Source organism: Nicotiana sylvestris, chromosome 6, assembly GCF_000393655.2.
Source record: "Nicotiana sylvestris chromosome 6, ASM39365v2, whole genome shotgun sequence".
Classification (NCBI taxonomy): domain Eukaryota; kingdom Viridiplantae; phylum Streptophyta; class Magnoliopsida; order Solanales; family Solanaceae; genus Nicotiana; species Nicotiana sylvestris.
The window spans coordinates 126178071-126250159 of NC_091062.1; the positions used below are offsets into that span (position 1 = coordinate 126178071).

At 37.9% G+C, this 72089-nt stretch overlaps 4 protein-coding genes across 17 annotated transcripts; 2 read left to right on the forward strand and 2 right to left on the reverse strand.

Annotated features, from left to right (window-relative positions):
- Positions 1 to 9262: 9262 nt before the first annotated feature.
- On the forward strand, positions 9263 to 13674 carry LOC104221452 (beta-1,6-galactosyltransferase GALT29A). 2 transcript variants are annotated; one of them, XM_070147520.1, is made up of 2 exons: positions 9263 to 12197; positions 13017 to 13674. In XM_070147520.1, the coding sequence occupies exon 1, from the start codon at positions 9682 to 9684 to the stop codon at positions 10846 to 10848; it is 1167 nt and encodes a 388-aa protein (XP_070003621.1). In that variant the 5' UTR covers positions 9263 to 9681; the 3' UTR covers positions 10849 to 12197; positions 13017 to 13674. The 2 variants fall into 2 exon arrangements, with proteins under 2 accessions (XP_070003621.1, XP_070003622.1); XM_070147521.1 differs by having other exon boundaries at positions 9263 to 10409; positions 10515 to 13674.
- Positions 13675 to 21550: 7876 nt separating this feature from the next.
- On the forward strand, positions 21551 to 48365 carry LOC104216978 (uncharacterized). 13 transcript variants are annotated; one of them, XM_070147525.1, is made up of 10 exons: positions 21551 to 21813; positions 22624 to 22702; positions 26029 to 26118; positions 33639 to 33708; positions 40767 to 40834; positions 41877 to 45721; positions 45792 to 45917; positions 45991 to 46268; positions 46352 to 46459; positions 47797 to 48365. In XM_070147525.1, the coding sequence occupies exons 6-8, from the start codon at positions 45525 to 45527 to the stop codon at positions 46028 to 46030; spliced, it is 363 nt and encodes a 120-aa protein (XP_070003626.1). In that variant the 5' UTR covers positions 21551 to 21813; positions 22624 to 22702; positions 26029 to 26118; positions 33639 to 33708; positions 40767 to 40834; positions 41877 to 45524; the 3' UTR covers positions 46031 to 46268; positions 46352 to 46459; positions 47797 to 48365. The 13 variants fall into 13 exon arrangements, 10 of the variants coding, with proteins under 10 accessions (XP_070003626.1, XP_070003625.1, XP_070003629.1 ...); XM_070147524.1 differs by lacking the exon at positions 40767 to 40834; XM_070147528.1 differs by lacking the exons at positions 26029 to 26118; positions 33639 to 33708; positions 40767 to 40834 and adding an exon at positions 22536 to 22558.
- Positions 48366 to 57304: 8939 nt separating this feature from the next.
- LOC138871234 (uncharacterized mitochondrial protein AtMg00810-like) lies at positions 57305 to 57975 on the reverse strand. The gene is made up of 2 exons (XM_070149103.1): positions 57840 to 57975; positions 57305 to 57759 (listed from the first exon to the last, which is right to left on the reverse strand). Exons 1-2 carry the CDS (start codon positions 57973 to 57975, stop codon positions 57305 to 57307), a joined length of 591 nt encoding a protein of 196 aa, XP_070005204.1.
- Positions 57976 to 65528: 7553 nt separating this feature from the next.
- Positions 65529 to 68253, reverse strand: LOC104216977 (zinc finger BED domain-containing protein RICESLEEPER 2-like). Its single transcript, XM_070149105.1, has 4 exons — positions 68019 to 68253; positions 66174 to 66623; positions 66010 to 66081; positions 65529 to 65908 (listed from the first exon to the last, which is right to left on the reverse strand). Exons 1-3 carry the CDS (start codon positions 68251 to 68253, stop codon positions 66038 to 66040), a joined length of 729 nt encoding a protein of 242 aa, XP_070005206.1. The 3' UTR covers positions 65529 to 65908; positions 66010 to 66037.
- Positions 68254 to 72089: the final 3836 nt, after the last annotated feature.

The window sequence follows — 72089 nt, forward strand, 5'->3', positions numbered from 1 at the left end:
TCGGGTTCTAGCTTGCGTGGTTTCTCGGTCTTCCTTATTTGATCGTATCAGGGAGCATCAGTATGATGACCCTCATTTGCTTGTCCTCAAGGACAAGGTTATGCACGACGATGCTAGAGATGTGACTATTAGTGATGACGGGGTATTGAGGATGTAGGGTAGGGTCTATGTACCCAATGTTAATGGGCTTCGGGAGTTGATTCTAGAGGATTCCCATGGTTTGCAGTATTCCATTCATCCGGGTGCCACAAAGATGTACCAGGATTTGAGGTAACATTATTGGTGGAGGCGGATGAAGAAAGATATAGTTGGGTTTGTAGGTCGGTGCCTCAATTGTCAGCAGGTGAAGTATGAGCACCAGAGACCGGGTGGGTTGCTTCAGCAGATAGAGATTTCAGAGTGGAAGTGGGAGCGGATCACCATGGATTTTGTAGTTAGGCTCCCATGGACTTTGAGGAAGTTCGATGCCATTTGGGTGATTGTGGATCAGCTTACCAAGTCCGCGCATTTCATTCCTGTGTGTACTACCTATTCTTCGGAACGTTTGGTGGAGATTTATATCCGGGAGATTGTTCGTCTGCATGGTATTCTAGTTTCCATCATTTCAGATAGAGGTACTCAGTTCACATCAAGGTTCTGCAGGGCCGTACAACATGAGTTGGGTACTCAGGTGGAGTTGAGCACAACATTTCACCCTCAGACGGATGGACAGTCTGAGCGCATTATTCAGATTCTTGAGGATATGCTCCGTACGTGTGTGATTGAGTTTGGAGGGTCTTGGGATCAATTCTTGCCATTGGCGGAGTTTGCCTACAACAACAACTATCAATCCAGCATTCAGATGGCACCGTATGAGGTTTTATATGGTAGGCGGTGTAGATCCCTGGTGGGTTGGTTTGAGCCGGGTGAAGCTAGATTATTGGGCACAGACTTGGTTCAAGATGCTTTGGAGAAGGTTAAGGTGATTCAGGATAGACTCCGTACAGCCCAGTCCAGACAGAAGAGTTACGCGGACTGAAAGGTTCGTGATGTTTCCTATATGGTTGGAGAGCGGGTTTTGCTTTGGGTTTTGCCTATGAAGGGCATTATGAGATTCGGGAAGAAAGGGAAGTTGAGTCCGAGGTATATTGGTCCTTTTGAGATATTGCGGCGTGTTCGGGAGGTTACTTATGAGCTTGCCTTACCTCCCAGCTTGGCAGGAGTTCATCCGGTATTTCATGTTTCGATGCTCCGGAGGTATCATGGTGATCCATCGCACGTGTTGGATTTCAGTTCAGTTTAGTTGGACAAGGATCAATCTTATGTTGAGGAGCCAGTGGCATATTGGATAGGCAGGTTCAAAAGTTGAGGTCAAAGAACATTGCATTAGTGAATGTTCAATGGCGGGGTCAGCCGGTCGAGGAGGCGACCTGGGAGACCGAGCAGGATATGCATAGCAGTTACCCTCATCTTTTCACTACTTCAGATATGTCTCTATGCTCGTTTGAGGACGAACGAATATTTAAGTGTGAGAGGATGTAATGACCCGGCTGGTTGTTTTAAGAATTTACGCCCCGATCCCTTATTAACTACTTTCTCCGTGTTTGTTTCTGCTATTTTGATTTGCCGGGATGTTTGGTTTTGAGTTTCAGAGTGTTTTGGGACACTTAGTCCCTAAATGAGAGCTTAAGCTTTAGAATTTGGACCGGAGTCAGAGCAGTGTGAAGACGGTCTTGGAATGGAATTCCGTCGATTCCGTTAGCTCCGTTGGGTGATTTCGGGCTTAGGGGCGTGTTCGGATTGTGTTTTGGAGGTCCGTAGCTAATTTAGGCTTGAAATGTCGAAAGTTGAATTTTTGAAGTTACCGGTTCGATAGTGAGATTTTGATCTAAGGGCCGGAATAGGATTCTGGAAGTTGGAGTAGCTCCGTAGTGTTGAATGTGATGTGTGTGCAAAATTTCAGGTCATTCGGACGAGGGTTGATATACTTTTTGATCGAAAGCGTAAATTGAGAGTTTTTGAAGTTCTTAGGCTTGAATCCATGGTTAAATCGATGTTTCGATGTTTTTTTAGGTGTTTTAAGGATCGGTATAAGTTTGTATAGTGGTATATGACTTGTTCGTGCTTTTGGTTGAAGTCCCGGAGGCCTCGAGATGATTTCGGATGGTTAACGGAAAGTTTGGAGTTGGGAATTTGCAAGTGAAGTTGCTGAGTCCGCTGTCATAACCGCACCTGCGGCTTGGGGACCGCAGGTGCGAGCCCGCAGAAGCAAAAGGGAAGTCGCAGATGCGGCCAAGAGGAAGATGGGCTGGAACCGCAGATACAGGAGTTAGGCCGCACTTGCGAAGCCGCACGTGCGGGAAGCATGTCGTAGAAGCGGAAATTTTGATTTAAGGAAAAGTCGTAGGTGAGACTTGGTCTTCACAGAAGCGAGATATTAGGTGCGGTCCCAGAGCCGTAGATGCGGTTTCACTGGTCAGAAAAGGGACAAAAGCGAGGGTTTAGTTTCAAAACTTGGAAAATTGATTTGGGAGCTCGAGATTGGCGATTTTGAGAGGGATTTTCACCTAGGTGTTTTGGGTAAGTAATTCTTACATGGTTTTGATTAATTTTCACGAATCTATGCTTAAATTCATCCTTTAAATTCGAATTTGGGGTGAAAAAATTGGAGAAAAGTTGGAAAAGTTCCTAGACCTAATATTTGAGTTTGGATCACGATTTTGATGTCAGATTGGAGTAATTTCTAATATATGAACTCGTAAGAGTATGCGGATTCTGAATTTGTAAATTTCACCCGATTCTGAGACATGGACCCCAGGGGCATTTTGGTCATTTTACCTAATTTTGCGTATTAGCTTAGAATTTATTTGTGTAGTCAGTTATTTGAAGTTATATTTACATTACGTAATTGAATTGAATAGATTTGGGCCATTTGGAGTCGAGTACTCGTGGCAAGAACGTGGTCTCGGGTTGATTTTGAGCGGGTTCGAGGTAAGTGGCTTGCCTAATCTTGTGTGGGGGAACTCCCCTTAGGATTTGGTATTGTTGATATTTGAAATTCCTTGTACGTGAGGTGACGAGTGCGTACTTGTGCTAATTGTTGAAAATTCTGTTTTCACTAAGTAACTTTAATTGTGTCTTCCCTTCTTGTTTATCCTACTTGCAATCAAGCCTGCTGTTAGCTTAGAAAATCATGTCTAATTGCCTTAATTGTTTTTATTTAGTCAAACTGCCTTATATGGACTATGTGAAGCATGTTAGGTTAGAAATACCTATTTACCTTGGTGTGAAATTGAATTTAATTAAGTATTCTTCGTGTTGTTGCTGCGTGCTTACTTTGGCACTACATGACGGTATCCCGGGAGATTCCCCTGCTCATATATATCGATTTGGACTATAGTGCGGGATACCAAGAGATCCCTAGCACACAATGAGGATACTAAGAGATCCTTGGGATACCGAGCGATCCCCAGCATATATATTGAGGATACTAAGAGATCCTCGGGATATGAGAGATCCCCGACACACATATTGAGGATACTAAGAGATCCTCGAGATGCTAAGAGATCCCCGAATATTATCTCTATGTTGAGCTGTACTCCTTTTCGTGATTATTTTGTCTCTGTTATAGTTGTTGTTGTTCTTTCTATTCTATGTTATTTCTTACTATTGCACTTAATTTTTACTGCCTTATTCTATACTGTCATACCTTATATTTCATTTAATTTTAGTAGGGCCCTGATTTTCCTCGTCACTACCCGACCGAGGTTAGGCTGAGTACCGTTGTGGTGTACTCATGCCCTTTCTACGCATGTTTTTCATGTGCAGATCCAGGTACTTCCACTCAGCCTTATCACACTTGAGGTGAGGCGCTTTCGTGGAGACTTCAAGGTATATCTGCCGCGTCCGCAGACCGAAGATTCCGTTTCTATTCTCAGTACTAGCATAGCCCTTCTGTATTTTCCTTGTTGATAGATATTTCTGGAGTTAGAGCTTTTTATGTAAACTCTTAGCTTGTGATTCATGGGGTTCCAGATTTTGGGAGTGTTAAGTTGAGATTCTTGTACTGTTATATGCCAGGCGGCAACTTACACACTATTTCATTTTGTTAGCTCGGTTTTTAATTATTTTCTTTCCAAAATTGTTTCTTTTCCGCATTTGTTAGACTTACCTAGTCGTAGAGACTAGGTGCCGTCATGATAGTTCACGGAGGGCGAACTGGGGTCGTGACAATGCACTTCTTATTGGTAGCTCTGAAGATTTAAATGTGCTGTTGTTATATATGAACTCAATTAGAGAGTGTATCTCCTCTTTTAGTGATAATAAATTATTTTTTGTCTTGCGCTTTTTCACTTGACTGCTACTGCTACTGCCATCTTTTGACTTTCGCTTTCTAAGCGATGGCTCAGGAAACGTAATTGAATCCATATTCTGCAAGTCATGACTTTCATCACCTTTTTCATCATTCCACTGTTCTATGTCATTATCATAAACATCATTTGTTCCATCATCATCTTGATCTTACTCTAAGCAAACAAATGAAACTAACAATTTATAGAGTTACGAAATAATTATAGAAAAGGACAAGCAATGTATCTTAATTTTTTGCTCCCAACAATCATCATCTGCAATAATTATTTTTCTTGTGGGATCCCATTCTAAACCTGTCTCACCTCTCATCAACTGCTTAAGAAGAGTCCACTTTGCTTTCATGTGATCCCAATGATTTTTCATTTGTTTTCTAGTATATTCTAGTCTCGTCTTCTTATTGAACTTATTTACCATATTCTTCCATCCATCTTTAAATAAGTAAGTGTTTGGCCTATTTCCTTTTCTAACTTCTTGCTCACACAATTCAATGGATTTAACACGTGCAAATTCGTCCCACTTAGCATTATGTCGTTCCCCCTTAATTGAACGTTAACAATCTAAAAAGATTACAAGATTTAGCTATAAACGTATACATATAATAATATTTATGCACAAGTCAAAATAAACAAAGTTCAAAAGAACACCTTCTTATTTTTGTATGTCACATAATTTTGCAGAAGAAATAATATTAAATATTATAATAAGACCAACTGTCTTAAACTTCTAGTGACTAACAAAACAAGAGAAAGCATGTTTTGTTATATTTGAGCTTCAGAGGGTTGTAGCTTCCAATAAATTTATGTTTCTACTCGGCTCCTTCTTTCTCCTCATGAGTTGTGACCGTGAATAGATTTCACAAACAAAAAACTTTATGTACAACTAGGTATCTTTCGTATTACATCCAAAATGTGTTTGCTGGTCTTCATCAATGCATGAAGGAGGGGATACGTGTTGCCTACCTCCTTATAACATAAATCAGAATATACTAAACTCTAAACAAGAAGTCATGAGAAAAAAAAAACATACAAGTTAATACGTATTACAAAATAAATTCAACTTCCTTGGACTGTGAAGCCTCTTTGGGTCCTTTTAACTGATACTTTCCCATTAGAGGATACAAAAGGAGGCCTTACTTCATTCTATGTGATTTAGGTGGCAATAAAAATTTACAAATTACCTTTTGTATTTTTCAAGATAATTATTGATCATAACATTAATGATATCTGATTTGTTTGTATTTAATCATCATCTTTGACTATATATATAATTTTTCAAAGTTGCTTAAAAATATAACACAACTGTATGTCATATCTAACATAGCTTATTTCTGTTTTAAATGTTGATGAGTGGTAAATTTTATAAATTATTGACTTGTTGCGACGTTAAGTTTGATGAATGACGTGATGTGATTCGTGTGAATTACCTTGATTTGTATTCATTGTTATTTAATTGTTGATTAGTCCAGAAGCACGTAGGAGGATGAAAACATATCTTGATAGAGATAAACATATCTTGATAGAAGCACGTAGGAGGATTTGTAAACTATCTTGATGAGTGTTTAAAACATAAAAAATTACCTGCAATTTGTCTGATAGTTGCAGAGAAGAACGAAAGAAGGGAATTCCACGTAGCAGAGGAAGCAATGGCACGACTGGAGAGGCAACGGCTGTTTGGGTTTTGAAGAACTGGGATAGAGTAAAACTATAGAAAAGTTTTGTTTCAAAAAGAAGTATTTTAGGGATAGAATAGTAAATATTTTGGTCAAATTTAAAGTGCTTATAAGTTGAAATTTGATAAGTTGGGGAAGACCAACTTATGGCTTTTGGCTTATTTTTGGCTTATAAACACTTAACTTATAAGCACTTTCAATTTTACCAAATTCGTAGATAAGTCAAAAAGTACTTATAAACACTTTACTGTAAGGATATTTTTTCTTGAATAACATTAATTTTCTGCTCTACTTCTTCAAAGAAGCTAGAATTTATAGCTTCTTCCCCAAAGCAGAAAAACTACTTTTGCTGCTGCTCAAAAGCACTTCTCTGTTTTGGCCAAATACCTCAATTTTTTATTATAAAAAGTGCTTTTTCTGAAGCAAAAAAATACTTTTGGCTTCCTAGATGCTTGGTCAAACAGGCTCTTAGGATCACATTTTAAAATTTTGGCCAAATACTAATTATTGCTCAAAAGTGTTTTTCAAACTGCTTAGTCAAACACAAATTGCTTCTCACCAAAAGTACTTATTTTGAAAAGGACTTTTGAGAAAAATATTTTTTAAAATAAGCTGATTTTAAAAGCTTAGCTAAACAAGTTAACCAGAAAAAAAACTTAGGCGACAATAGGAAACAAAATAGTATTTAATATTTTTCTCAAATTACTCTCGATTATGGGTGTACAAATCGAACCGAAAAAATTCACTAAATCGAAAAGTCAAACCAAACCGATTAAAAAGTCCGACTGGGTTTGGTTTTGAGTAAAAAAACCAGAACCAAACCGACATATAAATATATAATTTTTATATATACTTTTAAGATTTTATATAAAATTTCCTTTAAAAAATGTCTAGAAATATCTGGGATTCTCTTACAGGATAGAATATCTAATAGAATATGAAGTGCTTCATATTTATTAACCTTAAATAATAGGTTGTATGATCACTTTCTTATTAAGCGTTACTGAAATTCGTCAATCTCTTTTTTCTTACATATATTCATATGTCAAGATCTATTAAATTCTAATATCTTTTTCGAATTTGAAGTGGTTATTATTATTTAGGTATCATATTAATTTTTATGTTTAATTACTAAATTCGGTTAACCTTGAAGGTGTACATCAACGAAAAATTATTGTTGGACGACTAAAAAAATAACTATCATGTGTTACTAATTTCTTCCATAAGATATTTTAATAGATAATATGTTTGTCAATTTTTAAATTCTTATTAAATATATATTTTCTTATAAAAATTTTAACAAAGTAAGATTAAAATAATATTTAAGTAACAAAAATCTCGAAAAACTAGACAAAACTGCACCAATCCAAACCGATATAGTTGATTTGGTTTGGTTTTGATAAAAATCGAACTAACCAGGTCCATGTACACCCCTACTCCCTATAATGAAAAAGTTTATATAGAATACCAGGGTTAATAGTACTAGAAGATAGTATTAATTGAGGATAGAAAAGGAACTCCATATTACTTAGTAAACACTGAGTACTAAGATCCTAACCTGCATTCCTTGGTCTTTGGTGTAACGTGAATTTAGTGAAGCCTACAATTTCCAAAATGAGGAAAATTAAATTTATATATTCTTCTTTTCAATTTCATGCCTTGGAAAGAAACAAGAAGTTGATTTCACCATATCATGTATTATGACGCCAAATCCAGCCACAACATGGACACCCCCAACTTGCCGTCTTCAATTTATTATTTTTATATATTCATTGTTTTAATGGTTTTTCCTCGACAAGATGGTAATAGTTTATCATATCCGGCCATGTATACCTGAAACTGAGAGGTTGTAGAATAATATCATTAGATAGATGGTAATAGTATATTAGTCATGACGTTTGCGTATGATCGTCTGTTTATAACATCAAAAAATTCTGTGTAATCTCACAGGTAAGTTTAGGAAGGATAGTATGTGCGTAACCTTACTCTTACCTTATGAAGGTAGATAGACTATTTCTGACAAACCTTCGACTCGGGAAAGCATAATCTAGATACATCTGTTTGTGTAGTTAAATTCTAAAAACTCCAAGTAACAAGTTGTGGCGCAAGATTATGTACAAGTGATATCGACCTATATGTAATTCGATATGAAATGCGGTTTGAAGTGGTAAAAGTAAAAATGTTTTTATTCTTGTTTCAAATTGATGCCCCCCTTCACAGTCACTTTAGCTCAAAAAAATATATTCGAAAATAACTATCACTTAGAAATTCAAAGATTAAATTTGTTAATCATTTTTCAACTATAGTCTTAATATTAAAGAATAGTACTAGTTCTTTTTAATACTATATAATTCGTGAAAAGCATTTAACAGGGTAAACTTAATAAATTATATTTTGTACTTTTTTTAGTGGGCGTGAAAAAAACTGAACCGACAATTAAAATGGGACAAAAAGAATGTTTATTAGTACTATTTTTCTAAGTGGTGTTGGTCTATTATATATTTGTATATTTTTTTTAATATAAAATATTACTTACACATATATTTAGTGATGAATGCATTTTGCGAAATGGTGTCAGATGAGACACCAAAGGGTGTCTCCGCCGTTGATAACAAGACTTCTCAGTCTCAATCTCTATTATTATCATAATCGTTTGATAGAAAAATATCACATCATAGTTTAAAACTATAAATTTTGATTAATCACATAAATTAGAATTGTTAAAAGGTACTCCATTAAAATGCACGGAATAACATTATGATAGAATAGTGGGAAACATTTTCAGAGGTCTCGAAATGAAAACAATATTCTACTGGACGAGTAGTTGAATTAAAAGCTTGTGAACAAATGGTGCCTCTCCACGAACTGCGTCATTCTCATAAGGTATACTTATTCTCCGATCTACTTTAATTAATTTTTGACCTTCTTTTTATAATCCATAATATTTAATATTTTAAATATTAAAAATATTTTTTTTTTTCAAAGTTGCCATAAGAATATTTATTATATTTTTAATGAATAAATTAAAATTAATATAATTGATTTTATTATTAATTAATATTAAAAAGATGTATTCTTAATATGCGTGAGAATAACAAAAAAATTAATTAAAATGGATAGGAGGAATAGGAGTAATTTACGTCTTAAATAAGTGAAACTAAAATTAATAAACAAATTTAAAACCCCTGAAACCCATAACAGTTGTAATTAAAACCCAAACTCCATGGTTACTGAAGTTCAGTTTCCAAAATATATCAGCATCTTCTTGCCTACTTTCCCCTCAGCTCACTCCTCCACTTTTTAGGGTTCTCCCCCCACCCCCACCCTCGCCCTCACCCTCACCCTCACCCTCACCCTCACCCCTCTCTCTTGAAGCTGACCACCCAACCACTCAAATCTCTTGGAAGTCCCAGATCTATCATTCTATTTAAAACCTCATAAATCCTCATTAATATACTTTCCCCTTAAGACTAGTTGACTCATGTGCAAAAACATTTTCTTGATTTTTCTACCACTTCCCAATATGAACCAAAATCGAAATCTCTTAATTTCTTCTAGACCTTTACACATTATTTGCAGCTACTACAATCTTTAACATTTTATTCCCAGCTTAAAAATCAGGTCTTTTTTGGTATTTCTTATTTGGTTATGTCATTTTGGGAATGATGAAACGGACAATGCGACCATTGCTCAGTGTATTACTGCTAATGGCAGTGGCAGCTACACTTGCTGTTCGAGTTACCATACGTTACAGCTCCATTGAGCTGAAAAATGAATACCCTTTTGCAGCAAAGGCTCAAAAACCAGTTATAAATGAGACACTTTTGAAATATGCATCTGTTGATATAGGGGAACCCAAGTTGAAAAAAGAAGTTGAGGAGTTATTGGAAGGGAATTTCAGAACCCATAGTCGTCATAGATCATTCTTGTCTTCAGGAAGATATAGAATAGATATAAGACCAAGGACAGCTAGAGGTATACCGGTACAACTCCGGTCACCGGAGTTTTATCGCATTTGGCAGAGTTTTAGGAGGCATTTACAAGATTGGTTTAGAAATAGGAAGTTTCATAAGGAGGATGTAATGGTGGATTTGGTGAATACAGTTAAGGTTCCTATTGATAGAAATAATGGGAAAGTGGGATCAGAGAAAAGATATAAATCATGTGCTGTTGTAGGGAATAGTGGGATTTTGTTGAAGAGTCAGTATGGTGAGTTAATTGATAGTCACGAAGCTGTGATTCGATTGAACAATGCAAGAACTGGGGGATTTGAAGGTATAGTAGGTTCAAAGACTACTCTTTCATTTGTGAATAGTAATATCTTGCATCTTTGTGCGCGGAGGGAAGGTTGTTTTTGCCATCCATATGGAGTGAATGTGGCCTTAGTTATGTATGTATGCCAGCCTGTGCATTTCTTGGATTACATGGTGTGTAATTCTTCACATAAAGCGCCATTAATTGTCACTGATCCGCGCTTTGACATGTTGTGTGCTAGGATTGTGAAGTATTACTCGTTGAAACGATTCGTGGAGGGAACTGGGAAGCCTCTTCAGGAATGGGCTCCTGCTCATGATGGAGCTAATTTCCATTACTCTTCTGGTTTGCAAGCTGTGATGCTTGCTCTAGGTGTTTGTGACAAGGTTAGTGTTTTTGGATTCGGCAAATCCTCTTCAGCTAAGCATCATTATCATACAAATCAGAGGGCTGAGCTGAAGTTACATGACTATGATGCAGAGTATGATTTCTACCGTGATTTGGTAGAGAGACCACAGGTAATACCATTCATCTCGGACAAGTTCAAGTATCCTCCTGTTTCTATATACCAGTGACATTTTCACTATAAAGTGAGAGATTGATAGATCATATGTTAAGTACGCATTTTTCTGTTTATCTTGTATCAGTATTCTTCCACGGGTGAGACTAGGTCAAATTGTAATTGTAGGTTATGCAGGCCATTTGGGGTACAACTCAAATGTAAAATTGAATCACATGATGAATGAAATCTTTGGCGTGTTTCTTTGTGTTAAATTGTAAAATCTTTAACTAAATTGCTCAGTGTTATTGCACCATTTGGTAAATTGAATCACATTTCCACTCAAATGTAAAATCTTTAACTAAATTGCTCAGTGTTATTGCACCATTTGGTCTTATTACTAGAAGATATTTGAGTAACATACTTGGCACACAAATAAAACATGACTTAGCTCCAATATTAATAGCCCAACGATGACATAGTTGTGAACTCGATACAAAAGATTCTTGAAACACTGTTAAGCAGAAGTACAAGCTAGGCTCGAGTGAAGGTATATGTCAGGTTTTCCTTATTCATGTTGGTTGGAACAGAGTGTAGCTATGAAGTTTTATTATTAACATTTATAGCACATTTCTTATATCCATGTGCTGCAATGCTCCCATACTGGAAAGGGAAAGATTGAGCAATGATTGATCAAAGCATTTAATGTGAGACTTACCATATAATGCTGGATTTTTCTTGAGAAGGTAAGTAATAATTTTATAACTGCAAAAGTTTTACCAGCTCTAAGATAGTGCAGATCTGTACAAAATTGGGATTCCATGTACTGAAAAGATTCAATATGATAAAGAGAAATAAATCTATCATTTCATGTAACCACATAATGCTGGATTCTTATACCATCTACATATGTTTGGTTGTTGTTTTGTTCCCGTGGAGGTTAACTATTGGTCTCTTCTGTCCCTGATGCCATTACGTTGTCGCTAGGAATTGTTCCATGCCGATTCTGCAAGATGGCACGATTCGAAGAGTCTCTGCAAACAATCTCATATTGGAGTAATCCAAGAAATGGATGTTTCATTTGGCCTCGCCCTCTTTGTCTTAGGAAGTCATTCGTGTCATTAATATCTGATTTAAGTTCACAAGCGATCTGTAGGCTTGCATTCTTTGTTGCTCAGTTTATAGTGACCCCCCCCCCCCCACAACCCAAATAAGGAAAGTAAAAGGAAAAAAGAAAGGGTGTAAGCACAAGAAAGAAGAGAATGCTCTCACACGTCACAAGAGCCTCCTCGAGTAGCAAGATAAGGCATGAAAGGGTTTTACTTGTATCTTTGTTTTTGTTTGTAGTTGCTCTTTGCATTTAATATTTTTACATTATTTCTCCTTCGAACAGGCTTTTCCAGCCTTGAAAGCATTGAGATACAGGTACGTGTTCAGATTCCTACATATTTGACTCTATTATTTGCAGGCAAGCTACATTCTGACTTACCATCTTTTCAAGCCAGTCATGTAGAGATGGTTCTCTTTAAGGGGTCGTTTAAGTTATCCCGTGTTAATTTTAACACTGGGATAACTTATACCTTATAGAAGGTGCCAGGTGGGGTAATTAGCACCGGTATAACTTATACCTTCTTCTTAGAAATTATACGATTGTCATTCTTAATACAACATACCAAACAATGAATAAACAACAATCCCAGCATAACTAATCCCAGCATAACTTATCCCAATATAACTTATACCGACATAACTTATACCGGTATAAATCATATTCTAACCAAACGACCCCTTAAAAAGTCTTTTTGTCTTAAACAAATAGAAAATTAGCAGCAATTAATATGACACGGGCAAATTTGAAACAAAGAAACATGCTACATCCTTTAACTAACCAAAGCTACTAAAATCCCTTTAGACGTCTGATAAGTGGACGCAAAGTATATGTACACACCATTGTTGTTTTCACTTTTCTTTATTCTATCCTTTTGCATTTTGTCATGAAGGCTCAGGCTTGGCTATATTTTACTGCATTTTGTCCTTGGCTGTATCGTACTCTACGTTCTGTTCCTCAACTTCATTGTCACCAGGAATCATATGCTGACCTATTGAAAAAAGAATATGGAAAAGGTCAACGAACCAATTCAGAATATTTTAATAAGACAGCTTGTCTTTAACATTGTTAAGAACCTGTTTTTGATCATAAACTGCATTTGTTGTCATATTCAAGTGGACTATCTACGTGCCCAGGTGGAATCAGCCGACTGTGTGGTACTTTGGTATCATCCTTCCAACAAAATGCTCTGAGTCGATCGTTGTTTAACTCTTCCTAGACCCTTGGTTTCTTCTCCTATTGAAGGAATAGCCAAAACCAAGAAACCTTTCCTATCTGCAGCCTTGATACCATATCTAGCAGCTTCTGCTGCATCATCAGAAAAGACCATAAAGCTTCGGAACTGCATGCATATAGTCACATCAGCATACTTCAAAAACATAACAATGCTCTGTACACCTGTTAAACATCTTTCATCCTCATGCAAGCTAACGTGGAGGCAAATGTATCCGATGGAGCTCACATACTCATGCATAAGGAAAGCGAATGATGGTAGCAGCTGAAGTTTATGCAAAAATCATTTGTTTGAAATTAGTTAGGACTTGTGCCTGCTCAAGTTAGTTAGTGTAAGCCTGCGTAGATGAGTTGAGTGCTTGCTACTTGTAAGCTTATATATTAGTTAGTGTAAGTTGGTATGGAGGAGTTTCTTTTTTATTTTTCAACAAGTTTATATGAAGAGTTGAGTGCTTGCAATGTGTAGCCAAGTTGGCTAGTAGCATTTTGCCTTGTATATACATGATGATGGTTGTACACGACGTATCGGGAGAATGAAGAAAACAGTTACTCATTTCTCTTTTTGTCCCACCATTATTTACTTTTGATTGCAATCTTGTGGCATTTTAAAATGGTATCTGGTCCTATGGAGCCTGTCGATGCATCGATCATAGTATGATTGTGATTCATATGTGCTGGTTATCGTCTTCTTCTCTCTTTGGTTTTTGCTTGTGATTCAATAATCGGAATGATTGAATTTGAGTTCTGAAGTTTTGACAATCAAATTCATGCAATTCATTTAAGTAGTTCAGATAATAAGGTTTTACCTTAGCGTCATTATCATCATTCTGTTGCTGGATAGGATCCGAGCTTTTCGTCAAAAAATTTGATTTATGGCTTTAAAAACACAAGCATTCTGATAATCCAGAAATTGTATTAACTAATTAATCCAGTGTTTGATGGAAGTGATGCTCATTGCTTTATTTGCTAGAATTGAGAATAAGCTTTAATTTGCTATGGAATCACTTGTTCATGATTGCTATTGGAGCCCAAATTTGACTCGCTTTCAATCTTTTTAAGTCAGTAACGTAGAGATGGTTCCCCCGTGTGAAATGTGAATCAATCAATAGTCTCAAATATATGAAAAAACGTTAGCAATTAAATTCTTTTTTCCACTCAGCAATTAAATTTGACACGGGCAAATAAAGGAAAGAAAACTAATACAGATCAAACATACTATACAATGTAGTAGCTTAGCTTGTAATGCTTTACACGACAACCAAACAGGTACAGTACACTATCAAGCTAACCAATGCTTTCCCGATATGTAGTAGAGGATGTATTTTTACCCGAAATATAACATATAATAATTGTAAAACCAAAAGCAGAGTAGATGAATAAATTTGGATGTTTTCTCCAAGTATTTTATATGTATGTGGAATCCATGGTGTCAAGATTTTGACCCGGTTCAAAGTTCCTCATTGGAGTCCCGTTAAATCAAAGACAAACACGGGAGGATTTGCTAAAGTCAAGAGGATTTCCATTTTTGTTCTTAAGGTTTGGGCTCGGCTGTATTGTAATTTCATATTCGTAGCCACCAAAGAATCTTATTCTGTCACGACCCAAAATTCACAGGTCGTGATGACACCTAATCCGACTTGTTAGGTCAGTCAATTAACAGTTAACACAATTCTAATAAAATAAATGTGATCAACAATTGATGTATTTGCATTCCAAACAACATCCCAAGGACTGGTAGTACAAGACATGAGCTACTAACACTAGATTATTGTAAAAATGGATATGAAATAAATTCAACTTCTGTTTGAAATGTACTAAAACAGAATTCAACTCCAGAACTACCCAGGGACAAGTGGTAGCCACATCCGGAAGGAACAAACATCTTCAGAGTCAGCTCCGACATCACCCGCAACTCCGCTCCAAAATCTGCACGCAAGGTGCATAAGTGTAGTATGAGTACAACCAACCCCATGTACTCAGTAAGTATCTTGACTAACCTCGGTGAAGTTGTGACGAGATTTTTTTAGTTAAAAGATACTCATTGATATAATCTGCACAGAAGACCGGCAATAGAACAATACTAGAATATAACAGAATAGCGTACACAGAAATAATTATGCGAAGCAGTAAATAATTTCTAGAAGAACCACGATTAATATTCCTCAATATCACGACTAATCCTTTCCTTAGAGCGAGAACTAGCAAATCACAGTAATAAATCCATAACTTTCATAGTGTGAGAAATATACTCAAGACATCAAATCCAACGGCACAACAATGCCATTCGTGCATTTATCTCATCCTCACTAAATATAGGTGTAACAGTACCAACCAGGTGAAAGGAATCCCGATAATAGTAATGACAAGTTAGGAAACATAGGAATAATGACATCAATTAGGAAAGAATAACATAATTTCACCTAACTAGCATGGTAGAAGGCATAGATGTAGATATAACAAATAAGAGGTGAACGCATGATCTTTATAAGCTAACAAGCAGAGGCATAAATGACTAACATGGTAGAAGGCTTATACTAAAGTGCAACAAACTAGATACAACATGGTTATAAATATAACAGTAGGAAAGATGCATGGTATTGCAAGTTAAACAAGTAGAAGGCATGGGCAACACAACAACAATTGAGATAGAGAACAAAGACAGAACAACAACGACAAGTCACATAAGAAACATAGGTGCGACAATAATAGCTCAAGGTAAAGGCATGAACGTATACACAAGGAAAAGATATCACAACATAATGCATGTCCCTCGTCCTTGCCTGCACGGAAACACCATTCGTTCCATGAACTCGTGATAATATAAAAGCATGATGATATAAATGAAATGGCACGGCATCACCCTTCGTGCTTTTACTCTCATCCTCACATGATAATGTAAATGAGATTAGGCTAATATAAATGAAAAGGCATGACATCACCGTTCGTGCTTTTACTCTCAAATGAAGTGGCACGACATCACTCTTTGTGCTTTTACTCTCAAATAAAATAGTACGACATCATCCTTCACGCTTTTCACTTTCATTCACATGATAAAATATATGAAATGGCATGGCATCACCCTTCTGCTTTACATTCTCCCTCACATGATAATATAAAAGAAATGGCACGGTATCATCCTTCGTGCTTTACACTCTTCCTCACCAAGCATATGTATATTAATGACAAGCAAGACAGGAAGCATAAATAATATCAAGGAGAGTGGTCAATAAAATATTCCAAATGAACCCCAATCACAGCTTTCAAGCCAATATTAGATCAATATTTCCCCAAGATCCTTATTATTCAAGTATTTCAACAAATCTCAAGTATGATCTACAACTCGAGTATAACGGCCGTAGCAATATATTAATGATTAAGCATGATGAAGACTGAATTAGACACATCAGTGTTTCTCAAAATCCTGTTAAATTTTAATCAAGTTATAATAAACTAAGTCTTGGTTTCTAACATTTAATTTCGTATTCTTAGTAATCTAGAAGTCAAGTAAGACATGAAGCAACAAGGTCACATAAATCTATAAGACACAATTAATCGTATAATTTACCCCCGAGCATGATTAACCCTGGAACATGCATATATGTTCGTCACCTCATATATGCGTCACCCTCGCATGTAGCAAACAATGGCAACTAATAGGAAATATTTTCTCGACAAAGTTAGGCAAGACACTTATCTCCTACAAGCCAAATTGATACCGAGCAAGCCAAACGATGATCTAAAAATACAATCCCGCATGTACCGACATCCAAATGGCTCGAAACTAGCCAAAAGCAACTCAAATACATTAAATAATGCCCCCAAAACAAACCAAATCGATAAAGGTCAAATCTTTAATCAAACGCCCAAAGTCAACCAAAAAGTCAAACCCGAGCCCACACCTCGAAATCTGACGAAACTTATAAAATTCGATAATCCATTCAATTATGAGTCCAACCATACTAGCATCATTCAAATCCGACTCCGAATCGATGTTCAAAACTCAAAAATTCACTTTATGAAATATTAGACAAACACCCCCCCCCCCCAATTTTACTTTGTAATCATCAATCAAATGCCAAAAAGAAAGAAGGATTCGTTAAATATAACCAAAATTGAGTATATAACACTTACCCCAATCCATATGGTAAAAATTGCCTTCAAAAATTACGCAAATTCGAGCTCCCCAACTCAAAATGTGACCAAATGAACAAACCTTCGATATTAAGTATTTTTACCAGTTGTTCTGCCTCGTTTCTTGTGTCAAATGATACCGAAATTCATTTTTGATGCCTCAAATGGATTTCTTGTGAAATTTCAGTCAAGTTAGGCCTTTAAATCAGTCCATTTGACCTTATAATAAAGGAGATATATTGGTTTCAATATTTGAAAATAGTGTAGATTTTTAAATATGAAGTCAGTGGCAATTTCATAATTAATCTGAAAAATCAAACAACCCAATTCTTAGTAAAATGACCACAAACTCCTCATACGATGTCCAAATTCGATGATTCTTTTTGAAATGGTTCCGTAATTACGATACAGATCTAATGCTTCAATCAAAATAGAAACCGAAACTCATTTGTGTAATGTGGTACCATTTATGCTTGAACGAAACATAAGAAAAACGAGCGCAACACACCCAAACCCATATGAAACTCATCCGATTCCATCGGGACTCCGTACAAACATACCAACAAGTCCCATAACATAATACAGACTTACTCGAGGCCTCAAATCACGCATAACAATATCGAAACGAAGAAACACACCTCAAATCAAACTTAATGAACTTTCGAACTTTCGACTTCCAAAAACTCGCGCCGAAACATATCAAATCAACTGGAAATGAACTCAAATTTGCATATAATTCCTAATATATCATACGGAGATATTCGTGCCCTCAAACTACTGAGCGAAGTGCAAATGCTCAAAATGACCGGTCGAGTTGTTACATTCTCCTCCACTTAAACAACGTTCATCCTCGAACTTGCCAAGAGTAGTTCCAAGGCCATCAAATCACGGTGTAACCTTACCATGCACATACCCAGGGGGATCCCACGTCACTCCGCTCCATATAAGCCTGCCAACACAACATAACTAGAGATCCTTACTTCAACCTTAGTTTGTAAACCTTAGAACCCACTTTCCAACATCCAGAATTCATTACAAGACCCAAATCTCGCATATACACACTGTATAAGTCTGAATAAGCTGTATTAAGTCATAACTATAAACCCAGTATGTAATCACATGATATGCCCCATCACTGAACAAGTTGCATTAAGTCATAAGCAAAAGCCAAGATGTGATCACATGATATGCCCCATCACTCAGATATTCACGATAGTAACTACTAAGGCCACCATAACTGCCCAAAAACAAATCCGGTACCAGTAGTAAACCTCATCAAATAAAACCTCATTCAAAACCTTCGTACACTGCCGATGATGAAGGAAACATATAGAATCGCTTAACCACCCATCTGATCAATCAGCCAAGAAGCTCACTTGTCCGATCAGGGCCATTGCCCAAATCCTTAGCGAAAATATGGTATCATTCTTCTGAACACTCCTTATCCCAATACGATAGTGCAACTATCAGGTCTAGAAACCTCGTCCCAGCTAATACAAGTATCCCAAGCGACAAGTCTCACCAAAAACCATATGGAGCCCCACACAACGCGGTCTCGTACACCAATAAGTAATAATTCAAACATGACAAAATAATAGTAAGAAAGTTAAATAGGAAGGCTACTAAGCAGTTAAGCAGGAAGGGAAATTTTTAACATTTTCCTATGAACTATTTTTAACAAGGTGAAATCAAAATACACGAATAAGCATAAGGAGTTACATTTCATCACAGTACCATTGCGGCGCAACCCGATCCCATCATATCAATCCATATAAGGTACCCATCGAGCCATAATACTCGGGCTCACTGATCACATGTGCATCAACATCAAGCATGATAGAGTGCACAATATATAATTGTGGTAAAATGATTAGGCACAAATAATGCTGAGGAAGAGAAGCACAACTATGGTGTAATAAGCAAGTCAACATCACGAAGGCCATCTCGCCCATAATGCCATAAGGCCCAAATGAAATTACAATATGTGCGAAGAATCATGTAACCCTCACAACTCGTCATAGCATAAGAGAGAAACACATAACATAGACCAAGGCGCGAATAACATCTATTCCGCCCGATGATATACTAGTGGTAACAGCTGCACATGAGCAAGCAAATCTGATCTGATACAGAATACACATCCTTATTGGGCCTACCAATAGGCCCCAAATCAACTCTGGTCATCCCCGAATGGACAAATAGCCCTCCAAAAGTCCACAACGACATAACCATAACACATACTATCATCTAGCTAGCTTTGGCCACATTTTCACAGTCCACAACCTCAAAATAATCTGCTTCTGAGAACTCCTAGTCTCCAAATCCATAGAACACACGAATCACCATACCTGATACCAACTCCACCGCCCGAATGTCTAACACATCTCTCATACACGATCATCCCACGAGGAATATTTCTATAATTCTTCCGTTCCATATAGCAAAATCTGAATATCAGCAATCGATCAACTAGGTGAGCACCGCAATACCAATGAAGCATCCATAAGTCAAAACACAATGCGCCTTTTGAAATGCATACCTTCTCAAGCAATACCAAGTAGTAATAGCATTCATCTAGACATCTGAAACTGTCTGTGTTGTCTAAGAATTCATTACCTTTCTTTCAAAACTGAAGCGTGACCTTCCACATGCAAATCTCAATCTTTCACAACACACTGCATCTATCATGCCATCATATGAAAAGCACAAGAATCTAATAATAAACTCTGAGTCGCCAGCATAATACATACCCGATCAGTTAGAAACCTTCCATTTGATCTCATCTGGGAGAAAATCCCAAAGACAACATGTTCCTTATGCCAGTAGGAAATATCTACCTCGAACCGTGATAGAAATTATCGAGAACTCTTTGGAATCCATTTGCATATAACCAAGCTATCAGAACTGAATCCCTCTAACTCAACCAAGCCACACAGTCGCCAAAACCCAATAGCATTGCCACGAAACACCTGTGGAGACTCACCACATCATAAGTGCCTAAAGAATCGATCATACCATTACTGTGCCGATCCAACCTACTATCAAACTGCCCAATTTCATCTAAACTACCCTTAAGTTGATACCCCTCCTTGCAAGAACACTACGATCCTTACCCCAAAAGCTCGCCGTAAGAGATCCTAACATAAAAACCACACCGCCCTAAGGCCCATAAGCCGTTGTATTCCCTCTTAGCACCCCAAAGTACCACAACCGAGAAACCCACTTTGAAAAGACATTCTGTGAATCTAAAGCCATTTCCTTCACCTTCCTAATACTGAAATGTATAATCCACAATGATATAGAAATACCGCGCGTCTCAACACCATCTAATGTAAATCTCATACTCTAGTCACAACTACTATGCCATCACTTAATCTTTCTAAGTCTGAACTCATCAATAAGACATGAGAATCAAATTCGTTCCACAATTAAACAACATGAAAAACTTTCAATACACTTATAACTCGAGACTATACATCACATCAAGGCAGAAATCAAGCACCCATTTATCCTTTTTACATCTCAAGAAGACTCTTCTCGTCACATTCAAATCATCTAAACAAAGCCCGCAATCACATCTTACTCATCATTTAATCATCCAACCACTCGCCGGCCACAAATTCCACGCATAGGGATACTACAAGATGTATAAGTCCAAAAGCACATGCTCACACAACCACAATCCCCATGCTCAAGTTACAGTCAAAACCCAGACTCAAGTCCTCTAGACTGACCCATCATCAGCACACATAAATCACATCTCGCACCTTATCCATGTAAACACAAGTCATCGATGCACAACCGATACCGAGCACTCACATGCGCACATGAATGCATGAAAGGAATTCAAAGAGTTACGCTTCAAGCTGAATCAATACCGTACGATAAGGAAAGAAAGATATGAAGTTTATCCTAAATGCCCTGTAGCCTCTCGAAGATAGGTATGGACGTCATCATACTGATTCGCAAGACTCATACTAGAAAAACATCAATTTGTGACTGAAAATGAAGTAGTCGCTAATGGGACTACTTTTGCGACCGCAATAGTCGAAAAGGGATTGAATTTTTATACTTATTTTTTTTTTAAAAAAATGACTATTATTCCGACCAAGGCAGTGGGAAAACAACGCACCGATTTCCCGCCTTCACTTTTGTGACCGATTCGGTCGGACATTAAAAAGTCAAATATTTCTGTTGACCCACTAAGCGACTGTATCGGTCGCAAAATTAAAATTAAAATAATAAAAGAATTTTAAGCGGGTTCGCGACTACGGTGGTTTGTAATATTAATCTAATATTCCACATCCAAACCCTATTTCCCCAATTTTCTGTCTCTCTGCTCACCGATAACCCCCCTCTCTCTGCTCGACACCGATAACCCCTCTCTCCCCAAATATATATATCCCACTATGTCTATGGGGATTTCCAGAATAGACATTGCTATATATCCTCAACTAGATCGGTTCTGCTGCTTTACCATTTTACCCTACTAATTTCCCCTTCTCTTGCTACTCATAATTCAACTTAGAACAGGGAAAGGAGCATCTGGGCTATCTTCAGTTTGGTTCGGTTAGTCCTCACTTTAATTTGATTGGATTTCATCTATTGGATTATGTGTGGCGGATTTATTAAGTTTGCAGTCAAATATTTAATTTGTTTGTCACTTAACAGCTTGAATAAAGTTGCAACTGAGCGTCATTTTAGATGTGAATTTGATGTGTATATTAACAAAACTATATATATACTGAGGGGATTTTCAAGAGTATTGAATAATTTTTTATTTCACAACGTATAATATGGAACTATGAATAGAGAGAATTAAATAATCCAGAAGGATGTTAGAGCCTTTTTTGAAGTTGGTAAATTAAATCAACCTTAGCTTTGCCTTCTATATGAAATCATGTATATCCATTTAATTTGTTTAATTCAGAAACCTGTTTCGGAACCATGAAAGCGTAAATAATAAATGAATATGAAGTAAAATTAATACATTTGATTTAAAGTATATGGACAATCTGTTGTTTGAAAGAATAGATAACGCTTATAACGATTTGGTCTGAAGTCTGATCAAGACTTTTACATCTTTTATTTATGTTCCTCTTTCTTTCTCTTTTTTTTTTTTAAAAAAAAATCATATTCTTGTAAAGCTCATTTGCTGTTGTTATTGGTCATTAGTAGTCACTGAAATTTTATGTAATTTATGGTTGATTAAATAACATGTTAATGATTTTTTCTAATTTTTCTTTTGCTTTCCGGCTCTTTCTGTTGGAATCTTGTTACTAATCACTCAGCTCTCTCTCTTTCTTCTCATACTGTAAGTTTTTTTCCCTTTTTCTGTTTAATTTGTTCATCTGAACGCTCAAATCGAATTTTTTCCAGTTCGCTCAAACCGTTGCCCTCTTCCGTCAATCCCAGCACCGTCTACTTCGATCCAGTTCTATAGTGAGATAGTTGACACGTGAGTTTTCTCATTTTTCCTATACTTTTTACCCTATGAAATTGGATCAATTATCTCTTGGTACTTACTAATTCTAGCATTTTGATAGAACTTTGAAAGGCTGATTTTGAATTTCAATTTTTTCTTTTTGATGTAGCTCTATCTACGTCGTGACATAAATGTCACAATTTCAACTCTGCAAGTGTAGTATCTTGGCATAAAGTATTACTGTATTTGATGCATAAGTTGTACTCATCAATTGTTAGTTTAGGATAAATGTAAGATCTGTTTCTTTATTCCATGATTTATTATATCTGTTGTTGCAGAAGAGCCATATAATAAGACAAGTAAATAAGCAACAGTGTCTGTTTCTTCCGTTTTAATCTTTTGTTGTTGACTTTCATTATGTGTATGCATTATGACTCAAATACCATATCCTATTCAAATTAGACTTATAATTTTCTTGTTAGTTCCCTTTCCAAACTAGTTGGTGGATGCATGATATAGTAGTTTGGTTAGTTCTAAACTTCAGGAACCAATTATGACTACTGTCTACTTTTGTCATTGTTGAATGGGTTGTCTAAGCAAACTTCCTGTTTGTTTCATTTAGTTGAGTTGAAAATGCATCTGTATCTTGCAAGTAGATGGATCATATCGTTTTAAAGCAAACTTGTATTTCATTGAAACTAATTTAGAAAATGAAAAAGGATTATTTCACAATTGAGCACATGCCACACGATATCACAAATTATTTTATCTAGAAATCATATGATACAGGCTAATCTGTGTGTAACGACCCGATCGGTTGTTTCATGAGTTACCGCTCTGTTTCACCCATTTCTATTTCTTATTGTCTTGTCCAGACGCATTATGCGTTATCGGATTGGTTGGTGTGGCTTCGGAGAGGTTCTGGTAAGGTTTGAGACACCTAGTCTCTTTTGAGTAAGCTTAAGTTGGAAAAGTTAACCGGATGTTGACTTATATGAAAAAGGGATCGGATGTAAATTCTGATGGTTCAGATAGTTTCGGGAGGTGATTTGGGACTTAGGAGCGTGATCAGAATGTGTTTTGGAGGTCCAGAGTAGATTTAGACTTGAATTGGCGAAATTGAAATTTTGGCGTTTCTCGGTTGATAGGTGAGATTTTGATATAGGGGTTGAAATGGAATTACGGAAGTTGAAGTAGGTCCGTTGTGTCATTTGTGATGTGTGTGCAAAATTTTAGGTCATTCGGACGAGGTTTGATAGACTTTTTGATCGAAGGCGAAATTTGGATGCTTTTGGAATTCTTAGTCTTGAATTCGATGTAAATTTGGTGTTTTGATGATTTTTTGAGTGTTCCGAAGGTTGGAACAAGTTTGAATGAGGTTATTGGATATGTTGGCATGTTTGGTTGAGGTCTCGAGGGCCTCGGGAGAGTTTCGGGTGGTTGAATGGATCATATCATGTTGGAAAAAGTTGTAGAAAACTGCTATTAGTGTTGTAGATAGTTGTGCTTCGCGTTCGCGAGTGGACCCTCACGTTTGCAAAGGGTTAGGATGTGAGGTAGGAGTGTTGGCCTTCGCATTCGCGATGAGGGTCCTACGTTTGCAAAGGGCTGGGTCTGTGTTCAATGCATTCGCGATGGTGATGTCGCGTTCGCGAAGGTTTGATTTGCCGAGGCATCGCGTTCGCGAGGAGTCATCGTGTTCGCGTAAGAGGATTTTTGGTCAACGGTATTCTTGTGCTTCGCGAACGTGAGGCTTTGACCGCGTTTGCGGAGAAGGATTTAAAATCACTAGGTAGAATGTTTAAAAGGTCATTTTCGCGATATTTGGCCTAAGTTCACCATTTTTGACTCGGTTTTGGAGCTTCTTGAGGGAGATTGAAGAGGGAATCAAAGAGAACTTCTTGGAGGTAAGAATTATGGACTTAATACTCGTTCCTAATGTGATTTATACCTAATTAAAAATGAAATTTGGGGGATTTGAAGCCTAAAATTGGGGAGTTAAGGCTTGAAAATTGGAGACCTAAATCTAGGGATTTGAGGGGTCATTTGTGGTCGGATTTTGGTATTCTTGATATGTATGAACTCGTGAGAGTGTAAGGATTCTAGTTTTGTGATTTTTATCAAAATCCGAGACGTGGTCCCGGGGGTCGGGTTTTGACCAATTTCGGGATTTTGATGTAATTTGATTATTTTCGAGTGGGCTTTGTCCCCTTAGCATATTTTGATGGTTATGTACTGATTTTGGTTAGATTCGGGGCATTTGGAGGCCGAATCGAGAGGAAAAGGCGTCGCGGACTAGAGTTTGGCTTGACTTGAGGTAAGTAACGCTTCCAACCTTAGTTTTGCGGGTTCAAAACGCCGAAGTATGTGTTCTATGATTGTTATAAAGGTGACGCTATGCCAAATGATGGGCGTATGGGAGTGCACCATAAGAAACGCGACCTGGATAATTCCAGAACACTGCTTAGTGATTCTTTTTTACCGATATCTATGTTGTAATTGTGTGATTTAGTTGTTGAGCTGTAAATCATGCTGATTATCATGTTAAGGCTTCACGCCGATATCATTTAGACCCTAGAGGTCGTTTCTTGCTGTTATATCATTTATTTTACTGATATTCCGTACTCAGTCCCTTCTATGCATATTATATCATGTCTCAGTCTCGATTATTACTATTTGCCACATTTTATTGTTGATCGGGCTAGTATCATGACATTGGAGCCCGTGTGTGAGACTGGTGAGTTATGATTGAGTGAGGCCGAGAGCCTGATATTGACTGACAATATGAGATTGGGATGCACACCACAACAAGATATTGAACAAGCCTTCGTTGGCTTTGTTATAGCGCTTGGGCTAATGAGAGAAGCCCCTCCGGAGTCTTTACACCCCAGTGAGCGCAGTAGATGATGATATTTAGGGATGGATCTTCCCTGGACATGGATCTTGTCCAAAGTATTATACCGGGAGATGGATCTTCTCCGTGAGGCTGGACTGGCGTGTGTCCTCGGTATTGGATGACTGCAGTCAGTGATGTATATTCCGGAATGGATCTTCCCTGGGCCGGATGGCCATATACATTACTGAGGGGTTGAATACTTGTAAGTGGAGGTTCATGGGTCATTGATCATGCTAGTTGTGCATTTGTATATGTAAAATCTCTGAGCTTTGAACTTCGTACTGTCAGTTGCATTTAAATACTGTTGAACTTTACTTAAACTGTAAGCATGCCTACTTTTCCTGTTCAGATATATGTTATTACCTGTTGAGGTTTGGTCCTTCACTACTTGTTAGTCCATAGGTTGGACTTGTTACTTACTAAGTTGGTGTACTCACATTACCCCCTGCACCCCTGTGTGCAGATCCAGGTAACTCGGGGCACGGTAGCGCCTACTGATCTTATTGTGCGGACTTTCACTTGGGGATTGCGAGTTAGCTGCTTGGCGACTGCAGTTCCGCCTTCTCTTTTTCTTATCTTCCTTTAGTTTATATGTTTTGGATATTCTCAGACTGTGTTGGTCATGTTATTTCGAACAGTTGTATTAGTGTTTGGCTTATGATCTAGTGACACCCGAGGTCGGGACTGTGTTTCTTTTCGTTGGATTTGATTTAAACTTTTATCTCATTGAATTTCTGTTAAAATTGTGATTTACCTTAAGTTCTTATTCGAAAAATGAAGTATTTGGAAATAAGTGGTTGGCCTAGTATCACGATAGGCGCCACCGGAGGGACCACCAGCCCAGCCGGTTGCACCTGCTCAGGATTTTGTGGTTCTAGTTATGCCTGATGACGAGCAGCGTCGATTAGAGAGGTTTGGTAGACTTCAACATCCGACTTTTAGTGGTGTAGAGGCGAGGATGCTAGGGTTTCTTGGATAAGTGTTAGAGGATGTTGCATACAACAGGTATTCTTGAGACTAGTGGGGTTTCATTTACTACTTTTCAGTTTTCCGGGGCTGCCTTCACTTGGTGGGAGGCTTATGAGAGGCATAGGTCTGTTGGTGCACCACTTAACTGGCATCAGTTCTCCATTCTCTTTCTAGAGAAGTATGTACCGCATTCCTGCAGGGAGGAGCTGCGTAGGGAGTTCGAGCAACTGCGTTAAGAGGGCCTGTCCGTGACGCAGTATGAGATGAGGTTCTCCGAGTTGGTCCGTCATGCTATTTGGTTAGCTCCCATAAATAAGGCGAGGATCAGGAGGTTTATTGATGGCCTCAACTATCAACTACTGATTTTTATGACCAGAGAGAGTATCTAGCTCTACTTATGAGGAGGTGGTTGAAATTGCTAGAGAGATTGAGTCAGTTCGTCATCAGGAGCGAGAAGAGAAGGAGGCCAAGAGGCCTGGGGATCTAGTAGTTTTGGGGGTTCTTCTTCGGGAGGCCAGTTTCAACACGGCAGAGGCCGTTCATTCAGGCATGCTCAGCCAACCCGTTCAGGTCACTGTGGCGGGTCATTTGGCCATGGTTCTTACATAAGGCTGTATTGTGGCCCGGGCCAAACGGGTCTGGGCTTGAGGCGGGCCGGGCCGAGGCGGTCGCGGGCCAAACAGTCCCAATGTGTAGAACCGGCCCACGGCGGTCCTAAGCCCACATGGTCCCGGGCTAAATGGGCCGGGCCCGCGGGCCTAAACGGGCCTAACGGGTTTTTTTTTGTTTCGGGCTATTTTTTTAATATAAGGCATTTTCTTGTAAACTATATATGTATATACTAGTATAAATTGCTTATATATAGCTATATAAATATATATAGTATATATAGTATGTATATATAAGGGTGTATTATGTGTATATATAATTATATATTGCCTTATGTAATATATATTGCCTTACACACACACACACACACACATATATATATATAGGCTATTTTTTTAATTTTTTTTATCTAAGGCACTTTCTTGTAAACTATATATGTATATACTAGTATAAATTGCTTATATATAGCTATATAAATATATATAGTATATATAGTATGTATATATAAGGGTGTATTATGTGTATATATAATTATATATTGCCTTATGTAATATATATTGCCTTATATATATGTATGTATGTATGTATGTATATATATATATATATATACACACACACACACACATATATATATAGGCTATTTTTTTAATTTTTTTTATCTAAGGCACTTTCTTGTAAACTATATATGTATATACTAGTATAAATTGCTTATATGTAGCTATATAAATAATATATAGTATGTATAGTATGTATATATAAGGGTGTATTATGTGTATATATAATTATATATTGCCTTATGTAATATATATTACCTTATATATACGTATATATATATATATAGTTTCTATGTATTAGAGATATATATATGGCCTTATATATATGTGTGTATGTATGTATATATATATGTATGTATAGTGCCTTATATATATATAGTTTATATGTATTAGATATATAATATATATACTATATCAAATTTAAACACAAAATAAATTGCAAAGAAATATTCAAGGGAATGTCTTATATATTTTACTATTACGACATTAACAAAGAATGACAATATCTTTCTTAGTCTTCCTCCCCCCAATGGAATGAGCACAACAAGGTACTAATACCACCATTAAAAGGAAAAAAAACTAAGGAAGATGTGCCAAAATACAAGTTACATGTTAGTCTATGTATTATCTCTAACAGATCTCATAAATCCTTTTTGAACCTGTACTAGGGTTAACCGTAGTAAATATCGCGCTTTATTAGTCTATGTATTCTATAAGCAATAATGCGCTTTTGCATTATCCACTCCTCATCTATCCAATGACTTGTAACAGTTAGATAATCACAGTCATTACCACTTCTACCAATATCAGTAGTAATAGCAATGCGACAATCTATATGAGTAAATAAATAGCGCAAATATTGTTCATATTCATGTTTATATTTATAAATATCGCTCTTTACGGTTGCGCGAGGCCATCCTTTATAAGTAGGATTAAAAACTCTTCTAATATAATGCACAAAATGAGGGTTAGAAGGAAAACTATAGGGTAAGCACATAACAGTAACCATTTTTGCCAATTCTTCACGATCTTTATTTGGATCATAATATAAAATGCCACCGGTAACAGTGTTAATTCCCGGTTGAACTAGATTTGAACCTGTACTAGGGTTAACCGTACTATCTACACTTGTCCCCTTTTGTGCAGCTTTCATTTGTAAAAATCTAGCTTTATCTCTAGGGTGTTTCAATATGTGTCTAGTTAAACTGCCCGTACCGCTACGGTCTCCAGTAAATTTATGAACTAGTTGAAACCCACAACTTCTTGAAAATTGAATATTGTTGAAAACTTGAAGACTTGAATACTTTAATTCACCAACTTCACAATTTTTCACGAAATTGCAATAATAAAGTAAGCAATTATAGAAGAAAATTAGAGAGAGATTGAGAGAGATTGATGAATTTGTGAGTAAAAATGAAAGAATATGGGGGTATTTATAGTTGAGAATTGGAAAAAAGTGTAATTATAAAAAGTTTGGGGTTAAAGCAAAGTTTGGGGGCCAAATGGCTATTTTTTAAAGTGGCCAACGGATAAATTTTGAAGGCCAACGACTAGATTTTAAAAATCTGACCGTTGGTCTTTTTTTTAAAAAGATTTTTTTTTTAAAAAAAATTAGCCGTTGGGGCCCGTTAGGCCCGGTTGAACCGGCACAGGCCCGCATGCCGGTCCCGGGCTCACGGGCTAATTGTCTTGAACCGGCCCACCACGGGCTTTTGCACCACTAGAGCCCAGGCCCGGTTGAACCGGCCCGTTAGGCCAGCGGTCCTGGGCCGGTCCCGGGCCAGGTCCGGGCCACAATACAACCTTATTCTTACATTTAACATTATGGTCACTTATATCTCAGTGCCCTTCCAGCCTAGAGTTTGACTCAGGCACCATCAATTCAGGGCTCATCCATGCCTAGTTCTTCTAGTGGATATCCTGGTGCATGGGGCTCCCTTTAGTCTCCACCGCCACTTGCTACGAGGAGTTTCCTCGAGTGTGGAGATTTGGGCCATATCAAGAGGTTCTTTTCCCATCTTATGGGAGGTTCATCCCAGTAGAGGGGTTAGCCCTCGATTTTAGCACCAGTTACTTCCCTGCCCGCTCAGTCAGCTCAGGGTGGAGGTCAGTCAGTTAGGGGTCGCCCTAGAGGCGGAGGTCGATCAGGTGTTGGTCAGGCCCGTTTCTATGCCCTCCCAGCCAGACCACATGCTATTGCCTCAGATACTGTGATTACAGGTATTATCTCAGTCTGCCACATAGATGCCTCTGTATTATTTGATCCCAATTCCACCTTTTCTTATGTGCCATCATATTTTGCCCATTATTTGGATATGCACTGCGAGACTCTTGTTTCATCTGTTCATGTATCTACTCCGGCAGGCGATACTATTGTTGTGGACCGTGTATATCAGTTGTGTGTAGTGACTATTGGGGGTTTGGATACCCGAGTGGATCTCTTGTTGCTTAGTATTGTTGATTTTGATGTGATATTGGGCATGGATTGGTTATCTCTGTGTCGTGCTATTTTGGACTGTCATGCTAAGACAGTGATGTTGGCTATGCCGGGGTTGCTACGGATTGAGTGGCGAGGTTCGACTGATTATGTTCCCAGTAGGGTGATTTCATTTCTAAAGGCCCAACAGATGGTTGAGAAGGGTTGTCTTTCATACTTAGCATTTGTGAGGGATGTCGTTGCAGAGACTCCCAGCATTGATTTTGTTCCAGTTGTGAGGGACTTTCTCGATGTGTTTCCTGCAGACCTGCCGGGCATGCCACCGGATAGGGATATTGATTTTGGTATTGACCTGGTGCCGGGCACTTAGCCCATCTCTATTCAACATATCGTATGGCACCAGCGGAGCTGAAGGAGTTGAAGGATTAGCTTCATGAACTTTTTGATAAGGGGTTCATTCGGCCTAGTGTTTTACCGTGGGGTGCTCCTGTTCTATTTGTGAAGAAAAAGGATGGCTCTATGAGGATGTGCATTGATTATAGGCAGTTGAACAAGGTTACGATTAAGAACAAGTATCTTCTGCCTCGCATTGATGATTTGTTTGACCAGCTCCAGGGAGCGAGAGTATTCTCCAAGTACATCCGATATTTCATGTTTCTATGCTCCTGAAGTATATTGACGATCCGTCTCATGTTTTATATTTCACCACGGTTCAGTTAGATGATGATTTGACTTATGATGTGGAGCCAGTAGCTATTTTGGAGCGTCAGGTTCGAAAGTTGAGGTCAAAGGATATAGCTTCAGTGAAAGTGCAGTGGAGAGGTCGGCCCGTGGAGGAGGCTACCTGGGAGACCTAGCGGGAGATGCGAAGCAGATATCCTCACCTATTCGAGGCTTCAGGTATGTTTCTTGACTCATTCGAGGATGAACGTTTGTTTAAGAGGGGGAGGATGTAACGACCCAGCCGGTCGTTTCATGAGTTACCGCTCCGTTTCCCCCATTTCTACTTCTTATTATCTTGTTCAGTCGCATTATGTGTTATCGGGTTGGTTGGTTAGGGTTCGGAGAGGTTTTGATAAGGTTTGAGACACTTAGTCTCTTTTGAGTAAGCTTAAGTTGAAAAAGTCAACCGGATGTTGACTTATGTGAAAAAGGGATCGAATGTGAATCCCGATGGTTCATATAGCTTTGGGAGGTGATTTGGGACTTAGGAGCGTGATCAGAATGTATTTTGGAGGTCCGGAGTAGATTTAGGCTTGCATTGGCGAAATTGGAATTTTGGCGTTTCCCGGTTGATAAGTGAGATTTTGATATAGGGGTCGGAATAAAATTTCGGAAGTTGGAGTAGGTCTATTGTGTCATTTGTGACGTATGTGCAAAATTTCAGTTCATTCGGACGAGGTTTGATAGACGTTTTGATCGAAAGCGGAATTTGAAAGTTTTTGGAATTCTTAGGCTTGAATCCGATATAAATTTGGTGTTTTGATATTGTTTTGAGCGTTACGAAGGTTGAAACAAGTTTGAATGAGGTTATGAGATATGTTGGAACGTCTGGTTGAGGTCCTGAGGGACTTGGGAGAGTTTTGGGTGGTTGAACGGATCATTTCATGTTGGAAAAAGTTGCAGAAAACTGCTGTCAGTGTTGCAGATAGTTGTACTTCGTGTTCGCGAGTGGACCCTCACATTTGCGAAGGGTTAGGGTGTGAGGCAGGAGTGTTTGCCTTCGCATTCACGATGAGGGTCCCACGTTCGTGAAGGGCTGGGTCTGTGTTCAACGCATTCGCGATGGTGATGTCGCGTCCGCGAAGGTTTGATTTGCTGAGGCATCGCGTTCGCGAGGGGTCGTCGCATTCGCATAAGAGGATTTTTGGTCAACGATATTTTTGTGCTTCGCAAACGCGAGGCTTTGACCGTGTTCGCGAAGAAGAATTTCAAATCGCTGGGCACAATGTTTAAAAGGCCATTTTCGCGATTTTTAGCCTAAGTTCATTTTTTACTCGATTTTGGAGCTTCTTGAGGGAGATTGATGAGGGAATCAAAGTGAACTTCTTGGAGGTAAGAATTATAGACTTACAGCTCGATCCTAATGTGATTTATACCTAATTACACATGAAATTTGGGGGATTTGAAGCCTAAAATTGGAGAATTAGGGCTTGGAAATTGGAGACCTAAATCTAGGGATTTGAGGGTCCATTTGCGGTCGGATTTTAGTATTCTTGATATGTATGAACTCGTGAGAGTGTAAGGATTCAAGTTTTGTGATTTTTATCGGAATCTGAGACGTTGTCCCGGGGGTCGGGTTTTGACCAATTTCGGGATTTTGATGTAATTTGATTATTTTCAAGTGGGCTTTGTCCCCTTAGCATTTTGATGGTTATGTACTGATTTTGGTTAGATTCAGGGCATTTAGAGGCCGAATCAAGAGGAAAAGGCATCGCGGGCTAGAGTTTGGCTTGGCTTGAGGTAAGTAACGCTTCCAACCTTGGTTCTGCGGTTCGAAACTATGAACTATGTGTTCTATGATTGTTATTAAGGTGACTCTATGCCAAGTGAGAGGCGTATGGGCATGCGCCATGGGAAATGCAGTCGGGATCATTCCAGAACACCGCTTAGTGATTCTTTCTTACCGATATCTGTGCTGTAATTGTTTGATTTAGTTGTTGAGCTGTAAATCATGCTTATTATCATGTTAAGGCTTCACGGCGATATCACTGAGACCCTAGGGTCGTTTCTTGCTGTCATATCATTTATTTTACTGATATTCTGTACTCAGTCCTTTCCATGCATATTATATCATATCTCAATCTCGATTATTACTATTTGCCACATTTTATTGTTGACCGGGCTAGTATCATGACATTGGAGCCTATGTGTGAGACTGGTGAGTTATGATTGAGTGAGGCCGAGAGCCTGATATTGAGTGACAATATGAGACTGGGTTGCACACCGTAGCAAGATATTAAACAAGCCTTCGTTGGCTTTGTTATAGCGCTTGGGCTAATGAGAGAAGTCCCTCCGGAGTCTTTACACCCCAGTGAGCGAAGTAGATGATGATATTTAGGGATGGATCTTCCCTGGACATGGATCTTGTCCGAAGTATTATACCGGGAGATGGATCTTCTCCGTGAGGCTGGACTGGCCTGTGTCCTCGGTACTAGATGACTGCGGTTAGTGATGTTTATTTCAGAATGGATCTTCCCTTGGCCGGATGGCCATATATATAGTACCGAGGGGTTGAATACTTGTGAGTGGAGGTTCGTGGGTCATTGATCATGCTAGTTGTGCATTTGTATATGTAAAATCTATGAGCTTCGAACTTCGTACTGTCAGTTGCATTTAAATACTGTTGAACTTTACTTAAATTGTAAGCATGCCTACTTTTCCTGTTCAGATATATGTTATTACCTGTTGAGGTTTGGTCCGTCAATACTTGTCAGTCCATAGGTTGGACTTGTTACTTACTGAGTTGGTGTACTCACGTTACCCCTACACCCCTGTGTGTAGATCCAGGTATCTCGGGGCACGGTAGCGGCTGCTGATCTTATTGTGCGAACTTTCACTTGGGGATTGCGAGGTAGCTGCTTGGCAACCGCAGTTCCGCCTTCTCCTTTCCTTATCTTCCTTTAGTTTGTATGTTTTGGATATTCTCAAACCGTGTTGGTCATGTTATTTCGAACAGTTGTATTAGTGTTTGGCTCATGACTTAGTGACACCCGAGGTTGGAATTGTGTTTCTTTCCGCTGGATTTGATTTAAACTTTTATCTCATTGAATTTCAGTTAAAATTGTGATTTTCCTTAAGTTTTTATTCGAGAAATGAAGTATTTGGAAATAAATGGCTGGCCTAGTATTACGATAGGCAGCCATGACAACGTGGTTAGATTTGGGGTCGTGACATGTTGGTATGAGAGCCTAGGTTATATAGGTCTCACGGGTCATGAGCAGGTTTAGTAGTGTTTCACGGATCGGGACGGAGACGTTTATATTTATCCTCGGGAGGCTGCAGAACCTTTAGGAAAAACTCCATATTCTTGAATTCTTGTCATGCGAATCTGTTGATCCAAGTACTAAACTTCTGTTATTCTACTATCTCACAGATGGTGAGGACATGGGATATTCTTAAGACAACTTTTAGGACCCGATATGGTCATTATGAGTTCTTGGTGATGTCTTTTGGGCTGACCAATGCCCCAGCAACGTTCATGTATTTGATGAACAGTGTGTTCCGACCTTATCTTGACTCGTTTGTCATAGTCTTCATTGATGATATTCTGGTGTATTCGCGTAGTCAAGAGGAAGTTGGGGCTGCTAGAGGTCGGGGATGCGGTCGAGGCCGTGGTAGGGGTAGGGGTGTGGCCTGCACAGTAGCTAGGGAAACACTTGCAGATCTACTCGCCACCCCAGTTCATGATCAGGCTCCAGCTGGGGATGCTCTAGTAGCACCAACTCAGGCACCGACTATGCCTATTATTTTTTCGGGTCTCCAGAAGACTTTGGCTCAAATTTTGACCGTGTGCACCAGTCTTGTTCAGGCAGTTGCAGTTTCTACTATACAACTACTTCTCAGGGAGGGAGAGGCACTCAGACTCCCGCCGCCCGTACACCCGAGAAGGTTGTTCAGGGACTCCAGACACCGGAGGCACCACCAACCCAGCTGGTTGCACCTGCTTAGGATTTTGTGGTTCCAGTTATACCTAATGACGAGCAGCGTCGATTGGAGAGGTTTGGTAGACTTTAGCCTCCAACTTTCAGTGATGTAGAGGGCGAGGATGCCAGGGTTTCTTGGATAAGTATAAGAGGATGTTGCGTACAATGGGTATTCTAGAGACTAGTGGGGTCTCATTTACTACTTTTTAGTTTTCTGGGGCTGCCTTCAATTGGTGGGAGGTTATGAGAGGCGTAGGCCTGTTGGTGCACCGCCCCTTAACTAACATCAGTTCTCCATTCTCTTTCTAGAGAAGTATGTACCGCATTCCCGTAGGGAGGAGCTGCGTAGGGAGTTCGAGCAACTACGTCAGGAGGGCCTATCCGTGACGCAGTATGAGATGAGGTTTTTCGAGTTGGCCCATCATGCTATTTGGTTAGCTCCCACAGATAGGGTGAGGATCAGGGGGTTCGTTGATGGCCTCAACTATCAGCTACAAATTTTTCTGACCAGAGAGAGTATCTGGCGCTACTTCTGAGGAGGTGGTTGAAATTGCTAGAGAGATTGAATCAATTTGTCGCCAGGAGCGAGAGGAGAGGGAGGCCAAGAGGCCTCAAGGATCTGGTAGTTTTGGGGGTTCTTCTTCAGGAGGCCAGTTTCAGCACGGTAGAGGTCGTTCATTCAAGCATGCTCAGCCAGCCCGTTCAGGTCACCGTGGTGGGTCATTTGGCCATGGTTATCAAATTTAACATTAGGTTCACTCATCTCTCATTGCCCTTCCAGCCCAGAGTTTGACTCATGCACCATCAGTTCAGGGCTCATCCATGCCTGGTTCTTCTAGTGGGCATCCCGGTGCACGGGGCTCCCTTTAGTCTCCACCGCCACTTGCTACGAGGGGTTGCTTCGAGTGTGGAGATTTGGGCCATATCAAGAGGTTCTGTCCCCGTCTTACGAGAGGTTCATCTCAGCAGAGGAGTCAGCCTTCGGTTTCAGCACCAGTGACTTCCCCGCCTGCTTAGTCAGCTCAGGGTGGAAGTCAGTCAACTAGGGGTTGCCCTAGAGGGGGAGATCGATCAGGCCCGTTTCTATTCCCTCCCAACTTGACCATATGCTATTGCCTCAGATGCTGTGATTATAGGTATTATCTCAGTCTGCCACATAGATGCTTCTGTATTATTTGATCCTGGTTCCACCTTTTTCTTATGTGTCATCATATTTTGCCAAATATTTGGATATGCCCCGCGGGTCTCTTATTTCATCTGTTCATGTATCTACTCCGATAGGCGATACTATTATTGTGGACTGTGTATATCGATCGTGTGTAGTGACTATTGGGGGTTTGGATACCCGAGTTTATCTCTTGTTTCTTAGTATGTATGATTTTGATATGATATTGGGCATGGATTGGTTATCTCTGTGTCGTAATATTTTGGACTGTCATGCTAAGATAGTAATGTTAGCTATGCTGGGGTTGCTACGGATTGAGTGACGAGGTTCGACTGATTATGTTCCCAATAGGGTGATTTCATTTCTAAAAGCCCAGCGGATGGTTGGGAAGGGTTGTCTTTCATACTTAGCATTTGTGAGGGATGTCAATGTAGAGACTCCCAGCATTGATTCTGTTCCAGTTGTGAGGGACTTTCCCGATGTGTTTCTTGCAGACCTGCCAGGCATGCCACCAGACAGGGATATTGATTTTGGTATTGACCTAGTGTCGGGCACTCAGCCCATCTCTATTCCACCATATCGTATGTCACTATCAGAGTTAAAGGATCAACTTCAGGAACTCCTTGATAAGGGGTTCATTCGGCCTACTGTTTCACCGTGGGGTGCTCTTGTTCTATTTGTGAAGAAAAAGTATGGCACTATGAGGATATTCATTGATTATAGGCAGTTGAACAAGGTTACGATTAAGAACAAGTATCCTCTGCCTCGCATTGATGATTTGTTTGACCAGCTCCAGGGAGCGAGAGTGTTCTCCAATATTGATCTTCGTTCAAGGTATCACCAGCTGAAGATCAGGGACTCGGATATTCTTAAGACAACTTTCAGGACCAGATATGGTCATTATGAATTCCTTGTAATGTCTTTCGGGCTGACCAATGCCCCAGCAGCGTTCATGCATTTGATGAACATCGTGTTTTGGCATAGTCTTCATTGATGATATTCTGGTATATTCGCATAGTCATGAGGAACACGCGGAGTATTTGAGAGTTGTGTTGCAGAGATTGAGGGAGGAGAAACTTGATGCAAAGTTCTCCAAGTGTGAGTTTTGGCTCAGTTCAGTGGCTTTCTTGGGACATGTGGTGTCCAGCGAGGGTATCCAGGTTGATCCAAAGAAGATAGAGGCGGTTCAGAGTTGGTCCAAACCGTCCTCAGCCATAGAGAGTCACAACTTTCTTGGGTTGGTGGGTTATTACCGTCGGTTTGTTCAGGAATTTTCATCTATAGCATCACTCTTGACCAAGTTGACTCAAAAGGGTGCTCCTTTCATGTGATCGGATGAGTTTGAGGAGAGCTTTCAAAAGCTCAAGACTGCCTTGACTACAACTCCAATGTTAGTTTTGCCATCAACTTCAGGTTTATATACCGTGTAATGTGATGCTTTGAGAGTTGGTATCGGGTGTGTGTTGATGCAGGAGGGTAGAGTTATTGCTTATGCTTCTCATCAGTTGAAGCCTCATGAGAAGAACTACCCCATTCATGATTTGGAGTTGGCTGCCATTGTTCATGCGTTGAAGATTTGGAGGCATTATCTGTATGGCGTGTCTTCTGAGGTGTTTACTAATCATCGTAGCCTCCAGCACTTTTTCAAATAGAAGGATCTCAATTTGAGGCAGCGGAGATGGTTGGAGCTGCTAAAGGATTATGATATTACTATCTTGTACCATCCGAGAAAGGCCAATGTGGTGGCCGATGCCTTGAGTAGGAAGACGGTGAGTATGGGGAGTTTGGCGTATATTCTAATTAGGGAGAGACCTCTTGAAGTTGATGTTCAGGTCTTGGTCAATCGGTTCGTGAAGTTAGATATTTCGGAGCCTAGTCAGGTATTGAGTTGTGTGATTTCTCGGTTTTCCTTATTTGATCGCATTAGAGAGCACCAGTATGATGATCCTCATTTGCTTGTCCTAAAGGACAGAGTTCAGTACGATGATGCCAGGGATGTGACTATTGTTGATGATGGGGTGTTAAGGATGCAGGGTCGGATATGTGTGCCCAATGTAGATGGACTTCGGGAGTTGATTCTAGAGGAGGCTCATAGCTCGCGGTATTCTATTCATTCGGGAGCCGCGAAGATGTATCAAGATCTGAGACATCATTATTGGTGGAGGAGAATGAAGAAGGATATTATAAAATTTGTAGCTTGGTGTCTCAATTGTCAGCAGGTGAAATATGAGCATCAGAGATCGGGTGAATTACTTCAGCAGATAGATATCCCAGAGTGGAAGTGGGAGTGGATTACCATGGACTTTGTAGTTGGGCTCTCACAGACTTTGAAGAAGTTCGATGCGATTTGGGTGATGGTAGATCGGCTGACCAAGTCCGTGCACTTCATTCTTGTGTGTACTACCTATTCTTCAGAGCGGTTGGCAGAGATATATATTTGGGAGATTGTTCGATTGCATGGTGTCCCAGTTTCCATTTTTGCAGATAGAAGTACTCAGTTTATTTCACAGTTTTAGAGGTCTGTACAACAAGAGTTGGGTACTCAGGTTGAGTTGAGCACAACTTTTCACCCTCAGACAGACGGGCAGTCCAAGCGCACTATTCATATATTGGAGGACATGTTGCGCGCTTGTATCATTGATTTTGAAGGGTCGTGGGATCAGTTTCTACTGCTCGTAGAGTTTGCTTATAACAACAGCTATCAGTCGAATATTCAGATGGCTCCATATGAGCCTTTGTTTGGGAGACGGTATAGATCTCCAGTTGGTTGGTTTGAGCCGAGAAAGGCTAGGCTATTGGGTACAGACTTGGTGTAGTATGCTTTAGACAAGGTGAAGGTGATTCAGGAGAGGCTTCGTACAACGCAGTCGAGACAAAAGAGTTATGCTGATAGGAATGTTCAGGATGTGTCCTACATGATTGGTGAGAAGGTTCTATTGAAGGTTTTGCCCATGAAGGGTGTTATGAGATTTAGGAAGAAGGGTAAATTGAGTCCTCGGTTCATTGAGCCTTTTGAGGTGCTTAGGAGGATTAGGGAGGTGTCTTATGAGCTTACTTTGCCACCCAGTACATCCAGTATTTCATGTTTTATGCTCCAGAAATATATTGGCGATCCGTCTCTTATTTTAGATTTCACCATGGTTCAGTTTGATGATGATTTGACTTATGATGTGGAGCCAATAGCTATTTTGGAGTGTCAGATTTGAAAGTTGAGGTCAAAGGATACAACTTCAGAGAAAGTGCAGTGGAGAGGTCAGCCCGTGGAGGAGACTAGCTAGGAGACCGAGCGGGAGATACGGAGCAGATATCCTCATCTATTTGAGGCTTCAGGTATGTTTCTTGACTCGTTCGAGGATGAAAGTTTGTTTAAGAGGGGGAGGAGTAACGACCCAATCAGTTGTTTAATGAGTTACCGCTCCGTTTCCTCATTTCTACTTCTTATTGTCTTATTTAGCCGCATAATGTGTTATCAGATTGGTTGGTTCGGGTTCGGAGAGGTTCTAATATGGTTTGAGACACTTAGTCACTTTTGAGTAAGCTTAAGTTGGAAAAGTCAACCGGATGTTGACTTATGTGAAAAAGGGCTCGGATGTGATTCCCGATGGTTCAAATAGCTTCTGGAGGTGATTTGGGACTTAGGAGCGTTATCGGAATGTGTTTTGGAGGTCCAGAGTAGATTTAGGTTTGAATTAGAGAAACTAAATTTTGGCGTTTTCCAGTTGATATGTTAGATTTTGATATAGGGGTCAGAATAGAATTCCGAAAGTTGGAGTAGGTCCGTTGTGTCATTTGTGACGTGTGTACAAAATTTCAGGTCATTCGGACAAGGTTTGTTAGACTTTTTGATCGAAAGAGAAATTTGAAAGTTTTTGGAATTCTTAGGCTTGAATCCGATGTAAATTTGGTGTTTTGATGTTGTTTTGAGCGTTACGACAGTTGGAACAAGTTTGAATTATGTTATGGGATATGTTGACATGTTTGGTTGAGGTCCCCAGGGCCTTGGGAGAGTTTCGGGTGGTTGAACGGATCATTTCATGTTGGACAAAGTTGTAGAAAACTGATGTTAGTGTTGCAGATAGTTGTGCTTTGTGTTCGCAGGTGGACCCTCGCATTCGCGAAAGGTTAGGGTGTGAGGCAGGAGTGTTGGCCTTCGCGTTTGCGATGAGGGTCCCACGTTCGCGAAGGGTTGGGTCTGTGTTCAACGCATTCGCGATGGTGATGTCGCGTTCACGAAGGTTTGATTTGCTGAGGCATCTCGTTCGCGAGGGGTCGTCGCATTCGCGTAAGAGGATTTTTGGTCAACGGTATTTTTGTGCTTCGCGAACGCGAGGCTTTGACCGCGTTCGCAAAGAAAGATTTCAAATCACTGGGCAAAATGTTTAAAAGGCCATTTTCACGATTTTTGGCCTAAGTTCACCATTTTTGACTCGGTTTTGGAGCTTCTTGAGGGAGATTGAAGAGAGAATCAAAGTGAACTTCTTGGAGGTAAGAATTATGGACTTAATACTCGATCCTAATGTGATTTCTACCTAATTAAACATGAAATTTGGGGGATTTGAAGCCTAAAATTGGGGAGTTAGGGCTTGGAAATTGGAGACCTAAATCTAGGGATTTGAGGGGCCATTTGTGGTCGGATTTTGGTATTTTTGATATGTATGAACTTGTGAAAGTGTAAGGATTCTAGTTTTGTAATAGGAATCCGAGACGTGGTCCTGGGGGTCGGGTTTTGAACAATTTCGGGATTTTGATGTAATTTGATTATTTTCGAGTGGGATTTGTCCGATTAGCATATTTTGATGGTTATGTACTGATTTTGGTTAGATTCGGGACATTTGGAAGCCGAATCGAGAGGAAAAGGAGTCGCGGGCTAGAGTTTGGCTTGGCTTGAGGTAAGTAACGCTTCCAACCTTGGTTCTGCTGGTTAGAAACCCCGAACTATGTGTTCTATGATTGTTATAAAGGTGAGCTATCCCAAGTGATGGGCGTATGGGCGTGCTCCGTGGGAAATGCGGCCTGGATCATTCCAGAACACCGCTTAGTGATTCTTTCTTACTGATAGTTGTGTTGTAATTGTGTGATTTAGTTGTTGAGCTGTAAATCATGCTGATTATCATGTTAAGGCTTCACGCCGATATCATTGAGACCCCAAAGGTCGTTTCTTGCTATCGTATCATTTATTTTACTGATATTCTGTACTCAGTCCCTTCCATGCATATTATATCATGTCTCAATCTCGATTATTACTATTTTCCACATTTTATTGTTGACCGGGCTAGTATCATGACATTGGAGCTTGTGTGTGAGACTGGTGAGTTATGATTGAGTGAGGCCGAGAGCCTAATATTGAGTGACAGTATAAGATTGGGTTGCACACCGTAGCAAGATATTGAACAAGCCCTCGTTGGCTTTGTTATAGCACTTGTAATAATGAGAGAAGACCCTCCGGAGTCTTTACACCCCCAGTGAGTGAAGTAGATGATGATATTTAGGGATGGATCTTCCCTGGACATGGATCTTGTCCGAAGTATTATACCGGGAGATGGATCTTCTCCGTGAGGCTGGACTGGCCTGTGTCCTCGGTACTGGATGACTGCGGTTAGTGATGTATATTTCGGAATGGATCTTCCCTTGACCGGATGGCCATATACAGTACCGAGGGGTTGAATACTTGTGAGTGGAGGTTCGTGGGTCATTGATCATGCTAGTTGTGCAAATTTATATGTAAAATCTCTGAGCTTTGAACTTCGTACTGTCAGTTGCATTTAAGTACTGTTGAACTTTACTTAAACTATAAGCATGCCTCCTTTTCCTGTTCAGATATATGTTATTACCTGTTGAGGTTTGGTCCGTCACTACTTGTCAGTCCATAGGTTGGATTTGTTACTTACTGAGTTGGTGTACTCACGTTACCCCCTACACCCCTATGTGCAGATCCAGGTATCTCAAGGCACGGTAGTAGCTGCTGATCTTATTGTACAGACTTTCACTTGGGGATTGCGATGTAGCTGCTTGGCGACCGCAGTTATGCCTTCTCCTTTCCTTATCTTCCTTTAGTTTATATGTTTTGGATATTCTCAGACCATGTTGGTCATGTTATTTCGAACAGTTGTATTAGTATTTGGCTCATGAATTAGTTACACCCGAGGTCGGGATTGTGTTTCTTTCCGCTGGATTTGATTTAAACTTTTCTCTCATTGAATTTCTGTTAAAACTGTGATTTTACTTAAGTTTTTATTCAAAAAATGAAGTATTTGGAAATAAGTGGCTGACCTAGTATCACGATAGGCGCCATCATGACATGGTTAGATTTCGGGTCGTGACACTGTGGGGCCCAGAATAGGATTCTCTTTTCACTTTAACACATTTGCAATCTACTGCTTTCTGGTTCTTAATAGTTAAAAATTGGAGTGCTTTAAATAGGTTTTGTTAAACGGATGCCATCCAAATAAATTCCAACATTTAGGAACCATTATTCTGTTATCTGTGTACATACTTGCTACTTCTTATGGTGATGACACATAAGATTCTTTTGTTGCATTGAGCTCGAACAAGAATAGTAGGAGGTTGTACCAAATTAAGCTCTGTAGGTTGCATCACCAAAAATGGCCTTTACTAGTGGGATCCCCAAGATTAAGGTATTTGGAAAGGTTGAAACTGAAAGATCTGTTATGATCCAAGTCAGATTTCCTTTGGGCTTCAGTTTGGCAAAAACTGCCAGTAGTACACATAATGAAAGTCAACAACAAAACATAGTGTATTTGGTTTAATAATTTACTAGTATTTAGTTGAGTAGTACATATTCTTTTTCGTAACTAGTCTTTGCAAGCCAAATGCTTGTTTTGTTATGCTTCTGTTTCACTGTTTATAGTGCTATTTCATTGCTTGCCTTTTTGTAATTTGTGATTCAAATGGGTTTTGTTGTGGATGTGCTCTATGTGGTTGAAGACTACTATATTATTTTGGAATTGTGATTTAGTCGGTGATGTTTACAAATACACAGTTTTGGGAATGTGTCATTTCTGGTATTTAGATTTGACTTTCAATAAGCTTTGGTTTGTATTAGCTATAGATGTCACTCCCTATTATCATGAGAGTGTCTTGTTGTTGTAGATACCATGTCTATAAGGCTTTTCTTGTTTAAGTTCCAAATAATATGATGAAGCTCATATTGTCCTGTTCTATTAGCTTTTTCTTGTTCTCTGTTAGCATGGCTCTCGTGAAACTAACTATAATCCTGAAGGCACTTGCCTTTGACTGTTAAACATCTTTTGAAGTTTGAGCATGAATCACTCTTCATGATCAATGTATTTGGATAGTTTCTTTTGAGTGGCTGTACTTAATCTGTCCTAGGTTCATCTAGTTTCCAGTTTTAATGATTTAGACTCACTAAGTGTAAAAATTGTATTTATGTGATGAAGGTTATTGTTATGTTATTTAATGCATTTGTCTGACCATAGTGAAAACACCAGGCCTCTATTCAACCTTAATAAATAAATGCGTGGTTGTGTGTTTACTGATTGAAGAAGAAACCTGTTGCTAGACCTTATTTAATGTTTTTCATCTGATAGATGACTTAGATTAGTATTATAAGTTATGAAATCATATGTATGTAGAGCATGCTTATATGACTATACTATATGATAAGGTACCTTTGTGTAAGTCTCATTTGATAAGTCATATCAAGTATCTTAGATTTATTTTGTATAGATAGAGCTTGCACATCATAGATGGATGTATAATCAAACTTATCCTAATCGTAGTGGGTTGAGGGAAGAATTTATAGAAGGGGTTGCTGAATTCATGGCTAAAACAAAAACACTTCATGAATTTCTCAGTGAAGGGGTGATTAGGTGTCCTTGTATGAAATGCAAGTGCGGAAAGTTATTACAACCAGATGTTGTTAAAGTTCATCTTTATAAAAAAGGCTTTATGGAAAATTATCGTCGATTTTCAAAAAATTTTTGGTAGTGAGGGCAGTCCATTAGCAGAGAATAATGCTGAAAATTCTTGATTCGGTGAAATGGTTAGGGATGCTTTTGTGATGCACCCGAGGGCTCAGTCTGAACCAAATGATGATGCTAAGCGCTTCTATGAACAGTTACATGAAGCAAGTCGTCCATTGTATGAAGTCTCAATGCATTCTATGTTGTCTGTCGTAGTTAGATTATTAAGTATTAAGTCAGATTCAAGTTTTTCTCAAGAGGGAATGGACTCTATCATTGGCCATATGAATTAACTTAATCCGAATAAAATTGACCTACCCAAAGATTTCTACACATCAAAGAAATTGGTTTCTAAGTTAGGACTTTCATCAGAGAGGATTGATTGTTGTGAGAAAGGTTGCATGTTATTCTATGAGGATGATGCAGCCTTAGAAAATTGCAAATTTTGTAAGCAACCTCGTTACAAAAAAGTCATAAATTCAAAAAAGAAGAAGGTTCCAATTAAGGCCATACTTACCCCTTATACCTAGGTTATAGAGGTCGTATGCATCGATGAGTTCTGCTCCTCATATGAGATGACATTATGAAAATAGAAGGCCACCTGGTATTCTGTGTCATCCGTCAGATGGATATGCATGGAAGCATTTTGATAGGGTGTTTTTGAATTTTGCTAGTGAACCAAGAAACATTAGGTTGGGTTTATGTGCAGACGGATTCACTCCTTTTTCTGTCTCCGCTGCACCATATTCATGTTTGCCAGTGTTTGTTACGCTGTATAATCTTCCTCCTGAGCTGTGTATGATAAGTCCATATTTGTTAACTTGCATTGTTCCAGGTCCGCGTAATCCGAAAAGTTTGATTGATGTATACATGCAACCTTTAATTGATGAGTTAAAGTTATTGTGGCATGAAGGTGTGGAAACATATGATATATCAACTAAACAAAACTTCAGATTGCGTGCTGCTTTGATGGGGACTATAAATGATTTTCCTGCTTATGAAATGTTGTCCGGGTGGTCGACTGCAGGAAAGTTAGCTTGCCCAACTTGTATGGAAGACACAAAAGCATTCACGTTGAAACATAGAGGAAAGAATACATGGTTTGATTGACACCGTCGATTCTTGCCTATGGATCACGAGTTTAGGAGAAATACTAGTGCATTTACGAAGAACCAAACTGATTTTGAGGAGCCACCGTCACCATTGTTGCCAGAAGAAATTTGGAACAGAGTTAAATTTCTATCAAAGGTAACAGAGTTTCCAATGTCTAATAAGATACCTGGTTATGGTGTTACACATAATTGGACTAAACAGAGCATATTTTGGGAGTTACCTTATTGGAAGAATAATCTTCTTCGACATAATTTGGATGTCATGCATATCGAGTAAAACTTTTTTGACAACTTGTTTAATATAATAATGGATGTCGATAACAAGACAAAAGATAACTTGAAGGCTAGGATGGACTTAAAGGAATATTGTAGGCGAAGTGAGTTGTACCTAACATACTTGAACAACAAGATTCAAAAGCCCAAGGCCAGTTATACATTCACTTTGGATGAGAGAAGAGAGATTTGCGAATATTGTAGGCGAAGGGAGTTGTACCTAACATAGTCAGAATGGTGGTTCCGCATCTATGGCTCCATCTTCATCTCCATCATCATCCACTCCTAGTGTTTCTAAGCTGCATGTTGGAGACTCTACCATACCGTCATCCCCATCCATTGATACATCTACACGTGCTCCAGATGATACACAGACTCAGACTTTTGAAGAGATTGTATCATATGATTTCCTTTACAGACTGATTATCATTCTTGATGGGACTACTGCGTAAGCAATTACTTTATTATTCGTTTGAATTGTTGAATATATTTTTTGACATATGTTAATTTTAATGCAGATTTGTTCCCTCTAATGAATCTACAAAAGTGGTTGTGGATTGTGTTAAAGGATTTTATCGAGATGCTTGGAGTAATGGTTGGATATACCATATATTTGCAGAGATCAGACACAGAATCAATTTAGAGTACAAAATCAATAAATTTTGTATTATTTATCAAACTACCCTTATTTCATCTAATGTTTTAAATAATTTGCAGACAAGGTGTGCATAGATTCCCAAATATCATCAGTAAATAAGTCATAATTTCGAGAAAAAAGCTGCTGATCGACTTAAAAATCTCCTTTATAAAGCTCGACAGAAGGGCGAGATGGCTAGTTGGATGCTAAAAGACATATGGGATAGATTTAATGTGATATGGGCTTCTGAAGAATTTAAGAAGAGGAGCAATGCTTCAAAGGCTGTCCGAGCCTCCAATACGGTGGCTCATTGCACACTGGGGGTTCAATTAGTATGGAGACCCATCGAAGGAGAATGGTAACTTTCTTATTATATTTGTTTTGATTTTAACTAGATGCAATTGAACTTTATCTAACTTAATTTTTTTTTTGCCGGAAAAGGAAAAAGGGAGACTTGTGACTTATGCTGAGGTCTTTGAGGACAAGCGTTTGAAAAAGAAAAAGGATGGGACAAGAGAATGAGTCGAGCCGCGTGTTGTGAGGGTATATGTAAGATCCTTCTATTTCCTTTTTGTCTCTTCTTCTTTCTTCTTCTTCTTCTTCTTTGATTTGTTGGGGTTGATGATTCTTTTAGTCATAAGACAAGGACCTTACACAATCTATGACTTTTATACTGTATTTTATATATGTTACAATTTACTTGAGGTTAATTAGCTCAATCAACATGTTGCTTTTCCTTTTGAACCAACTATAGTGAAGAGTCGGTTCTTGATTGAACTATAGTAATAACTGATTAAAGCGTGTTTGGTTCTGATGACTGGTGAACTTAATAAACCAAGCAATTGAAAATCCATACTGTATTAGATATTTATAGGCCTGGCCTTTTGGGAGTAACAATGTTGGAGTTAAAGCAAAGACATCCAACTTGAACAGGGCGGCAATCCACACCTTGATTAGTACATATCCGGTCTCTATTGGCTTGTAATTGTGCATCTGTTGCTTCTGGTTTTGGCATGCAGAATTTCTTGCCTAGAACTGGTTTTGGAATTGGCTGTGCAGGGAGTTTTGGCGTTGGCTTTCCTAGTCTTGGAACATGAGGCTTTGTGGGGTGTCTTCGGCCTCTTGGCAGTGCTTCACTTCCTCTGAACATTCACCATTTTGACTTTGCGCAAGAATGGTTCGAATACACCCCATTAGTCCAACTCCACCAATCACAAATTTTCTAGCTCCAAGATTATATAATCTCTGTAATTTTCATGAATTGAATTGGAGGGAAAACACATTAGTAGTTGATAAATAAAATGAAAATAAATCTAGTTTGGAAAATTATAAAAGAGAGAATATGAAACAGAAAAAGAGTCTTACCATAAGCTATTGATTATACTGTTGAAGCAAGAGACTGGCAAATTCTTGAGCATTATATTGATTCTTTGTATTATAATTAGGCATAAGGTAATTATTAAGGTAGTCATTGCTTCCCATTCCAACAAAGAAAATAGATTTGGCTAATGCCTCTCCTACATCTGATACTCCAAGATTACTTTTTATTTGGTTAATTGTACTCTGAAAATAATACTCCAAGGTTATTATTTTTTTCATTTGCCCTTTCTTTTCCTTTGAGGCCAAACATAGTACTATCAATTATTATAGAAAGAAAGCATCAATCTAGAGAGGCATATTTAGAATTGTAAGGAATGTTAAATTTTTTAAAAGATAGAAATCTGGAAGTTGAATAGATCATCAATTTTACTTTCATCATACTTGCACCATTTCGTTCCTTGTTTATGTGTGTGTTTGTATTTTTATAGATGCATGCTTCATCAGAAAACTGTGAAACGTACATTTTAATTTCTTCAAGTATCGCTTTGACTCCATTTTAATTTCAGGAAGCCTATCAGCAACGTTTTGAGGAATGACATCAAAGTCAACCCGATTCTGAGGATGGTAGCTCAACCCAAATGTCACTCAATGATGTAGCTTCAATATGGACACAAGTGGTTGGTGGCGCAAAGAAAGGTAGACCCTACGGTCTTGGATCACAATATTCTGTAGGTCGTTCTACGACATTGTTGTCTGGTGATGCGAGTTATTCGAAAGATCACGAAGAGGTGGAAGCAATACGAAAAGAAGTTGAAGAGTTGAAGGAGGAACAATAAGAAGATCGCGCAAATTTTAACAAATTGCAGAGTCTAGTGGAGAAATTTATGAGCGGACGTCCATTTGGTCCTTTGAATGGCGAGGATGGCGGGGATAGTGAGTTTTAGTTTGTTATGGTTATGATGTTTGAGACATTATTATTTATTGTAGTTGGATGTTTAGACTTGGTAATATTTACACTTTACTGTGATTGTAATATTTTAGACTAGATTGAATGGTGCCAAAATGTTTAACTCTTTTTGGATGTTTTAGTTACAAATATTTATGTTTTGCTTTTTATGGATTTGATTAGTTGAAATGGTGGATTGATTGGTTAGTATGGTAGATTAATTGGTTGTTGTATATTTGAATTGGTAGGTGGTACTGCTTTAAAAGAGCTGAAATTTAGCAAAAATTTTCCTGTTTTCCGACTTATTTCAGACCATAGTAGTCACAAAATACATCAAAATATTCCAAATTCAGGAACATCTGCGACTACTGTAGTCAGAAATATAAATAAATAAATAGTTTTAAATTAGATTTTCGACCATGGTAGTCGGAACTATAAATAAATAAATAATTTTAAATTAGATTTGCGACCACAGTAGTGGAAAAACTCAAATAAAATTAAATAATATTATAATTATGTATACCGTTTGCGACCGAAGCAGTGGGAAAGTTAATATAAAATTAAAATTTAATTTAACCTGTTTGCGACCGCGTCGGTCGGAAACTTTATCACATTTATTAGTCGTTTTCCTATTTTGCCTTAGCGACTGCTGTAGTCGCAAATTACGGACGGATTCGGTCGCAAACTATTTCAGACCAGCTATTTTGCGACTACGACTTTTCGGTCTGAATGTAGTCGGAAATTAGTATTTTCTGACTGTTTTTGCAGTCGCAAAATAACCATTTTCTAGTAGTGACTGTACTACACACTTTCTCATAACCCTTAGAACCTATGAACCTAGAGTTCTGATACCAACTTGTCACGATCCAAAATTCACAGATCGTGATGGAACCTAACCTGTCCCATTAGGTCAGCCAATTAACAGTTAACACAATTCTAATAAAATAAATGTGAACAACAATTGATATATATGGGTTCCAAATAACATCCGAAGGACTGGTAGTACAAGACACGAGCTACTAAGACTACATTATTTTAAAAATAGATATGAAATAAATTTATCTTCTGTTTGAAATGTACTAAACCAGAATTCAACTCTAGAACTAGCCAGGTAAAAGTGGTAGCCACATCTGGAAGGAACGAACATCTTAAGAGTCAGCTCCTAACATCATCCGCAGCTCCGCTCCAAAATGTGCACGCAAGGTGCAGAAGTATAGTTTGAGTACAACCGGCCCCATATACTCAGTAAGTATCTTGATTAACCTCTGTGAAGTAGTGACGAGGCTTTTTTAATTAAAAGATATTCACTGATATAACTTGTACAAAAGACTAGCAATAGAATAATACTATAATATAACAGAATAGCGTACAACAGAACAATTATCCAAAGCAGTAAATAATTTCTAGAAGAACCACGATTAATATTCCTCAATATCACGACCAATCCTTTTCTTAGAGCTATAATAGCAAATCACAGTAATAAATCCATAACTTTCATAGCGTGAGAAATTTACTCAAGACATCACATCCAACGGCACGACAACACCCTTCATACATTTATCCCATCCTCACCAAATATACATGTAACAGTACCAACCAGGTGAATGAAATGTCGATAACAGTAATGACAAGGTAGGAAACATAGGAATGATGACATCAACTAGGAAAGAAGAAAATAATTTCACCTAACTAGCATGGTAGAAGGCATAGATGTAGATATAACAAATAATAGAGGAACGCATGATCTTTATAAGCTAACAAGTAGAGGCATGAATGGCTAACATGGTAGAAAGCTTAAACTAAAGTGCAACAAACTAGATACGACATGGTTATAAATATAACAACAGGAAAGAGGCATGGTATTTGCAAGTTAATCAAGTAGAAGGTATGGGCAACAGAACAACAATTAAGATAGAGAATAAAGATAGAACAACAACGACAAGTCACATAGGAAACATAGGTGCGACAATAACAGCTCAAGGTAAAGGCATGAACGTATACATAAGGAAAAGATGTCATAATATAATGCATGTCCTTCGTCCTCGCCGACACGGAAACACCCTTCCTGCCATGAACTAGTAAAATATAAAAGCATGATGATATAAATGAAATGGCACGGCATCACCATTCGTGTTTTTACTCTCATCCTCACATGATAATGTAAATAAGATAAGGATAATCTAAATGAAATGGTACGGCATTACCCTTTGTGCTTTTACTCTCAAATGAAGTGGCACGACATCACCCTTAGTGCTTTCACTCTCAAATGAAGTAGCCCGGCATCACCCTTCGTGCTTTTACTCTCAAATGAAATAGCACGACATCATCCTTCATGCTTTTCACTTTCATTCATATGATAATTTATATGAAATGGTACGACATCACCCTTCGTACTTTACACTCTCCCTTACATGATAATATAAAAGCAATGGCACGACATCACCCTTCGTTCTTTATACTCTTCCTCACCAAGCATATGTATAATAATGACAAGCAAGGCAGGAAGTATAAATAACATCAAGGAGAGTGGTTTAACGAATATTTCAAATGAACTCCAATCACAACTTTCAAGCCAATAATAGATCAATATTCCCCCATGACCCTTATTGTTCAAGTATTTCAACAAATCTCAAGTATGGTCTACAACTCGAGTATGACGGCCATAGAAATATATTAGTGATTAAGCATGATGAAGACTGAATTAGACTCATTAATGTTTCTCAAAATCCGGTCAAATTTTAATTAAGTTATAATAAACTAAGTCTTGGTTTCTAACATTTAATTTTGTATTCTTAGTAATCTGGAAGTCAAGTAAGACATAAAGCAAGAAAGTCACACAAATCTTTAAAGCACAATTAATCGTATAATATACCTTCGCGTATGATTAACCCTAGCACATGCATATACGCTCGTCACCTCATATATGCATCAACCCCGCATGTAGCAAACAATGGCAATTATTAGAAAAAATTGTCTCAACAAAGTTAGGCAAGACACTTACCTCAAACAAGCCAAATTGATACCGAGCAAGCCAAATGATGCTCCAAAAATGCCATCTTGTGCGTACCGACCTCCGAACGACTCGAAACTAGCAAAAAGCAACTCAAATATATAAAATAATGTTCAAGAAAACAAACCCAATCGATAAAGTTCGAATCTTTGATCAAAAGCCCAAAGTCAACCAAAAAGTCAAACCCGGGCAAAACATAATAAATCCGAGAACTCATTCAATTATGAGTCCAACCATACTAGTTTCACTCAAATACGACTCCGAATCGATGTTCAAAATTCAAAAATTCACTTTATAAAATTTTAGACACCCCCCTCCAAATTTCACTTTGTAATCATCAATCACATGCCAAAACGAAGATGGATTCATGAAATATAACAAAAATTGAGTATAGAACACTTACCCCAATCCATATGGTGAAAGTCACCTCCAATTTTTTTCCAAATTCGAGCTCCTCAACTCAAAATATGACCAAATGAACAAATCTTCGATATTAAGTATTTTTGCCTAGCTGCTCTGCCTCGTTTCATGTGCCAAATGATCTCGAAACTCGCCTTTGATACCTCCAATGGATTCCTTATAAAATTTCAGTCAGGTTAGGCTTTTGAATCACTCCATTTGACCTTATAATGAATGAGATATGTTGGTTTCAACATTTGAAAATAGTGTAGATTTTTAAATATCAAGTCAGTGGCAATTTCGTAATTATTCTGAAAAAATATGTCAACCCAATTCTTAGTAAAATAATTATAAACTTCTCATACGAAGTCCAAATTCGACGATTTTTTTGCTATGGTTCCGTAATTACGATATGGATCTAATGCTTCGATCAAAACAGAAACCAGAGCTTATTCGTTTAATGTGGTATCATTTATGCTTGAAGAAACTACGTCGAAACATAAGAAAAACAAGCACAACACAACCCAAACCTATCCGAAACTCACCCGAGTCTCTCGGGACCCCATACAAACACACCAACAAGTTCCGTAAGATAACACAAACCTACTCGAGGGCTCAAATCACTCATAACAAAATCGAAATGAAGAAACACACATCAAATCAAACTTAATGAACTTTCGAACTTTCGACTTCCAAAAACTCGCACCGAAACATATCTATTCAACTCAGAATGAACTTAAATTTTGCACACAAGTCCTAATACATCATGCAGAGATGCTCATGTCCTCAAACTACCGAGCGAAGTATAAATGCTCAAAAAGACCGGTCGGATCGTTACATATTCTCACATATAGAAAATTGTCAATGACCAATTTAGAGTCTTCAAATTAAAAGAGGGACCTGTTGTGGATCATAGACTTGCAATTCTCCATACTCGTGGACTATTCTTGTAATATGTATCCTTCCCCTTCTCCTGGAGTTCGATTTCCATCTTAAATACAATAAAATAGATTCTAGACTATTAATCTTTACCTTATTAATCTCTACCTAACTTGTCACTAAATCTGTAAACCAAATAAGTTTTATATTATGATTTATGTGTCACGACACAAATTTCCCAGCTTCAGAAATTGTGATGGCGCCTACTAGTGAAAGCCAAGCAAACCAACCATTACAAATTTTTATTATCCTTTTCCTTATCTTTTAACAATTTCACAAGTTAACATCTGATCAACAACGGAATAAAAAGTGCGGAAGACGAAATTCAACAATTTAACTAAATACTAGTACGAAATCCGAAATACAACTCCACCCAGAACTGGTGTCACAATGTCACGGACCATCTATGAATACTACAAATAGGGTCTGAACAAAGAAAAATACAAGTCTGTATCTGAAATAAATAAGAACATGATGGAAAGGATAGAAGGGGACGCCTAGGCCTGCGGACGTCTGTAGGACTACCTCGGGTCTCTGCTGGACAGAAGGCAGCAACCTCGCTATGGTCCAAAAGCTCCAGTACCGGGATTTGCACACAGTGCAGAGTGTAGTATCAGCACAACCGACCCCATGTGCTGGTAAGTGTCGAGCCTAATCTCGGCGAAGTAGTGGCGAGGCTAGGATAAGACTACCAAATAAACCTGTGTAGTTAAATCATATACGACAAATAATGATAACAGAAACTTGCACTTAAAGATGGGAAGGTGAAACATGCTGCGGGGAATATCAAGTACTAACAGAATTTCAGTAGAGAAGCACCAAGAACACCATAATTTCATATAAGCAAGAATAAGGAAAACAGTAACAACTGCACGACATCACCCTTCGTGCTTTCACTCTGGTTCTTACCATAAGAATCAATATTCACTTTTATTTTTTCTTATTGCGGCGTGCAACCCGATCCCAATCATTTAATATTGTTGCAGCGTGCAACCCGAACCCGATCCCAATCATTTAATACTGTTGCGGCGTGCAACCCGATCCAACCATATAATGATGATGCGACGTGCAACCCGACCCCACCCATATAATGATGTTGTTGTGTGCAACCCGACCCCACCTGTCCACCTTTATTACTCCTTGTTGTGGCGTGCAACCCGATCCTATATAATATTATTTATTATTGCGGCATGCAACCCGATCCCAATATACAAATCAACACCAAACACAAAAGAATCCCGACAAGGGAACAATAGTATAACAACAATATCCCGGCAAGGGAAAACAATATCATAAGCGATAACATCCCAGCAAGGGAAAACAATATCATAAGCAATAACATCCCAGCAAGGGAAAAGATATCATAAACAATAACATCTCAGCAAAGGAAATAATATCATAAACAATAACATCCCGGCAAAGGAAACAATATCATAAACAATATAAAAAATATCCAATTTGCTTGTATCTAGTCACAGTTTACTTAATGATATCAATAAATGCTAAATAAACCAATTATATGCATGAAAATAGGTTTTCTAATGATTTTTTCAAAAAGTCAAAAATCGACCCCGGGTCCGCTTGGTCAAAACTCGAGGCTCGAACCAAAACCTAATTACTCATTCACCCACGAACTCAAATATATAATTTGTTTGAAATTGGACCTCAAATCGAGGTCCAAATCCCCAAAATTTGAAAATCTTAAGTTCTACCCAAAATTACCCAATTTTCCAGGAAAAACCCTTGATTTTGAAATGAAATCATGTAAAGAGATGGATTAGATTGAAAGAAATGAGTTAGAAATGACTTACTAATGATTTGGAAAAGAACTTTTCTTTGGAAAATCGCCCAAAAGAGCTTAGGGTTTTGAGAGAGTTTGAAAAATGAAGAAAATTTCGTCTAAGTTAGAATTTACACAGGTGCAGTTATCGCATTTGCACTGTCAGGTTCGCAAATGCGGCCAAGCTCCGCAAATGCGAAGGTAGGCCTGCCCTGTTAACTTCGCAACTGCGAACATTTGTTCGCAATTGCGATTACTGCTCTTGTTGCATTTGCGACTCTGAACTTCGCAAATGCGAAGGTCCCTATCCAGCACAGTCTTCGCAAATGCGAGCTCGCATTTGCAAGCCAGGCTTCACAATTGCGAAGCCTGCAGACCTGCAACACACCAGCAGTTTTTCCTAAGTTCAAAACACTCCGCGGCCTATCCAAATCTCACCCGAGCCCTCGGGGCTCCAAACCAAACATTCACGAAAGTCTAAAAACATCATACAGACTTTCTTGTGCCATCAAATCCTCAAAATAACATCAACAACTACGAATTCAACCTCAAATTCATAAATTTACTCAAGAACATCAAATTTCCATTTTCACAACTATACGTCCGATTTATACCAAACCAATTCCGATCTTTACAAAATTTCACGGATTCAACTTAATTATTATTTTAAACTTGTACTGGGCTCCGGAACCAAACTACGTGCCCGATACCATCAAATTCAATCATCTTTAAATTTCCAAAAACTCTTATAATTTCAGTTAAACAATTTCTTTCAAAAATTTATTTCTCGGATTTGGGACCGTCCGATCACGGATCCGAGTCTGATTATCAAGAATGTTGACCAAAGTCAACTTTAATCAATTTTAAAGGTCAATTTCCTTATTTTACTTAGATTTCACATAAAAGCTTTCCGGAAATGTGCTCGGACTATGCACGCAAATCGATGTGAGACAAGGAGATTTTTAAGACCTCGAAGTACAAAATTTACTTTCAAAACAAGTGATTATGTCTTTCGGTAATCAAGCGGTTTGCCATGATAGGGAGATTTGCTCAAGTAGGATAACTTAAGGCGCTACTTATATTTTATCACCGTTTAAGGGATTTGTTCAAAAAGAGTATGACCTTGCGGATCTTAACTTTCACAAGTGAGTCATAACTTTTCACGAGTTATACCGGGTGGGTTATTACTTTAGTATAAATTATTCACAAGTTAATATCCAGAAAATACGCTACAAGTTGTAAAATGACAGATTGTCCAGAAAATAAAAGAAAAAAGAAAAAAAGGATGAAAATTGGCTCTACGAGCGCCCGTATGTGCTACTTTCTTGCATATTACTGACTTTTATTATTTTTTAAAAAGAAATTTAAATATGAGATAAACTTTTATCTCTCATGGGCTTCAAAAAATATTGGATTTGATTTAGAGTATTTAATTTCTGTCTTGTCTCTAAAGAAAAGTAGAGTCAACCATGCTTAAATTTAAGGAAATGCCATAATTCCAGTACCAGGTATACAAAAATACATACAAACTATCCAGTAAGCTGGAGCCAAGCAAACCAGAGAAATGGAAACCTGCTTCTTTTTTTCTCCCGACAAGTCGTAGTGGAGAAACCCTTCTTCTTGACCATTACTTTCAAATTTAGAGAAAAAGAGAACCAAAAAAAAAAAAAAGAACTTTTTATATTTAGTTTTGTTTCATATATCAGATCTAGTCAAGCCCACCCCAAGAGAAAATCTTCCCATTTTGAACCCAATCTATTTAATTATTCCAATTTGCGATTCAACGTATTATTACATTTGATATAATTTGGATGGCAAAATCCACTAAGGCTAATATTCAGAATCAAAGTCTTGTATGCAATACTGTATAGTCATAAGTCCCCTTTTAGGGTAATCATGCTCTTGCAAAAAGCTATGTATGGTCCAGCAGCTGATATGACTCAACCCCTAACGTAGGGTACACAAAAAAAAGAGAGGATATATATATATATATTTCTTTAGTAATTGAGACGACAAGGAAAATGTACTATATAATCTTGTTCAACTTCCCCAACTAAGGTGTGAATGTTCAGAAAAAAGGAGGGGAAAAAAGTACACACTAGTGACAATGATACCGGTCGATCTACAAGTATATGCAGACAAAAGTTTCTGACTTCCAATTTTATATAGCCGTTCCCACTTGGCAACTTCTAACAAATCTATGCTAGTTCACAAGAAAAAAAAAATACTATCTGATGGAGCATTGGACACATGAAAATTAGTTTAACTTCAATACACTAACAATGCAAAAGAATCTTTACACTATAAGTTTAATATATCCTAATTGAAGCTAGTTACGTGAAAAATAATGAAGGCAAGTACATGTTAATTAGATTAAATCACATTGATTGTGCAAATTTTTTACAGTATCATCAGTTTATACTTTATAAAATTAAATAATTGTATCAGAATTCAAACTCAGGTGCTCGATTTGGATTGTGACTGTTAGGCTGCTTGCCTGTCAAATTACAAGATTCTAGCTATGGAAATGGTAAAATTGACAGTAAAAGAGAGAAAGTTAGAAAGAAGGAAGAGAGAAAATGAAGTATTATTGTCTGTTATCACTATTGGATCAATAGCTGATTCTTTTAACTTAACTAACTTCCTAACTCTTCTATCTTTACACTTTTGCCTTCAAACTCTTATAATTTACACTTTAGTCCCTAACTCTTAAGTAATATCAAATATCACAAAACTTCCCCTCAAGCTGAAGGGTGGAAAACATCCAACACTCCCAGCTTGGACACAAGAAACTGGTATTGTGCAGTGCCTAATGCTTTAGTCATCATATCTGCAACTTGCTCCTTTGTTGATATGTGTTCTGGTGCAATCAGTCCACCTTTGATTTTTTTTCCTCACAAAATAGCAGTCTATCTCTATGTGTTTAGTCCTTTCATGATAGATAGGATTGACAACAATCTGTAGAGCTGCTTTGCCATCACAAAATAGCCTCACAGGTGTTTAAACCTCAATCTCAAGCTCTGTCATCAACCCTATGAGCCAAACTACTTCAGATACCACAGCTGTCATGCTTCTATTCTCGACATCTGCTGAACTTCTGCTCATAGTCTGCTGCTTTTTTGATTTCCATGAGATTAAGGAATCACCCATCTTCACCACATACCCTGTAACAGATCTTCTTGTATTTGGGCAGGCTGCCCAGTCTGAGTCACAATAGTCTATCACTTGTTCTACAAGTTTCCTTTTCATCAGTACTCCTCTTCCTGGACATCCCTTAATATATCTTACAACTCTTAATGCTGCCTCTAGGTGTGATTGTTTTGGATGATGCATAAACTGACTCAACACTTGAACAACAAAGCATATGTCTGGCCTGGTGATAGTTAGATATATCAGCTTTCCTATAAGCTTTTGATATGCACATATATCCTGTAATTCTTCATCTCCTGTTGCCCCTACATGTTTGTCATAGTCTACTGTGGCTAGCTTTTGGTTTTGTTCAATAGTCTACTGTGGTTAGCTTTTGGTTTTGTACAATAGTCTACTGTGGTTAGCTTTTGGTTTTGTTCAAGTGGGGAACTTGTAGGTTTTGCCCCACTCAACCCAACTTTAGAGATTAGACTAAGGGCATACTTCCTTTGGTTGAGAAGGATTCCCTTTGGTGATCTCATGATCTTTATACCTAGGAAGTATTTCAACCCCCTAGATCCTTCACTTTAAAACTCAAATGCAATGTCTCCTTTGCTGCCTGTATCATAGCTTCAGAACTGCATGTGATCAATAGGCCATCAACATAGACCAGTATAATTACTACATCTGCACCACTCTTTTTGGTGAAGAGTGAATGGTCATAGGCATTTTGCAAAAAACCAGCTTTTGTCAAGGCATCAGTTAGCATAATATTCCATTGTCTGGATGCCCGTTTAAGGCCATACAGTGACTTGGACAATTTGCAAACTTTGGAATCCCCTTGCCTATGAAAACCTTGGGGCAGATGCATGTAAACCTCCTCAAAAAGGTCTCCCTGCAAGAAAGCATTATTGACATCTATTTGAAAGAGATGCCAATTCTTTAAAGCTGCCAGGCTAATCACTGTTCTGACTGTCACCATATTTGCAACTGGTGAGAATGTTCCATGATAGTCTAGGCCCTCTTGCTGTGTGTAGCCCTTTGCTACAAGTCTTTCTTTGAACCTTTTTATTTCTCCATTTGCCTTGTATTTGATTTTATATACCCATTTAGACCCAATTTCCCTTTTTCCACAGGGCAAATCTACTACTTCCCAAGTGTTGTTATCTTCTAGGGCTTTGATCTCATTTTGCATAGCTTCAACCCACCTAACATCTTGTGAAGCTTCTAAGAAAGACTCTGGTTCTACTTCTATTGAGATTGCTGTTAGATAGGCTTGGTAAGTATTTGAAATATGGTCATATGACACATATTGAGAGATATGGTAGGAACTATGATTGGAGGAGTTCCCAGGAATGTAGTAATCTTTCAGCCAAATAGCAGGTTTGACCCCTCTAGCTAATCTTCTAAGTGCAACTGATGGTACATGACTGATATATGGGAGGATCTGCAGTACGTTCAGTGTGAGGCAATTGATCATTGGGATGAATGAGTGAAGGATCTGTAATAGGTTCTGGCAGTGTATGAGGCATGTGATCATGTGGCTCTTCTTATGTCATTTCTCCTGATGCAAGTATGGAAGCCTCAAATTCTGGAGTGACTTCATGTTCTTGGGAGGATGTAGCTTGGTCAGCTTGATCAGCTTGATCAATATTGTGATCACTAGCATGATCAGGTGATATACCCCTGCTACTTCTTTTAACAGCTTCAGTTGTGTCTGTAGTGTTAAGAAGGAATAGATCCTCATGTTCCATGTGATTGTGGTCAGTCTTGAAGGGAAACACATTCTCTTTGAAGTTAACATCTCCGCTAACTAGGAAGGTGTTATTGTCTAAATCAAGCAACTTGTAGCCTTTTTGAGTCTCTGAATACCCTAAGAAGACTGTTCTTCTTGCTCTTGGAGCAAACTTGTCACCTTTAGGCAATGTGCTTGCATAGCACAAACAACCAAATACCCTTAAATGATCCACTTTTGGTGGCTTCTTATGCAGCAATTCAAATGGAGATTTCCCTTTCAAGATATCTGAAGGCAGCATATTGATCAAGTACATAACTGTCTTCACATAGTCTCCCCAAAACTTCACTGGTATACCACTTTGAAATCTTAAAGCCCTTGCTACCTCTAGAATGTGTCTATGCTTTCTCTCAACAACTCCATTTTATTGTGGAGTATATGGACAGCTACTTTGATGTACAATACCTAGAGATGCACACAGATATTAGGGTAGAAGGTATCAGGGTCCACTATCTTCTCTACCAATTCCCAGCATCTTTCCATTGTAGATCCTCCGAAACACACAGATATCAGGGTAGAAGGTAGCTACGCAGCACAACTCTTTAGTTAGCTTGGATACTGAAAGTAGGTTGAATTTAAAGTCTGGCACATGTAACACATTTGTTATCTTTTGGTTTCCCATGATAAGAGCATCTCTTGAGTGTGTGATTTTTGACTTATCTCCTGTAGGTATCTCTACTCCATAATTGTTCTCTCCTTCAATTTCTTTAAGACTTTCTAATACTTCTTTGCAGAATGCTATGTGATGCATCTGTATCTATTATCCAATCATATATTCTGTTATTGGATACATTAGATAGCAGTGGCACTATACCTGCCATGTTTAATGAACTTGTTGCAGCAATTGATTCTTCTCCAATAAAGGATTTGGTTAGTAAATTGACTAAGTGTGTATGTTCCTCTGTCATGAAGCTTCCTGGGATTTGCACTTTGACATATGTTTCTCCTTCTGCATTCAAATTGTTAGCATAAGGTTTGTATCCACCTGGTTGCCCTTTCGTTTTGCTTTTAAAATCAGCTGGATACCCTATTATTTTATAGCAATTTTCCTTTAGATGGCCTTTATACCCACAGTGTTCACATATCAGCCCAGGTTTCTTCCCTTTGAACATCTGTCCTCTACCTGCTAACATAGTCAATAGATCCTTATTTGTCTCAACTACTCCCAATGCTTTTTGACTTTCCTCTTGTACTACAGTTGATAACTGGGAATTATGATGCATTCTACACTTCTTCATGCTTATGTTTTTGATTAGAAATATGTACAAAATAGTCCCAAAAGGCTCACAAGTTGTGCTTGATTGCAGGTTTGATCAACAAGGTGACAAGATGTCAAAAAATAGCTCAAAAAGGAGTGAAACTTGCACAAGTACCAAAACAAGACAAAGCTTAGTCAAGCAGGGCCAGTGCGGCTGCACCCATTCTGTGTGGTCCGCATAAGCGAAGTTCAGAGAGTGTGCAACTCAGGCAAAAAGGGGCAATGCAGCCGCACTTGATTTTCTATGGTCCTCATTGGAGTCACTGTGGCCGCACTCGATTTAGTGTGGTCTACAGAGGCCAGAGTTCAGAGAGTTGCTAGTTGAGGATTGAAGCCCAATGCGGTCCACGCTCCATTTCATGCGGACCGCACTAGAAGCCATCGCGGTCGTACTCAATTTTGTGCGGTCCGTATTGCCCAAGCTCAAAGAGCTGGATATTCAAGTCAAGAGCCTTAGTGCGGCCGCACGTGATTTTGTGCGGTCCGCACTAGCCCCGCAGGGGTATTTTTATCCAGATTTTTCAGCTTAGTATAAATAGCTTCTTTTCTCATTTTTAGGTTATCAGAGAGCTTATACTGAAGGCTGCGCTCGTGACTTCAATATTTTTAGCTATTTTGAGCAATTTTAGCTTTATTTCAACATTGAATCTTCAAGTTTAATTTAGCAATTAATTAATATGAGTTTTTCTTCATCTATTTCTTTATTTTCTTCTCTAGTTATGAGTAGCTAGACCCATAAGTTAGGGTTGTGGCTCAACCCTAGTGTGGGTAATTGATGGGTCTTGTGTTTTAGGGCTTGATTGATTATGGGTGTTTGATATTTTGACTAATTTTATGTTTAATTGCTGAATTAGTGGTTGCAAACACTAGTTTGTATTTAGTTAACTTTGGCTCTTCTTGAGAAAGAGAGCCCAAGTCTCTGAAATTGGTCCAACAAGGAAATGGGGCGTACTCAAGAGATTGATAGCCCCAATTAAAAGGTTAAACCTAGAGATAGTAATACTCAACTTGAACCTTGATTGCTTGTGCAAATTTGCATACCCAATTGGTCTTGAGAAAGTCAATTCGAGCAAAATCACTCGAACTACCGAGAGGTGTAGAGTGAGTAGAATCGTGCAATAGTTATATCATACTCCCCAAATGTGACAATCATTCCTTAGACTCAAGTATCCGTCAATTGACCACTTAGGTGAAAGTCACTACCCTAGTGCCTTTTAATCATTTGAACAACTCGCAATAGTTTAATCTTAGCTTATTTTAGTTTAATTGATCATTGTAGTTCTATACAATTAGAAGTAAAACAAAACTCAAAATGTTTAAAAGTGCAATTAAGAGCAAATACATAACTCCACTTTAGATAGACACCCGACTCCAACTTCTAGCTCCCTGTGGTAATCGATCCCGACCTTAATCGGGTAAAAGCTGCTTCGACCTCTCTCGCTACTCAATAGTAGTGCAGGGTTGGCCTCGATCAGCAGCTGAATATGCTTGATTTATAGTAAGAACCAGCCTCATCTGAAGAATGTTGCTTCTTATTTAGCTATAACTCTCATTCAGTCCTATAAGGAACTGCATTAACCTCTGTCTCACCAAGTGATTGATATATGGCCTTGATTCCTCACAATCACATGAAGGAAAGGGCCCAATATGTCCAATTCATCCCACAAATCTTTCATCTTTGAAAAATAAGAGGTAATTGAATCTGTAACTTGTCTAAGTGTCGCAATTTTTGCCCAAAGTTGATAGTTTCTAGTCAAATTGTCTTTGTCAAACCTCTCCTTGAATTCATCCCAAACCTTCCTTGCACTCGCAGTGTACATAATACTCGGTGCCAATTTTCTTGATACTGTGCTACTTAGCCACGAAAGTACCACCGCATTACACCTGTCCTATTATGCAGTCAACTCGCCTCTGTATGAGCTCTTAAGGCAGCTTCCATCCACAAACCCTAGCTTGTTCTTCACTAGGAGTGCGACCTTCATCGCCCTACTCCACAGCACATAGTTTTCTGGACCTATGAGCTTCATCGATATCAGTGCTATTCCAGGCATATCAAAATCTCGAAGGAAAAGAGGATGATTATGAGGTAATTGATCGACCTCATTGTCCGCCATTGTTGAGCTTCAATTTCCGGAGCAAGCTTTAGATCTACACAATTACAGTAATAGCGGCTCTGATACCATGTCAAATTACATGATTCTAGCAATGGAAATGGTGAAATTGACAGTGAATTATAGAGAGAGAAAGTTAGAGAGAATGAAAAGAGAAAATGAAATTCTTCATTATTGTCGGTTATCACTGTTGGATTAATAACTGTTCCTTTTAACTAAACTAACTTCCTAACTCTTCTATCTTTACATTCTTGCATTCTAGCTCTTACAATTTACACTTTAGTCCCTAACTCTTAAGTAGTATCAAATATCACAAAGTTGTTTCCTTAGGACCTACATTCTCTTTTTTATAAATGAAAATTTGAGCTTTGGAAATTATTGAGCTTACAGATTCACCAAGAATAGGGAAGCATAAATATGCGATAATATTCCTTTTTTAAGCTTTTTAATTATGTTCATAAATCGTCAGACCTACAAAGATGAAAAAACAAACATGTAGTTTTTAGAGATACGTAAAGGGCTGCTAAAACGTTGTAAAGGGTGTCATTCGATATCGCTTCTCAATTTTCTTTTTAAATATAATAATAATTTCTAATATACACACATTTGTTATAAAATAAAGACTTTAAAGTAAAGAAATCGAAGACAAGTAAAGAGAGAGAGAGAGAGAGAGAGAGTTATTTATTATTCATCTTAAATTCATGTACATAATGAACTAAAATCTCCTCTATTTATAGAAGAAATGAAGCTGCTGTGTAAGCTGCTACTACAAGCTGCTGTGTAAGTTGCTTGTAAGCTGCTACTGCAAGCTGCTGTATAAGCTGCTACTGCAAGATGCCGTGTAAGCTGCTTGTAAGTTGCTTGTAAGCTGCTACTGCAAGATGTTGTGTAAGCTGCTACTGCAACCTGCTGTGTAAGCTTCTTGTAAGTTGCTTGTAAGCTGCTACTGTACCAGATATAGATAATCTTCTGCCGGGGATAATATTTATCCATAACGGAGTACCGAAATGATAAGCTTCTTCAAGAATCTTATTTACAACGGAGTACTAAATAAATATCCATAATATATATATATATATATATAACACTCCCTATTGATGTTCATTAAAAGATAATATGCCTCATTAAAATCTTACTAGGAAAAACCCCGTGGGAAAAAATCTTAGTGAAGGAAAAAGAGCACATATTTAATAATACGCATTGCTAGGTGCCTCATTAAAAACCTTATAAGGAAAATCCTGTGGAAAAAAATCTTAGTAAGGAAAAAAGAGTGCATCGCGCATTTTACTCCCCCTGATGAAAACTTTGTTTCAAATATTCGAGTCTCCGCATTCCAATCTTGTATGCCATCTTCTCAAAAGTTGAATTTGTAGAGAATATTATTCACCACTATTTCAGATCGATTTAAATTAATCTCATCAAACCAAGAAGCTGCTACAAGTCATTTCATTGAGTTGCTTGCAACCTGCTTGCATCAGCTGCTTATAGAAAAATTCAATGGAGTACTAAATGGATAACTTCTTCAGAAAGATTATCTACAGCGGAGTAATAAATGTACATCCACAAAAATATTTATTTTCAAAACACTCCTCCTTGGATGTTCATTATTATGTGCCTCGTTAAAACCTTACTAGGAAAACCCCGTGGGAAAATTCCTAGTCAAGGAAAAAGAGTACACTAATAATATACATTGCAAGTTGCCTCATTAAAAACTTTACCAGGAAAAACCCAATGGGAAAAAACTCGAGCAAGGAAAAAAGAGTATAATGCAGTGACTTGGGTATATCTGGACCAAGGAGTTCATCATTCTTTTCTGGAGGTAAGAACGGATCCTTAATCCGTGTAGGAGAAGAACTATATCTTTCTAGTAAATTAACAGAAAATGCTATGTCAGGCCTTGTAGCATTAGCAAGATACATTAGTGCGCCAATTGCACTGAGATAGGGTACTTCGGGACCAAGGAGTTCTTCATCCTCTTCTGGAGGTCAGAACAAATCCTTATCGACTTCAAGTGATCGAACAACTATTGATGTACTCAATGGGTGCGCTTTGTCCATGTAAAAACGTTTTAAGACCCTTGCTGTATAGGCAAATTGATGGATAAATCCCGTTTGCTAAATGTTCAATTTGCAGACCAAGACAAAGTTTTGTCTTCCCAAGATCTTTCATCTCAAATTCTTTCTTAAGATATTCAATTGCCTTTTGGATCTCTTCTGGAGTTCCAACAAGATTTATGTCATCAATATAAACAACAAGTATACCAAATTCTGAATCCATTTTCTTTATAAAAATACATGGACAAATAACATCATTTATGTAACTTTCTTTTAGCAAATATTCACTGAGGCGATAATACCACATACGCCAAGATTGCTTTAAACCGTACAAAGATTTTTGTAATCTGATTGAGTACATTTCCTTAGATTTTGAATATGCTTCAGGCATTTTAAATCATTTAGGGATCTTTATAGAGATTTGATCAAATGAGTCACATAGGTTATGACTCGCATTTAAATGGCAAGACATCTTCAGGTGTCTGGACTACTGGTACTAGGGGTGGGCATTCGGTCGGTTCGGTTCGGTTTGAATAAATTCGGTTCGGTTATTCGATTTTCGGTTTTGTAAATATGATAACCGAAACCGAACTGAAATAAGTTCAGTTCAGTTCGATTTTTTAAATTTCAGTTCGGTTAATTTTGGGTCGGTTTTCGGTTTGAACATTATCATATTGGGCTGGGCTTATTCTGCTTAATAATTGGACTAATTTGTTGGTTGTTTCCAAAATTTTGAACTTTTTGAATGTGTTAAGTCATAAATATGTTCTTTTCAGTGTAAGCCTGGATTTTTGAACTGTGGATGAGATGACCGAAAAAGGAGCAATTCATCAATTAAACATAACCAAAGGATGCTGCTAATTACACGGTTTACACCTCTACTTGGTCCATACAAGATCCCACAATCATACAAACAAATATAAACTAGGGAGTAGGGAGTAGTTAGTAGTTACAACCAAAAGAGCACTACATTACAGAACCAAAAAACCAAAATAGCTATGCTGCTTTGCTGCCACTGGTTACAAGTTACAACCATGGCCCATGAGAGAACAAAAAACTTAGAATCTATGCTACTTTGCTGCCATTGTTTAGTACAAGCATATTACATAACCAAAAGAGTAATCCAAAAGTTAGAAAGTTTTCATGCTGCTGAACAGCTGAAGTCTCAAAACCAGAGAAATAATTACATTAAGTAGCATGAAACAAGTGAAGTCTATTTACTATAGCATCACTTCCATCTAGGCGCCATGATCAAACCTTTGCAACAAAAGACATAATTATAGGTCAAAAACACAATTGATTTATAATAAAGTATATCAATGTTATATCTTCAAATATACAGAAGGCTATCAACTTACCAGTTACCACACATGGTACATGTTGCAACTATATGTCAATAATAGTTGAATCTTTTGCACTATCAGCCAGATCTAAGGAAAATATAGAAGAAAACTTTGTCATGCATCATCAGTGTTAAGTAAACTATTTGTAATATAATAAAGGAAAGACACAAAATAATTACCAAGTTCTAGTTGTTCTAGATACTCCAAGTCTTCCTCAACTTTAATAGGAATAGGTTCACTTCTAAGCCAATCTTGAAGACAAATAAGAGATTGCACCAGTTTAGGCGTCAACGAACTCCTGAACGAGTCAAGAATGCGACCTCCCGTGCTGAATGCACATTCAGATGCAACACTTGAAATAGGAATGGCTAATACATCACGAGCCATCTCCACAAGAATGGGAAATCTAGGCTCATTGATTTTCCACCACTTTAAGATTTTAAAGTCATCTGTTTCAGGCTCAAGATCTTCAGCAAGATATCTTTCTAACTCTGATTTAGTACCTAAACCTCCGGTCACTTCCTTATGTTTCTCAAATTCTAATTTTGTTCTCATTGTTCCTCTTTTTAAAAAGCTACCATAACCACTGACAGTAGTTGTTGTGTTTCCAGATGAAGCAGATGATGTTCCTATTGAATTTTTTTTAACATAATAATCAAACAAAGAATCCATATAATTTTTCACCTCTAAAATCAATTTTTTCCCTTTGTTTTCTCCAAACATCCTCACAATTGCAAAAGGAACATATTCAAGCTTGTTACAGGGATCCAAAATTGATGCAATAAAGATCATCTTGTTTATTTTTTCAGGTTCACCCCAATACTTGACAAATTTTTCTTTCATTTCTTTTGCCATTTCTTTCAAACTAGTATCTTCATGTTCCATCCACTCTTTCAATATAAGATCAAGCTCACAAATTTCAACAAAATGCACATTGGAAGTGACATAAATAGAACCAGAAACCCTCAAAGTAAGCAAATAAAAAGCTTCAAGAAATTTTACCATTGTTCTCACATTATCCCAGTCAACACTTGTGAGATCACCTGCACTAGTTCCATCTTCACAAACATAGGTACGAAGATGATGCAACAATCCAATATCAAAGAAACTATATTTGTCAAAGGCAAGCTCAAATTGTTGTGCTGTGTCTAACATCATGTATGTAGAGTTCCATCGAGTTGAAACGTCTAAGCATAATGATCTCTTAGAAGTTAACTTTTGAGATTCACAACATTCTTTAAACTTTCTAATCCTAGCGGGAGATTGTCTAATGTATCTCACAGCTTGTCTAACTCTCTTGATAGAAACACCAATTTCTTTCAACCCATCTTGTACAATGAGATTAAGTATGTGAGCCATACATCTAACATGCAGGTGTTTACCATTCATTATATTAGTTCCCCAGGTAGTCAACTGTTTAGACACTTCTCTTACTGTGACATCATTGGAACTAGCATTATCTACAGTTATAGTAAATACATTTTCCAACCCCCAATCAAGCAAACAATTAGTAATTACCGATGCCATATCATCACCCTTATGACTAGAGATAGGACAAAAGTTTATTATCCTTTTATGCAATTTCCAATCTCTATCCATAAAGTGAGCAGTAAGACACATATAGTTTATTCTTTGTATAGAAGTCCAAGTATCTGTTGTAAGACAGATTTTAGGACGTGCTTCATTGAAGGAATTCTTCAAACTATGTCTTTGTTCACAATAAAGTTCATAACAATCTCTTGTCAATGTTCTACGAGAAGGAATTTGAAATTGAGGCATTGTGACTCCCATAAACTTCTTAAATCCTTCCTTTTCAACAAAACTAAATGGCAGTTCATCCAAAATTATCATTTGAGCTAAAGCTTTCCTACTAAGTGCTTGATCAAATTTCCAAGTGGTAAGCACCCCTTCATTTGCCCCATTTGAAGCTAGTAGAAAACTGATTTGTGTTTGACTATTATCCATGATACGGGGCATTTTGGGACACTTAATGAGATGATTGTTCATTGATGTAGTACCATTACCTTTCGTAGCAGCAGCATAAGTTTTTTGACAGTAGTTACATTTTGCTCTTTTAGCTCCACTAGGATCATCATATTTCTCAAAATGTTTCCAAGCATCAGATCTAGGTTGCATCACTTTCCTTTTCTTTGGAGCTTCATCAGGACTGTCTGGACTGAGACCTTCAGTATTAGGTAAGCTATCATTCGAACCCCCACCTTCGCAGGTTTCGCTTACCCTACTTCCATTTTCTTCCATCTACAAAAAAGAATACAAACATAACAATAAAATACTGAGCAGTGATACAAACATAACAATAAAATACTGAACAATACGATGGTGATGAAATTGATGCAATGTTGCATCAAACACAAGTACACAACTCTCAGTGAGTATGACCCATGTAATGTAATGAGTATGACCTTGCTTAAAAAAATTACTGACCAGTGAGCTTTTCTTGTTTTAATAACAAGTTAGAACCTCTCAACAACACTAAAATCAACAAATATTACAAGAAAATGGACATCACATTCAAGAGTCAAGACTCAAGACTTCTTTCTATGTTGCATGCATCTTTAAGTCTTTAAATACTAACTTTTCACAGGAAAAAAATAAAAAATAAACTGAAACGAGAGAAAGAAGAGAAGATCGGCGAGGGTCGAGGAGTAGAGAACACAAAAAAGAAGAAATGAGCGAAATATAACAAAAATTAACCTTACCTTCCACAAGAAATTTGACGACAATGATAGATCCCTAGCGTATTTGGGAAAACCACCACTCCACCAGTTTATCAATGGAAGCCCTAGCGTATTTGGGGAATTGGGGGGGGGGAGGAACTGCCGAACTGAGAAGTGAGAAGTGAAGTGAGAAGAGAAGGGAGAAATAAAAGCCCTAGCTGCCTAACTGCCTAAGAAAGTAAGAATGGGAAAAGAAAAGGAGATGATCAGCTGATGCCTGATGGGCAATTGGGTATTTGGGTTTGGGATGGGCTGATTTTAATGGAACATAAACTTGGGCCTTAGCCTATATAAGTATGGAAGAGCTGAATTTAGTTGGGACTTGGGCTGATTTCAATGGAACTTAAAATTGGGCTTAGGCCTATATAGCCTATAAAGAATCCATGTAGTATTAGTTCGATTTTTCGGTTAACCGAAAAATATAAATCAATAACCGACAACCAAACCGAAAAACTGAAAAATTTTTAATTTGAAACCGACCGAAAAAACCGAATAACCGAAACCGAAATTTAAAAAAAATTGGTTCAGTCGGTTTTTTCGGTTCAAACTGATATATGCCCACCCCTAACTGGTACGATCCTCACAATATTTCACAGTATTGTGCACTATATTGTATCAATTATACCGTCGACGATCATTTTGTATCGGTTCGCAAGAGACATAACTTGTTGAGATCTCATCACTTTCTTTATATTCAGGTACATGTACTTCTTCTGGAGTTTCATGAAATGTTATGTTGTGGGCTCTTCTAGAGCTCATCTCCTCCTCATTATGATCATTTGATCATTAACTTCTTATCATTTTTCAAGGGTTGTTACCTTTAGAACCGATTGGTCTACCACGCTTCATGCGTACAGTAAACTCTATCCTTTAGGGACTTTAAATTTTTAATAGGAGCATTTGCAGCTGAAATATGATATTTGATTTTGGATCAGCAAATGCTTCTGGCATTTAACTTGAATTATCTTCTAAGTGAGGATCATATTAATGATATTTCGATTCATATAGCATATTTTTCATCTGTTTATACCATCCCCCAAATATTAGAAAACTAATATATATTCCCAATCTTCTTTGGGAAACATATCTTTGTGCATTGTGGTAGAGAAATTAATCATATACCACACATCAAAAGATAGTAAAAATATTTGGTTTCTGATCCTAAACCAATTGTGAGGGGAGAGCTTATCATATATTGTTGGTCTGATGCATACAAGTGCTGCTATATGCAATTTAGAAAATCTTAGACCAACACATGAAGTTTTGTTCTCATAAGCAATGGTTTAAACATTAATAGGAGGTATTCAATGCTAAACCAGCTTGGATGTAAACCAACATTATCAAGATGAACTGTCTTGATTTCATAATCTGAAAGTTTTGCTCTTAGTTGAGAAAAGCAATTTCAAATGTCAAACTGCAGGTTGACAATGAACATACATATAACCATCTTATATATGCATCTATAAGTGGTTCACATGATAGGTGAATGGGCCCATATTCACCTTTTATATATTCCAGAATTCAGGGGTCTTAGTCCCAACTTTAGCCTGTATAACCAATTTATTATGAAAACAAGCAGCACAAGAGAATTCTTGAGGAATCTTCTAGTTCTTCAGTATATACTTATCTGAATTCTCAAATAGCTCATTTAAAAATGGCAAATGAAAACTTCAAGTTTATCTTGGCATGTGCTATCTCTTAGTAAACTTCTAGTTTACTCTGGCATAAACTTTTGCATTAGTAAACTTCTGATTTATTGTGATTGCTTTTGCATTAGTAAACTTCTGGTTTACTCTGATACATGATGTAGTACAAAATTAAAGAATAAGCGGGTAACATCTCACATACATATTATTTTACCCCCTATGATTGTAGAAACATGAAGATTTTCAATCTTCCAATCATTTGTAGTCTCAATATGATAGTCATTTCTATTAGTAAACTTCAGGTTTACTACAACATATGTTTTGACCATAATCATATAATATGAAAGACATATTTGTATATAAACTCTACGAGAGCCTTAATTTATTATCCACAATTTAATATTTATCAGACATTACTAGTGTCATGTGTCTTCTAGACAAACAGTTAGCTCTTCAAGAGTTGTTGATATATTTTGTACTATCAAATATTGCTGAGACACTTCTAGTATCATGAGAGAAAATTATAATAAAATGAACATTATAAAGACAATTCTAAATTTATAAATGCAAAAAATTAAGAATTTCAGTATTTTTACCACCAACTTTGAGACAAATATCTCCTTCAGGGAAAAACGCCATTAACATCTGAATATTTTATATCAAAGAGGCAACCACATAATCATTACATCCTTCAGGGAAAGATACATGAGTTGTTATTTCCTTCGGGGAAATCAATAACTAACCATAACATATTAATGTGGTTGTAGTACAAAGCATTCTACAAGAATGTTTTTTTGCCTTAGAATAATATTTAATAAAATTATTCAAGATATTTTACGTACAATGGGTACGTGCAACAATGATCTTTATGCCACAAAAATAAAATTTATATCCTTTGTTATTCTACCTCTTCAAGAGGTGAGTTGTGGTATTTCTTCATTCGCTCCAGGGAATGAAAATGTGCTTCAAAAATAACTTTGAATAGCTTATTATTTTGTTTAAGCACAAAAAGACACAATTTCTTAATATTTTTCTGCTTCAGGAGATAATTTCAATTGTGTTACTTCTTCAGGAGCAAATTGAAAATATGAAATATTGAGTATATATTCCCTCAATCATATTACCTCTTCTGGAGGTGAATTGTAATATATTTACATCAAAAGCGCATTCATATTTACGAACTTTATTAATATTGTCACATTTACTTCAGGAATGGATTAATATTTATCAAAAGTTCTCATCATTCAGGGAACGGAACATAATTATTTGAACATGAATTAATCACACCAAATTGTGTGACGGCTTAGAACCTCTTTTAAGATATTGTTACTTCAGGAGCAAATCGAGGCATGCAAGTAAAGTAAAGAAATTTTCTCTAACTTATCTTCAATTGTAACCATAAAAAGCCTAAATTATCACTCCTGGTAGTTATAGGCATATACCACTTCTGGTGGTTAACAAAATTTAGTTACAATGAGATATACAAAACATAACCACTTCTGGTGGTTATATATTTCTTGCAAACTCTGCTGGAGTCTAAGTGGATCTAATAATGTTATCCACTTTATCATCCTTTATTAAGATAATTGGGATGAAGAAAATAAATACCAAAATAGGTACTGTATACGTAGCATATAACAAAGCAAGCGATGAAAAAGATATTAAACCAAATATAAGCAAAAGACTCAAGTTACTTTACACAAATTTGGTC

What these genes read in the sequence shown, in the direction of transcription:
- LOC104221452 (XM_070147520.1), top strand. Translation starts at nt 9,682, where the DNA reads ATGATGAAACGGACAATGCGACCATTGCTCAGTGTATTACTGCTAATG.
- LOC104216977 (XM_070149105.1), bottom strand. Translation starts at nt 68,253, where the DNA reads ATGGAAGAAAATGGAAGTAGGGTAAGCGAAACCTGCGAAGGTGGGGGT. An exon ending in TTATGCTGCTGCTACGAAAG is followed by an intron (nt 66,624 to 68,018) that starts GTAATGGTACTA and finishes AAAATTCAATAG; the next exon opens with GAACATCATCTGCTTCATCT. An exon ending in TCTAGAACAACTAGAACTTG is followed by an intron (nt 66,082 to 66,173) that starts GTAATTATTTTG and finishes TATTTTCCTTAG; the next exon opens with ATCTGGCTGATAGTGCAAAA.
- LOC138871234 (XM_070149103.1), bottom strand. Translation starts at nt 57,975, where the DNA reads ATGAGATCACCAAAGGGAATCCTTCTCAACCAAAGGAAGTATGCCCTT. An exon ending in GCTAACCACAGTAGACTATT is followed by an intron (nt 57,760 to 57,839) that starts GTACAAAACCAA and finishes ACAAACATGTAG; the next exon opens with GGGCAACAGGAGATGAAGAA.
- LOC104216978 (XM_070147528.1), top strand. Translation starts at nt 45,525, where the DNA reads ATGGCTCCATCTTCATCTCCATCATCATCCACTCCTAGTGTTTCTAAG. An exon ending in ATTCTTGATGGGACTACTGC is followed by an intron (nt 45,722 to 45,791) that starts GTAAGCAATTAC and finishes ATTTTAATGCAG; the next exon opens with ATTTGTTCCCTCTAATGAAT. An exon ending in AGACACAGAATCAATTTAGA is followed by an intron (nt 45,918 to 45,990) that starts GTACAAAATCAA and finishes AATAATTTGCAG; the next exon opens with ACAAGGTGTGCATAGATTCC.